At 33.6% G+C, this 69816-nt stretch overlaps 2 protein-coding genes and 2 pseudogenes across 7 annotated transcripts; 1 reads left to right on the top strand and 3 right to left on the bottom strand.

Annotated features, from left to right (window-relative positions):
- The first annotated feature begins 10228 nt into the window (after positions 1-10228).
- Positions 10229-40398, top strand: LOC140666574 (uncharacterized). 3 transcript variants are annotated; one of them, XM_072893899.1, is made up of 5 exons: positions 10229-12287; positions 12448-12625; positions 12712-12751; positions 40038-40251; positions 40312-40398. In XM_072893899.1, exon 1 carries the CDS (start codon positions 11428-11430, stop codon positions 12274-12276), a length of 849 nt encoding a protein of 282 aa, XP_072750000.1. In that variant the 5' UTR covers positions 10229-11427; the 3' UTR covers positions 12277-12287; positions 12448-12625; positions 12712-12751; positions 40038-40251; positions 40312-40398. The 3 variants fall into 3 exon arrangements, with proteins under 3 accessions (XP_072750000.1, XP_072750002.1, XP_072749999.1); XM_072893901.1 differs by lacking the exons at positions 40038-40251; positions 40312-40398 and adding an exon at positions 13719-17531; XM_072893898.1 differs by lacking the exons at positions 40038-40251; positions 40312-40398 and having other exon boundaries at positions 12712-13463.
- On the bottom strand, positions 28039-29808 carry LOC140666573 (uncharacterized; annotated as a pseudogene).
- Positions 35480-36249, bottom strand: LOC140666575 (uncharacterized; annotated as a pseudogene).
- A 12013-nt stretch (positions 40399-52411) lies between the features above and the next one.
- LOC140666855 (vacuole membrane protein 1) lies at positions 52412-60270 on the bottom strand. Of its 4 annotated transcripts, none has more exons than XM_072894402.1 (5): positions 60065-60270; positions 57060-57407; positions 54726-55232; positions 54359-54625; positions 52412-54289 (listed from the first exon to the last, which is right to left on the bottom strand). In XM_072894402.1, exons 2-5 carry the CDS (start codon positions 57384-57386, stop codon positions 54161-54163), a joined length of 1230 nt encoding a protein of 409 aa, XP_072750503.1. In that variant the 5' UTR covers positions 57387-57407; positions 60065-60270; the 3' UTR covers positions 52412-54160. The 4 variants fall into 4 exon arrangements, with proteins under 4 accessions (XP_072750503.1, XP_072750502.1, XP_072750501.1 ...); XM_072894401.1 differs by lacking the exon at positions 60065-60270 and adding an exon at positions 59789-60009; XM_072894400.1 differs by lacking the exon at positions 60065-60270 and adding an exon at positions 59722-60009.
- Positions 60271-69816: the final 9546 nt, after the last annotated feature.

The following is a 69816-nucleotide window of genomic DNA, read 5'->3' on the forward strand; positions in this document are numbered from 1 at the left end:
TTGAATAAAGTTCGATTTGACCACGTTCGTAACGGCCATGTTCGTAATGGCCACACATTCTAAATGGCCACGTTTGGAATGACCACAAAAATTTTGCCCAAAATTCGATTTGCCCACGTTCAAAATGGATACGTTCGATTTGGTCACGTTCCCGATTAACTACGTTAATATTATGTACGTGCAATGTATGTTGCGAGACAAAGCAAAGTTCACATGAGTTTGCAAATTGCTACCCGAAGCAAGGTGGATGGGGTGAGTGCGGGAGGGGGAGGGCCGGAGACCCCCCCTTGCACATTCCCGTGTGTGTGTGTGTGTGTGTGTGTGTGTGTGCGTGTGCGTGTGCGTGCGTGCGTGCGTGCGTGCGTGCGTGCGTGCGTGCGTGCGTGCGTGCGTGCGTGCGTGCGTGCGTGCGTGCGTGCGTGCGTGCGTGCGTGCGTGCGTGCGTGCGTGCGTGCGTGCGTGCGTGCGTGCGTGCGTGCGTGCGTGCGTGCGTGCGTGCGTGCGTGCGTGCGTGCGTGCGTGCGTGCGTGCGTGCGTGCGTGCGTGCGTGCGTGCGTGCGTGCGTGCGTGCGTGCGTGCGTGCGTGCGTGCGTGCGTGCGTGCGTGCGTGCGTGCGTGCGTGCGTGCGTGCGTGCGTGCGTGCGTGCGTGCGTGCGTGCGTGCGTGCGTGCGTGCGTGCGTGCGTGCGTGCGTGCGTGCGTGCGTGCGTGCGTGCGTGTGTGGCCAATATCAATGTGATCAATCGGGACCGTGGCTATTCCGAACGTGACCAAATCGAACGTGTCCATTTTGAACGTGGGCAAATCGAATTTTGTGCAATATTTTTGTGGTCATTCCGAACGTGGCCATTTAGAACGTGTGGCCATTACGAACATGGCCGTTACGAACGTGGTCAAATCGAACTTTATTGAATATTTCCCGTGGCCATTTCGGACGTGGTTATTCCGAACACGGCCATTTCGAACGTGACCATTCTGAACGTGGCCATTACAAACGTGACCGTTTCGAACGTGGCCATTCCGAACGTCGCCATTACGAACGTGTAGCCATTCCGAACGTGGCCGTTTCGAACGTGGCCATTACGAACGTGTGGCCATTCCGAACGTGTGGCCATTCCGAACGTGGCCGTTTCGAACGTGGTTATTATGAAAGTATGGCCATTCCGAACGTGGCTGTTTCGAACATGGCCATTACGAACGCGTGGTCATTCCGAACGTGGTCGTTACGAACGTGGTCGTTACGAACGTGGTCAAATCAAACTTTATTCAATATTTCTCGTGGCCATTCCGAACGTGTGGCCATTACGAACGTGGTCGTTACGAACGTGGTCAAATCGAACTTTATTCAAATTTCCCATGGCCATTCCGAACGTGGCCATTTTGAACGTGGTTAAATTATATCCACTCGTCTGATCGCGATCGCAGCTCAAGAGAGAGTGATGTTTTTCTTCTTCTTCTTCTTCTTTTTCTTCTTCTTTTTAGTTGAATGGCACCGGTTCAAACCGAACCACGCTGCTAGAGAGCATTCTATTTCTAGATTGTCGGCCAATCAATGGATAGGGCAATGCAAGGTTACAGGAATAAGTCAATGTCTATAATTTTATGTCACATGATTTAAGAAAGGATAAAATAGGATTTAGGATTTTCATAGATGGATTCTTTTAAAATGTAAACACTAAAAGGAGGAGGCAAATGCGCAAAGAGGAGATCAAAAAAGCACGGTGAGGTCGGTACATCGGGCAATACCACAAAATATGATCAATGTTCTGATCAAGGTATCCACAATCACACGACAGAGACGGGATGATCCCACAGCGATGGAGACTGGAATTAAGGTTGTAATGTCCAGAACGCACCCGACAGGCAAGAATCACCGCCGACCTCCCAAAACCCCCACCCAAGAACCAGGATCTGAGAGGAGAGAATGTAAATTCCTGGAAATAACCGGATCCCGCAGAACAAGACCGCTCGATCAGAAAACTGCGAGTGAGAGCAACTAAATTTTCGCGAAGGAATGAATATAAATCAGAGTGGGGGGGGGGGGCAAATAATCTAATAAAAGTCCCTCACCTATTGCTCTTTTGGCCAGCCTGTCGACCGTCTCGTTCCCCAGGATCCCAATGTGAGAGGAAATCCAGACCAGGTCAATAATAATACCCTTTTTTTTAGTGTAGAGAAATGTGTTACGCATCCCCCGAGGAGCGGGAACTCCCCGAGGGTATGTGGGACTCCCCCTATTTAACGGGGTATACCCACTAAAACTCCACGGTGGTCCTACCCGGCGGTTTAATATGGGTGAGCCCTGGGATCGCTTTCGCATGCTACCAGGACCTACCCTCGCCAATCCCCCCTGGTGTTCGGGGGAGATTTTCATCTCATAATGCGCCGTTGAATAAACTCAACGACGCATCACTTGACGGCGTTGCGGGACCACCTCGCAACGCCACCACCTTCTCTGGGGTCAAAGTGCAATGCTCTTGATCCCTGGAGAGAAAAGGAATAATTTCCCTGTCTCTCCAAATTGTCCACCTGGCTTAGTGGACAAGGTGGGGCGAGGGGGGTCAAAACTGGGGGCCAAAAAATAGGCAGCAAGAGGAAGTGAGGTGTAAACGAGGAAACATGAGAAAAATGAAGAGAGAGGGAGAGAGAGGAAAGAAGTGGATATGAGAGAGAAAACGGGATATGAGAGAGAGACCGGGATATGAGAGAGAGAGACTTGGCGGTGGAAGTGGGAAATAAAGGGAGAGGGGGAGGTTAGAGGGCTGAAGGGCGAAAAGAAAGGAAAGAGGCGTGGAGTAGGGAGCGGGGTTAAAATGTAAGGTCGCCCAAGGCCAGGACCGTGTGGGGAGTTTTTTGAGAGTAGAACGATGTATATAGTATATAGTGGAGTGAGGTGCGGAGAGAAAGAAGGAGAAAGGGGAAGGGGAGAGAGAGAGAGAGAGAGAGAGAGAGAGAGAGAGAGAGAGAGAGAGAAAAAGAGAAAAAATAAGCAAAAAAGGAGAAGATATGTAATATTAACTAATAAAAGTTTTATATACATATATATATATATACACATAAAAATATTAAGAAAAAGAGAGAGAGAGAAAGAAAGAGAGAGAAAGAGAGAGAGAAAGAGAGGAAGAGTGAGATTGAGAAAGAAAAAAAAGAGGGAGAAAGAGAGAGAGAGAGAAAGAGAGAGAGAAAGAGAGGAAGAGTGAGATTGAGAAAGAAAAAAAAGAGGGAGAAAGAGAGAGAGAAAGATTAAAAAAGAAAAATTGAGAAAAAAGAGAAAGAGAGAAAGAGATATTGAGAATGAGAGTGAGGAAGGAAAAACTGAAACAAAGTAAAATAGAAAAAAAACGGGATATTTTGTATATTCGCATATTAATTTTTTAATTATGCAAAGACAGTATTACGTATAATTGTTTATAAACATAATATATATATATATATATATATATTTATATACATATAAGCTAGTGCCAGATTATGCGCGATTCGGCGAATATTCGTGATTCGTTTACAATTCGTATCAGGTTTCTTTATACTATTTACGAATCGTAAATCGCGAATCACGAATATGCGCATAGTCTGGTGCTAGCTTTAGAGAAAAGACGAATGCACATCTGATACTTCTTCACGTGTGCATCCTAATCAGTCAAAGAATTTTGAACATTACTCCGAACGATATAAAAGGAAAAAAACTGAGGAAGTACAGAATAATCCGCAAATGATCGATTTTATCGTTCAGAAGAAATTGAAATCTGATAACGCACTATATATATATGATTTTATTCAAAAACATCCTGAACATGTAGAAAAAATTAGAAAATTGTGTGAAGAACTCGAAAGTGAAACAGATCTTATTGATAGAGATACTGCATTAACTGTTTTTGTTTCAGCAAAATTAACATGTTACCAATACAATATTATTCGTTACATTACAAAATTTAAATTTAAAGCACTGCCTAGTTATTATCAAATTCAATTATCGAAAAAAGATTGTTTTCCCAAGTGAGAAACAATAGAAATTTCTAAATTAAGTGTTAAAATTTCTCTACAAAGTCTGTTGGATCACACTGCATTTAAATTCATCAAACTGCTATGTTTGAAGATACCTACAAATTTAAGGGGATACCGGACCGTACTACCTTACCGATCAAAACGATTGTTTAGTTTTTAAACGAAATTATTAAATTGGTTGCACAGAATGAAAAATGCTTCTCCATGATTAAAGTACATATAATAACGAACCGGGTTATGTTCAATTTTCAGTTAAAAACAAGAAAAAAAAAATTACAGTTTTAAATTATCGACTGCTAGCGTCAAGTCATACATATATTTGTTTAATATAAAAGTTTTGCAATTTGCACGTACAAAATAAGATAGATTCCCGCTTGGAAATGCATGAAAGAATATATGTAAACTTTTAGAAATGATTTTGAGGTCTAGTAAAAATAATTTCGTTTTAAAACACTTTCATATTATCATATGAAAATCGAGGATAAATGGATAAAAAAGAGCAGTATATTAGTGCACCAGCAGATTGACTGGTGTCGCGATAGTCAGAGCTCTAATCTTTTTCTGTGACAAGGAAGGACAATAGTACTATCCTTGTCTGTTTCATGCGTAGAGTAATATACATGCACGCCGGTGATACCGACCGGCTCACGACTTTACATGTGAGCTTGGCACGTGCGCGGTGCCACATATACACGACTCGCGCTTGTGTGTGCGTCATACGGAGAGTGAGCCATGCATCTGATTTGGCATTACTGATGCACGCTCTAATATCGTTTAGTGTAGTGAAGTTATTTGTGTAGTGTTAGTTATTTATGGGTCAACAGCACGATTGGAAATATTTGTCTCTCTGTCAACGTAGAGTTTTCTTCAAAGAAGGCTGGATGAAAAGGTTAATATTTTCATTTATATAAAAGGAAATGTTTTAATGTTGTTATATCATATGTTATTTATTATATTATATTGTTATCCAAATATGTTATGGCATATCGTTTTCGAATGAAAGATTTCATTACTCAAAGAGCGATCTTATTTTCCAATAAATTTATATTTTTTATCAAATATGAATTTTGATTCATAAGTTATATATAAATAATATATACATATATAATATATATATATATATATAAAATATAATAATATATAATATTATTTAAATAATATAATATATATAGAGAAAGTTACAATGTCCCATTTGACACTTTCACTTTTATAAAGCACATACTTTATTCTCTAATAATTAAATTATCAAAATAATAAAATAATGTTATAATGTTCTTGAAATTGTCCATTGATCTAAAAATCCAAATATTTCTATTAACAAGACGGATTTTTAACGTCATTAATCACACTTTTTGAGTGATGACTTGTATCATTTGAAAACGATAATATTTCGTAATTTGACTTCCATAAAGTCCATTAAAACATTAGTATTATAAAAATTGTTTTACATTTTTTCCAAATTATATCTTTAAAACAATTCCTAAATAAAACATATAAGTAGTATATATAAAGTCTATTATTAAAATGTGGTTTGCATGTGCGCATTAGTTAAAAAATAATCCCAGAGGCAATTTAGTCGTAATCTGGTTGCAATATTTTATGCCAGATGCGGTTTGCAAAGCACACTGGTTAAAAAATTATCCCAGAGGCGATTTATTCGTGAGCTAGTTGCATTTTATGCCAGATGCGGTTTGCATGTGCGCACTGGTTAAAAAATTATCTTAGAGGCGATTTAGTCGTAATCTGGTTGCAATATTCTATGCCAGATGCAGTTTACAAGGCACACTGGTTAAAAAATTATCCCAGAGACGATTTATTAGTGAGCTGGTTGTAATATTTCTTACTAAATGCGGTTTGCATGTACGCATTAGTTAAAAAATAATCCCAGAGGCGATTTATTCGTGAGCTGGTTGCATTTTATGCCAGATGCGGTTTGCATGTGCGCACTGGTTAAAAAATTATCCCAGAGGCGATTTAGTCGTAATCTGGTTGCAATATTTTATGCCAGATGCGGTTTGCAAGGCAGACTGGTTAAAAAATTATCCCAGAGGCGATTTATTCGTGAGCTGGTTGCATTTTATGCCAGATGCGGTTTGCATGTGACATTTTGCGCTGCAATTGTAAAGAACATTTTGTTCCCTCCCTCTATCGATACCGCGGCTACGAAATATAGTTGCGAGAGGAAAAAAATTGCAAAAAAAATTGGAAAAAAAAAGAAAAAGGAGATTAAAACTTGCGGATTATTCATTGATGTTAAAAATCCATGCTTGAGTGCTTCTCCTGATGGGCTCATAGATAAAGATGGCCTGGTAGAAATAAAATGTCCTCTATCAGCTGAATATTTAACAGCGGAAGAGGCTATAAAGACGCTGCCTCAATTAAAAAACGTTTTTGATAAGAAAAATCTAGATAAGATGAATCCAAAACATCGATTTTTCTATCAAGTTCAAGGCCAGTTAAGTGTAACGCAGCGAGAATATTGTATTTTCACTGTGTGAACGCCAAGGAGCTTAAAAGTAGTAAGTGTTAATAGGGACAATGTATTTTAGAATACTCAAATGCTGCCCTTTTTAACACATTTCTATTATGATTGCATGCTGCCCGAAATCTTGGATAATCGACATAATAGACATATGCCTATTAGAAATCCTAAATATATAATAGAAGCTCAAGAAGCAGCTCAAAATTTACTGGTCAAAAAATCATCGACAATATAATATAGACGAAAATATTATCGAAGAAAGTCAATGTTGCGAATCCAATATTTTACCAATGGAAGCAACTAATACTACTGTTACTGTTCTGACAAATGCGGAACAAGATGACGATTGCATCATTGTTAGTTATTCACAAAATAAAGAAGAACTAACTGAAGATGATATAGCGAGACATAAAGAATTTTTCGATAAACAGATTATTCCTTTTATAGCCCAGTAAAATTGCTCGATATTTCACGATTTGCGATCCAAATGGCCATTTTCGAAATATTAACGAAAAATGCACGACGCGCGAGCGCGTTTTCGTCGCGTCGCAAAACAACCCAAAAAAACAAAAAAAAAAAAAATAATTGAACAAATGCTGCAATTTTGTGGAGAGGTCTGTTTTAGAGTGCTTTTTGACATATCAAAAGTCCCCATGCGTGGAAGCTACGGAAAACTCACAGTGGTGATAAAAAGGTCCAAAAAACCGATTTTTCATAAATAATTCGAAAAGTATCAAGTTTACAAGCAAAAACATGAATATCAAAATTGTAGCTAATAAAATTCTGCACAATTTGGTTTTTTATAGAACTCCGTACGACCAATAGAACCTGAGATAGAATTTTTTAAAATTTGGGTCATTTTGCGACGCGACGAAAACGCGCTCGCGCGTCGTGCATTTTTCGTTAATATTTCGAAAATGGCCATTTGGATCGCAAAATCATTTAAATGAAAGTTGTAGACACTAAATTGCAAATAAATTGCGTTTTTTTTTATTCCTGTGCGATCGATATTTGCGGAGATACGAATATTTAAAAATTTTTTAAGTGCGCTGTTAGTGGCTAAAACTACAATTTTCGTGTGAAAAAGTTGATCATAACTCAAAAAGTACTGATTGTACGCATATAGCATGTATTATAAAAGTAATAGGGAATAAAATTTTGAAACTTTACATGTATATTTAAATTCATTTTGGTAATGAGTCTATGAGATAAACGCAAAAAAGTTGCAAAATTTGAATTTTGAAAGGTATTTTGCAAAATAACTCACTTCCGGTTGACTGTAGGCTATAATAACATATACATTAATTAAAGATAATTAAATTATCTTTAAAATGAGCCGTGGCAGACCCTTCTACGATAAATCGTTTATGAGTTATAGGTGTTTAAAGATAAAGGCCAATATATATTTTTATTAATAATTACAGTTATAGCGCAAAAACGTATGCGTAACAATTTTTTAAAAATTAGTTTCAACTTATTTTTATTAGTTCATATACATATGAAAATGGTCCAGCTGCGTAAGTTCATCACGAGATGTGTTTTACTAAAAAAACAGGCACTGGAAAAATGCTGTATTTCGGATAAATTATGCCAAAATTGCATTTTCATTCCTTTTCTTATCTATATCTTCATTTCTGTCAACTTTACAAAGAAAATGCACAGAACCTAAATTGAAGGTAACAAAATTTCCTTCAATTTAGGTCGTGTGTATTTTCTTCGTAAGTTGACAGAAATGAAATATTAACGAAAAATGCACGAGCGCGTTTTCGTCGCGTCGCAAAATGACCCATATTTAAAAAAAATTCGATCTCGGCTTCTATTGGTCGTACGGAGTTCTATAAAAAACCAAATTGTGCGGAATTTTATGAGCTACAATTTTGATATTCATGTTTTTGCTCGTAAACTTGATATTTTTCGAATTATTTACGAAAAACCGGTTTTTTGGATCTTTTTTGTCACCACTGTGAGTTTTCCGTAGCTTCCACGCATAGGGACTTTTGATATGTCAAAAAGCACCCCAAAACACACCTCTCCACGAAATTGCAGCATTTGTTCAATTATTTCTTCAAAAAAATTCCATTTTACTGGGCTATTAATTTAGTAAGGGACAATGTATTACCTATAGGTTGCAAAGTAAACGACGAATTATTGGACCGATTTTTACGCATCGTAAGAAATAAATCTCATTTTGAAACACAAAGTGTGCTATATTTAGAATATCCTCATTTAATTGAATCAAGTCATAGCGACAAAAGCTTACAAATTATTGGAGGAAATTGTAGTGATCACTGGCGATGTATATTTTTTGACGGCACCAAGCTTCGAGTGTACGACAGTTTACCCGGTTGTACATACGATAAATTGGCGTCTAAAGAAAAAAATTACATTCATCGTCGTTATTCACAAATAAGTGCAAATGATATAATATTTGCAAAGGTTCAAGTACAATCTGATGGCATATGTTGTGGAATTTATGCTGCAGCTTTCGCCACAACTGTAGCATTAGAAGGAAATCCTTGTAACGAGAAATATTCCAATCGTGTGGAATACGAATGAGGCAACATTTTCTTAATATTATAGCAGAAAATGAACTATCGCCTTTTCCTAAATGGTAATCCAATAAATCATTGGAAAAAGATGCTTCAATATTATTGATTTCTTTGTACTTGGAGAGACGAAAATAATACATACATTATGGTTGCGTTCTCACGGGAATGGGCGATGGAGGGGCTCATTCTATATATAAAACATTTTAACAAATCGGAAAGATGAAAATATAATGGTTGTGTCTTACGAGAATAGGCGATGGATGGGGCCCATTCTATATATAAAATATTTTAACAAATCGGAAAGACGAAAATATAATGGTTGCGTCTTACGAGAATGGGCGATGGATGGGGCCCATTCTATATATAAAATATTCTATAAATATATTTTATATTATATATGTTATATATAAAGCCAGGGGCGATCTAACGTGTAGTGGCATTATACGTTTCTTTTTACACATTGACGTTCCATATGTATACATATGTCAAATGATATACATTCATATTCTGTTGCATTTCTTTGTTCGACCAAAATTATTGCCACGCAAAGCCATGTGCGGGAGGAATCGTCATGCAAAATGTGTGCAATAAATATAAACAAAATATTTAATTATTTAAGAATTATATGTAAAATAACATTGTACATCTAATGTTATATACTTATTTTTATCTCTATACAATAAATACAAATAAATTGTTAAACTTTTTTTTTAATTTTATAAATGTTTAGTATTATATATATTTGTGAAATAAATATTTTATCATATTTGATATCTCTTAGACACTTTGCACACGTCTACTTCATCTTGTAGCTTTATTATATCATGGTTTTGCATATGCCAAACATGCAATAAATATGGAACTAAATATGCTACAATGTTTAATTTGAGAAATATATATGTGTATATAATACTATATATATCTAATATATACTTTTTTCATTTTTATCTGTATGTAATAAGTGCAAATAAATTGTTTATTATTTATAATACATATTAGGTGTTGAGTATATAATTATCTCTATTTTGTATTTTATATCATAATGTATGTGAAAAAATTTATAAATACGTGTATTTACAATAGAAATAAATATATGTATTTATATAATATATATATTGAATGCTATTATAAAAATACGTTTTAAAATTTCATTCATTATGGTATAAAATACAAAAAAAGCATAATTTTATATTCAATATCTAATTGTATTTCTAATAGACAATTTATTTTCATTTATATTACATACAGATAAAAATAAGAAAAGTGTATGACATTAGATATGTGTTATATATACATATAATTTTTTAAAAATATTGTAACATATTCCTACTTATTGCATATTTTGCATATGCAAAGCCATGATATAATGAAGCCACGTACAAGATGAAGTAGACGTGTGTAAAGTGCTAAGAGATATCAAGTATGATAAAATATTTATTTTACAAATATATATATATAATACTATAAAAGAAAAAGTTTAACAATTCATTTATATTTATTATATAGATATAAAAATAAATATGACATTAGATGTTTATATTACATACACATATTTCTCAAATTTAATTTGTTTACACACATTTTGTATATGCCTATTAGTCCTCTACATTATGTTCAGCTTTGCGACGAAATTTTGGTTGAGATAAAAAGTCGTTTTTTTATAACAATTGGAAACGACACATGTACAAAGATTACGCATCAGTGTGTACTATACCACACAACAAATATCTCTTCGCGAGCGAACGAAAGAGACGATAATAGAAGCAAGCGAGACAATAATAGGAACGAGCGAGACAGTAATAGGAGTGAGCGAGAGGGGCATAGCAGCTGGCAGAGAGAACTCGAGGCTCAAACCTTTCCTTCCACGCTGCTATTCCTCTCTCGCTCGCTCCTATTACTGTCTCGCTCGCTCCTATTGCATCCGCTCACTTCTATTGCTATCTCGCTCGCTCCTATTGCTGTCTTGCTCACTCTCATGCCGACTGCGTCGGTAATACTTTTTTAGTTCTTTCAAGGCGGCGCTCAAAACCGCGTATGAGTTCGGCCAACGCTTCGGTATCCCCTTAACAATGATATCTAAATGGGGATGTGATGGCGCTTCCAGTCAATCGTGTTATAAGTTAAATTTTGATAATTCTTTGCACGATGATTCTAGCATCTTTATATGCAGTTTTGTACCTATAAAAATTTATTCTAACGACACCAACAAAGTATTATGGCAGAATAATTCTCGTTCCTCAACTCGTTTCTGTAGACCAATCGAATTTAAATTCATAAAGGCAGAAAATACTGAAGTAAAAGCTATTGTTGAGAGAATCCAGGAAGAAATATCCTGTTTGATACCATCTGTCTCCGAAGAAGGAATTTTAATGAACATACGCTTTTATTTACTATGGTCGACAACAAGATTTGTAACATAATGACAAATATGCAATCATCAATGAAATGTTATCTTTGTGGAGCTTCTCCAAAGGAAATAAATGATCTGAATTTAATGAAAAAGAAAATTGTGAAAGATGAATATTTTTCATTCGGACTTTCTTCATTACATTGCTGGATCCGCTGTTTTGAATGCTTATTACACATTTCATACAGAATTAATATCAAAACTTGGGCAGTGAGAAGCGAGAGTAACAAACGAGAAGTCGAGCAAAGAAAGAGCGAGATACAAACTGCTTTTAGAACAAGACTAGGTTTTCTAATAGATGTTGTAAAACAAGGAAAGGGTACATCAAATGATGGCAACACTGCTAGAAAATTTTTTGCCAATCCAAAGTTATCAGCTACTATCACAGGTTTAGATGAAAATTTAATAACTCGATTTGGAGTCTTGTTGCAAGTAATCGCTAGCGGTAAAAGAATTAACGTGTCAAAATTCGAATCCTACGCTTTTAAAACCGCGGAAATATACATATCTTTATATCCATGGTATTATATGCCGGTATCAGTACACAAGTTATTAATTCATGGAAGCGAGATTATAAAAAATGCTATTGTATCAATAGGACAATTATCAGAAGATGCTCAAGAAGCAAATCATAAATATTTTAGAAAGTACAGAGAGAATCATTCACGAAAAATGTCGCAGGAACAAAATAATGAAGACATTTTCAATAATTTGTTGATTGCTTCAGATCCAATAATATCTAATTCAAGAAAATTAATGGAACAAAAGAAGAAAGAATTAACGGAAGATGCAAAACATTTATTATATTTTAGTGATGATGATCTTCATGATTAAGTTCAAAAAAGGCAAGTAACAAAAAAAAAAAACATTTTTTTCTTTTAAGAAAATGTTATATTATTTATTGGATATTTATATATAAATCGTATATTATTTATTAGTTATTAATTATTATTTTTTTATATTTTAAATTTAAAATAAAATAAAATATAATATTAATATACACAGAAAATCTACCCAGTGTCTATCAAGATATTGTCAACACTCTTCCAAAAATATAGTGGTGAGAATAACATTGTATAAACACGAAACTAGCACCGTTTTTTGACATTATACGAACGTCCTCCGCAGTACACGGATTTGAGTCAACTAATTATTATCAACCGTCACAGAATATCGTATGAGAGTGAGTGACTTCCCAACATATATAGAATAGTGATAATACAGAGTGTTTTACTTCGTTTTACATGAACAACTTCAATATTTTCACAGATTTCAACGGTCACTGCTTATTCTTATGCAATATTACCAGGTTAGTGATTTTTTATGTAAAGTTGACTCATGGTGACTGCCAAAATCATTATAAAAACACCCTTCAGAGACAATCCAGAATAATTAAGTTGATAGCTTAACTATATTTTCATATTTAATTTATTGTTTATATTTCCCGTTCCATAAAAATTCTTATTATTGTATGTAATCATAGCGCTAAAGAAGACTCAAAATTGAGCTCAAAACGTCCGCATTTTAAGTAATTAATTCTATTCTTTTATAATATCTCCGATTTTGTAAATTTGCGATTTGCGATTTTTCAAAAAAATTTTTTGTAAGTGATTTAATACTTGAACATGTTACGATTTATGTAAGATTAGTTGATAAATAATCCATTATACTCAAACTTTGTTATTTATTTTATCATAGATTGAGTGTACTTACCTTAGTCAAGACACATTTTTGCTCTCTATCGCCGCTTACATTTTATTCTTTAGTTTATATTTAAGAGAGCACTGAATTTATTTATTTATATATATATATACATATACGATTACATATCTTATATTATTATATTAATCAAACTGACGTATTAATGATACATTACACATTGTCATTTTGTAACAATTTTCAAAAATTACAATTGAAATTCAAAATATATTGTTATTTGTCATTGAAATTTTGATGAACAGAATAGCTACATAGAGGATATTCGACTGCGTATTAACTAACTTTTTCACAAAAGGGGGACGAAGGAGGCTCTTAACTAGATATGACATAAAACTAGATACTTTGTCCTATCAAATGATGGAAAGTTTCTCTTATTCGATTCTATACTTTAAGGTTTTTTCTTATTTGAATATTTAAGTAAAAATTTTGTGGTTAAGCAAATATGTCATATATTTATCAACATAAAATGGTTTTCAAATATTATAAAATCAAGATAAACTTGTTTTTTGGAACATAAATAAACAAGTTCTAATAACCTATTAAATTTTTATTTGCAGTTTGCTGGATACAAAGGTTAAAAAATAATCTATTGAATTCTGCAATTTCAACGTTTGAGAAAATATCAAAATGTATCGAATTATTTTGAGAAAGAAACGCAGAATAAATTTATCATAAACGTATTTATTAAATAGTTCGGAATGTATATTAAAGGAAAAATTCATAAAAATTCGAATTTGTGCATCTTTATTTTTTCTTCCAATATCCGGGTTTTAATAGATTCGCCCCACAGTGCGCCGGTCCACCGTATCCGATCCGGTGGCGATCTTTCGTTGGAATCGGTTCATCCATCCTGAAGGCATACTCTTAGCACCCCTTCGGATCCCCTGGAGGTCGTAAGTCCTAAAACTCGACGACCACACCGGGATCACCCACCACGTCAAGGTGGTGTGCCGTCGGGGGGGCAATAATAATACCCTACAAGAAAGCAAATCTCAATTTATTTTTTAAGGGCAAAATAAGGTAACTTTTATCGTGATAGATTTTCCTGGAAGAAATTTTATTGATAACACTTAATGAGTCTGAAAAAATTACTACATTTTTAATAGAGTTGGACGGTGGTAGTGCACGCTGCAGCGGAAACTCGCCTGAGGCGAAGAGTATGCGTAAACGCAGGTTCGAGTCCACCCAGACCCAATAAAAAAAATTTAGTCGTAAGGTGGCTGTGTACGCTGCGCCGCCGAAGCTTATCTGAGATAACTAGTATGGCGGAAACGCAGACTCGAACCCATTCAGACGAATTAGGATATAAGTTTATATAGGTTTAAGATAAATAGGTAATAGGTAAAAATGTAAATAGGAAAAAGAAATAAAGGTTTGGAATAGTCTCTTTGGCGAAATGCTAGGGACTCAAAACCCAAGGATTTTTTTTATTACATTTTTAATATTGTTCTGGAGAATGTAATCTACAGTCATTATTATGGCCAAGCATTCAGCAGAGAAAATGGAAAAATTTCCATTGGCTCTATACAGTCCACTGACTGCTAAAGAAGAAGGAAAAAAAGACAAACCAACACAACGAGAACCCTCCCTCTTAGAAGCATCTGTAAAGAATAGATTACTTGAGTCAAAACGAGAATAAATAAGACGAAATTCCAAAGAAGGCGAAGGCGAATTAGCCATTCTATCAACTTCCCAAGGGGGAGTAATCTGTGTCTCTGGAAAAAGAAACATGTCATAAGAGAATAAAAAAATAGGAATATTAGAAAACGAAGCTACGGAGTTCCTAAAATGCTCGACAGAGACAAAAGCCTTATAGAGGAGAAACCTTTCAGAAAGACAAAACGGTTGTTATTTACAAAAATCGCAGTCTGCAAATCTCGAAGCCCGTCCACCAGTGAACTGAAAGCAAGAACCGAGGACTTAAGGACGAATTTAGAAGTCAAATAGATTAGACGAAATTTCAAGGGACAACTGCCGGTTTCAGCATATAATATATTGATAGGAGTGGTACGCCTCACTCCAATACAATAACGAAGAGCCCTGTGTTGGGCCACCTCAAGGCTTCCCATCAATTTTTTATTATGAAAAGGAAGGAAGAAGCACCCATATTCGATAGAGCCTCGCACAAGAGATTTGTAAATTATAAGAAGAGACTCAGGATCAGCTTCCCACCAAACGCCACAAAGAAATTTAAGTAAATTGGTTAATTTATTGCATTTACGAGCAAGAAAGGCCACATGAGTGTGGCCGTTCAGCTTACGATCAAGGTAAATATCTAAAAATTTGTGGGAATTGACCGGTTTAAAGGTGGCCCAACACAGAGTGAGGATAAAAGAGGCAAAATCCAGTCTCCTCTGAGTGAATATTACAAAAGCTAATTTTGCGGGAGAGACTACCAAACCTCTAAATAAGAGGAATCGTGAGAGACTGTCGGCTGATCTTTCGAGGAATCAAATGGATCCTTGCAATTTAGGAGTGCGGGCATAGAGAACTATGTCATCAGCAAATTGCAAGATCCGGCAGGGCTTCGCCAAGTTGCGACTACATCCTGAAACATAGATATTAAATAAAAGAAGGCCAAGGATAGATCCCTGCGGAACGCCCTTGAGAGAAATATAGGTTGGAAAAGATTACCGTTAATAACGAACTGCAACACTCTGCGACCAATCAGGCAGTACACGAACCAGCAGACTTCCGCTGGGAGGCCGAGGTCCACAAGATCCGAAATCAGGATACTGGGGACGACGCTGTCAAACGCTCCTTGTATATTGAGAAAGAGACAGGACGTATCTTGGGTCGAAACAAATCCGGCATAAATTTCCGTGGTAAGGATACCTAAATTGTCCTGGCAGGACCTTCTCTTTCTAAAACTGAACTGCGAAGGTAGGAGAAGGTTGGAAGACTCTACCCATCATTCTAAAAGGAAAAGGATAAGCTTTTCTATAATTTTGAGTAAACAAGAGGTTAAGGAAATGGGACGGTACCTGTCGGGGAAGTCCTTAGGAATGAGAAAAACAAGAGTTTGGATCTAGGAGCAAGGAAAGGAACCAGATTTAAAAATAAGATTATAAATTTCTAGAAGCATAAAAAGATATCCTTCAGGAAGAGATGCAATAATTTTATAGTCTATTTGATCAATGCCAGGAGAGGAGCGCAGCTTACTAGAGGCAATGGCCACCTTAAATTCATCAAAAAAATGGTGCTGAAAAAAGACTACATCGAGTTGAGGAAGGGAAATTCGAGATTGAATTATAACAATTATGGAAAACGGAAGGGGGACATAAGGAATTGATAGCGGAAATGATACCAGATGAAGGAGAACAATTAGAGATAAAAGGAAGAGGAGACACTCCCAAATGCCTATTCTTGAAACGCTTGACGATCTGCCATATGCGGGAAATGGCCATACGCGGAGAGATTCTCTGACAGAATTCTCTCTAACCTTTTCTTTTTTCAAGCTTCAAGATACGCTTCGACAGTGCTTCCTGTCTTTTAAATTTCAGGAAGTTGTCATAGGAAGGAGTCTTTTTATAAGAGGCAAGAAGACGACGTCTAAGGTCAACTGCATCCTGGCAGGCGTCATTCCACCAAGGAGCAGGACTAGAAAAAGATTTGTTTTGGCGGAAACGAGAAGGAAAGGAAGGAAAATGAGAATGATCTGAATTGTCATTGGAAGTAGTTAATGGGAAAGGTTTAGGAGATTTGGAAGGAATTCAAGATTTGATATATGAGGTAAAGGAATTATATCTTTTAGTTTGGTCAGAGGGTTTTCTAAAAAGAATTTCTGAAAAGAATCAAAAGAGGATTCCAAATTTGAAATAAACTGCTTAATTATTCTAGGAGAAAGCCTACACTTATGAGAAAAAAAGACCTGTTTCTAAATAAGCAATCGATTGAAATAAGAGAAGGAAAATGATCACTGAAGTAGGTATCTGATAAAACTGAAAGTTCAGAAATTCCTAGGAGGGGAGGGGATATAAAAGTGAGATCAATGACGGATTTGGATTGATCGGGACGCGTAAGGAAGGTGACCTCACCGTTATTTATGCAAGTAAAAAAGGTCTCAGATGCTGAGGAAAGGAGTTTAGAGCTCTCCTGACAGGTCCGGTCACTTCCCCAATCTCTATGATGCGCGTTGAAATTGTCCAAAACAACTGAATAAGGAAAAAAGCGACAAAAAGAAAAGAGTGTTTGATATTCGTGTGAAGAAAGTGTACCCTGAGGATGCCGGTAAAGAAAGGTGATGGTAAGGTCATCAGAATGGAAATGGATGATGATAGTTAGAGTTAAGCTGATAAGTCTCTTCTCAAAGCACACGCTATTATCAGAGAGGGTACAGTACCGGCCAAAAATATATCACCTTTAGGATTTTTTAGCACAAATTTAATTTAATTTACTTATAAAATTAATTTTTTATATTATTAAAATTAAGTTTTTATATTATTTTATGAAAGATATTTTATTTGGTAAGTTGTATTTATTATCAAAACATATATTATGATATTATAAATATTCATGCACTTTGAATAAAATTATATTCAAAAATATTAAAGGTGATACATTTTTGGCCGGTACTGTATATGAGAGCGAATCACGCACAGCAAGAAGGAAACCTCCAGAGCGACGAAAGCGAATCCACTCTAAAAACACTAAAACCCAGAAGAGAAAAATAAGAATCAAAACAGAGTCATGTCTCAGAGAGAGCGAGCACATCACATCCACAAGCCAAGTCTCTAAGAGACTCGCCTTGTTGAGCAACGAATGGCAATTCCACTGAATAATTCTAAGTGGAGAAGAAAAAGGAAGAGAAGTCGAGGGCAAAGAGGACATAATTTGCTAAGATTGAGGGGAGGATTCAACAGCAACAGGAAAAGAGTGCAAGAAAGAACTCAATAACTGGGCTGCCTCGTCATATATACCTAACAATTTTAAAAAAAGGCGCTAACTTCTTCATCAAGATATCAAGAATTTTAAACATTTGGTTAAAGGAGGGGGAAGGGTTATGAATAGAGAAATTTGAAGAAGGAAAGGAAGAAAGAGAAGAAGAAAAGAGGAGGGAAGAGGAAGAAGACGAGGGGAGAGGGCTAAAAGCGACACCGTTGCCTGAAGGTTGAGGAACTCCTCCGTTGAGAGAAACGAAAAGGGAGGGAAGGGCAGAGAGGGTTGAGGAATAAATGAAACAGACGAGAAAGAGGAAGAGGGGAGGAGGGTACATTTGTTTTTGTTTTTATCCTTATCTTTGAGTCTATTGAGAGAGTCAAGTTTATGAGTTGAGTTCAAGTTATCGGTGCTAAGTTTATTATTATTATTGTTATCGCGACCATTCTCAGGAATGTGTTTATTATGGCTTAAAAGAGAAGGGGAGGAATCAGGGGGAGAAGAGAAGAAAGAAAGAGCTTGGGAAAAAAACTTGGAAAATTGAGAGGAAGAAGAGAGAAAAATGGAAGTAGCAGGAGGATCAAATGAGGATGTAGGGGGGACTGAAGAAGTCAAGGGGGGAAAATTTTTAAAATTGTAAATCGAATTCCTAAAAGAGGAAGTGTTGCCAAAAAGAAAATTTTTTGCTTCTAAGAGAGAGACATTATTATAAGCAACGATCTCTGATTCTTTTCTACTCAATGTACTCCTTACACTCCATGTAGAGACCCTATGCGAGCCCTTACAATTAATACAAGTTGGAGGATCCGAACGCTTCGGACAGGAAGAAATACCATCATTATGCGCATCTTCCCCACAAAGAGAACAGCGAGGACGACCCTTACAATGAGCCTTCAAGTAACCTTATCGAAAGCAGGAATAACAAAGAGAGGTTTTAGTTATAAAAGGTTCCACCACATACCTGACTTTAAATAATAAAATATATTCTGGGAGACGTTATCCTTTAAAAGTGAATAAAATGGTTTTAGAAGATCTATCTGAAGATGATTCTGCTTCGGAGGAATAGGGGACCTTCATGCGTTTTGATCGCTTGGTGAGTCTCTTGACGTCCAAGACTTGGATCGAAGAGTCAAGACCCGTCGTAAGCTCCAAGGGGTACTCCCCTAATAATGTCCTTCCTCGCTATCCTAAAGAAAGGAACAAAGAGTTTATAATTCTTTGCCTTCAAAATGTGGATAAGTAAGCAGCTGTTTGTAGTTTTTCCAGTCTTAAATCTAACGCGTATAGTTGAAAAGCTGGATTTTTTTAATTTCTATAATATTATCCTTATAAAGAGGGGAAAGAATGCGACCAATAACCAAAGGGTCGATTGTTTTGGAATCGATGGATTGTGTAGAAATATCGAAAGGACCTTGGGAAGTACGGTAAATAAAGTGATTCGGATTTTTCTTATTATAAGAAAAATGTAAATATGGCTCACCTGTTTAGAGAATGTTAGGTCCTTGGTTAGTAGGAGTCTTTGTAGGATCACTTACAATCTGGGGGAAATCAGCGGGACCTCTCACCCTCTTACGCTTTTTCAGAGCCTCCCCGGAAGAATCCGAGAAGCGACTGGAATCCTCGGGCAACGAACTCTGAGAGAAATTAATATTTCCTTCCACCGACTGGAGAAACGTCCAATGATGCGGGAGAGTTCCGCTCCGTCAATGGTACTACAACACAATCCATATTAATATCGTCAGGTGTAGGGAAAAGGGGAAGGACAGATGATGCAATCTGATCAAGGAGGATTTCGTCAGGAAGTCCTTTCGAACGATCGCGACGTATGAATAAAAAAATACAGTTATCTAGTTACAAGACTTTATTTGGCGCAATGCTACAACTCGAAAATGTTTTCTCAGAGAGAGACAACTTAGAATTGACTACTTTTATATCGCTGGACCTTCATTCTCGGAGGTCCCCACATGCAGATAAAGTCGTGTAGCATCTCGAAGTGATGCGCTTTATTGCTTAACCGAAAGAGATATCTCGCGAAGAGATATTAAGAGTGTTCTGTGGCTTATGCACATCTAGCGTGAGAAACTGCTGTCTCTTAACAAGATATCTATTCGTAAAATATTTGTGTGGGAAAGTTGTGGTATGTAACACCTCCCCCCTTACATTACAGATCCTTCTGGATCTGAGATTAATTCGAATATTCTTATAGCTATAAGTTTAACAAAATTACAAGTGACGATATAGTAACTTAACCTAATGTTACAATGTAAAATACATATATAAAGAAAATAAAAAAAAGCGGTTACATTTTAAAAGATCTTATGTACTATGATCGCATATTTTCGCAAATGTATTTATATCAAATTTACAAGTCGACGAGATCGACGAGTTCCTGTTTTTTTTTTAAAAAGTTTCCTGATGTCGATTATTTCTAATCTCCTTAATTTCTATTTTGCGGTTCGGTACTAAAGTGAAAGTAACTACGTGTCACGAGTCATTTTGCGGGTGTGAGCTATGAATACAGCTTAACCTAATATAGTACGATTAATTATAAGATATAAGTTGGTTACAAAGGTAGCGATTGGTAGTGTAAATTTCAGGTGATACAAGATGATATTTTTACGTATTAATTTAGATTTGATAATCGGTAATTTCGAGAGCGGGGACGCTGTCTTCTCACGCCATGATCATTGTTCTCGCTACACTAAAGTGTTTCATTATCTTTGACAGGTATCGATGCGAGAGTAATTTCCTGTGGTGCGGTTGTTACACGTAGTTGTGCGTTACTGTTGGTTACATTATTATTAAAACAGTTATTGAAATAATGAGTACAGCCTTCTCTAGGTATACAACATAGTCTAAAAATGTTAACGCATTTACTTATTAGTGAACATTTTATGAATATATATGGTGAATAATATCAAAATGCTATATATTATATAATAGAACCAACTCATACTTCCATATAGATTTATTGTTCGATGATGCTTACTTATTTCGTCTGCTTCCTTATACAGTTCATTCAAGCTTGCTGCTTTTAATAAATTATTGTCCAAATGAGGTACTTTACCGATATTGAATAATTGAAGTTCTGAAACATTTATGTTCTTCTTTTTGATGTCCTCGCATAATTTTTTTGTGCTTAGATTAACGTTTGGGATAAAATCTTTTTCGATAGTGTCTATTATGTTAATGGTTCGACTATGTAGTAAAATATTATCTGAAATAGCATCGCATTTTCGAGATAACGTGATTATTCTATTCGAATGCAACTGTGTCCGACGTGGTTTGTCATCTGGACATAAAATGTGGAGAGTTTCCTCATGCGGTGCCGAATAAATCCAAGAATTTGCGGATTTCAATTGATACCAAACAGTATTATGAAGTTTCATTAAACGTATATCACATTCTTGTAATATGTTATTTAATCTGGATGATCTTAACAGTTCTGTTTTGCAATTATGAATACCCGTAATCTGGAATAATAAATTTGTTTGTTTACAGATCATCGCGTTGTTAACCTTTTTGCATTTCGCTATGTTTTGATTTGTTAAATGTGTGTATCGTAGTTTATCGGTTTTAAGTCCCATATATGTGTACGTTGGATTGATAAATGCATAAATATTTTCTTCATTTTATTTGATGGGTAGTGGAATTACATTATATAAGGTAAAGTCGGTTTCGTCAAGTAATGGAATTTCGATGATATAAACTATAATCTATAGTTTTTATAAAATACATTTAAGGGGTTAGACCACCTTAGAGCCTCAAATTTTAAAGCATTTTTAAGAATTTTTTAAAGAAAACTATACTGTACAAGGAAAAATTCTTTTTTAGTGTTTATTATGAGCACATTGAAGAATATAAGAAATATTTTTTAAAGTAGTAGTAGTAGTTTATTCAATTGATCCCCTTAGGGTTACAATCTTTTACATCTACATCTACAATCACTTAACTTATTTCTCCTAACATACCCCCCTCGGGGGTCCCAGCGGCTGCTCCCCAGCCCCCTCGTCCCCCGAGCTTCGCACACCCGCCTCTCACCGTCTCCCTCACTCTCGCACTCACACAGCATCCCTTACGTTTACCTATATACAAAATTTTTTCATTATTAGTCCCCTGTCCTTCGTTCCCAGCTCGCCATTATTTCCTCATCTCCTCTTAACCCCTGCCCCCTACCCTTTCCTCTCCGAGTCTGGTCATAGTACGACCTTAACACTGTTTCCCTCTCCTCTCTCACGACCCACCCTTTCTCTCTCATCTCTCTATTCCTCTTCTCATCCTCTCTCCCCTTTCTTCTTTCTTTCCCTCTTTTCTCTTCTTTCCTCTTTCCTCCTTCCTTCGGCTCTCCTTCTACTTTGTCCGCTTCTTCCTCTCTGTCCCTTTAGCCTTCACTACCTTCCCTCCTGTTCCTCTCTTTCCTTCTTCCCTTCTCCCTTTCTGCTCTCTCCGCATTCTTACAATATACCTCGTTTCTTACAAAAACATCATTCCTCCGCTCTCACTCTCTCACTCTCATTCTCACTCTCTCTCTATTTCGCCTTCTCTCCTTTCTCTCTATCCCCTTTGTTCTCTTGCTATACACCTTCCTTCTTTCCTCCGCAAGCCTGGCCATTGTATGACCTCACATGTTATTTCCCTTCCTATCCCGCGTCCCTTCCCTTTCCTCTCTCCTTTCCGACCCTCTCCCTCTCCCTTTGCTACCCACTTTTCTACAAGAAGCCTCTCTCTCATATCCCATTCTCCTTCTCTTTCTCTCTCTCACTCCCTCACTCTTTTCCACTTTCTCTCGCTCTCTCTCCCTCTCGCCCTTTCTCCTCTACCCGTTCACCTATCTCGCCGTTATCAACGATATTGCGCCCCTATCTTCCCCCTCCCTTCCCGCAACATCCGCCTCTCTTTTCTTAGTGTACTCTCTTCCCTTTCTCTGCGTGCCTGGCTCTTTTCGACCTTACATACTGTCCCCTCTCCCTCCTTCCGACCCACTCTTTCTCTTCCATCTCTCTGTCTTTTCTCTTCTCCCTTCCCCCTTTCTTATGCTTCCCCTCTTCTTTCTTCTTTCCTCTTTCCTCCGTTTCCTTCTACTTTCTCCGTCTCTTCATCTCTGGTCCTTTGTCCTTTTCTTCCTCTCTCTCTAATCTCTTCCTTCTCTCTCTCCCTTCCTCTCTGAACACATCCTCTTCATCACCACTAGAATCTCCTCCCGCCACTCTCTCATCTCCTTCAGTAATCTCACTTCCTCCACCTTCTTTCCTCTTCTTCCTCCACTACATCTTCCCTCCTCTCCTCTTCCTGCGCTCCCCCTCACCTGTTTTCTCTTCTCTCTGTCCTTTTCATCCTCACTTTGAAACCTTCTTCTTCTCTTCTCTCCTTTCCCTTCTTTCCTCTTCTCTCTTCCCCTTGCCACTCCTCCATCCCTCTTTCCTCTTCTTCCTCCATTACCCTCTTCTCTTCTCTCCTTTCTCCGCGTTCCTCCTTACTTGTTTTCCTTCCCTCTACCCATTCAGTACCCGCACATAACTTCCACCTGTCATCACCCACGCTTCTCTCCGTCATAGCCTCCTTCATCTCCCTCCTTTCTATCTTCCCAGTCATGCGCTGCCGTGGAATTTTTTCCCACACGAGAGCCTACATTGTAGATGTAGATGTAAAATATGCGCATGCGTAAGCTGTCACAGCTTGACGTCAGCTGTTATCATGGATGTAACAAGTGCAGCATTAGGGTGCATAAAGGGTCCTTTCCCACGTAATTTTCCCGCGTTTTCAGTAGACATAGTGGAGTCATAACGCGTAGAGTAAATTAGAGTGCCGTGATAGAAAAGTAATATAAAGTGTAAAATAAAGGAGAAAGATAGATCATCCACAACCATCAACGTCTCAAGAAAAAGAGCAGGAAAGGAGAAGAAATCAAGAATGAAAATATTCTAAAATTCTTGGTTAAGTATAGATATTTTTAAAAATTGGTTAACACCACACGAAAATAATTAAAAAGCTCTCTGCTCGGTTTGTAATAAAATTCTTTTATGTGGTAAATCAAATTTAATTAAACATTCGAAAACGAAACTACATATTAAGAATATTAAAAACCATAATATCACACCATCTGCTTTATTACCTAAGCTCAATATTAAAGATGAGGACCATGTTAAGAAAGTTAAAACGGCCGAAATAAAATTAGCTTCTTTTTACGCGAAACATATGTAGCTTTTCAAACCATAAATCACATGGTCCCTTTATTAAAAAAAATTTGTCCGGATTCACAAATAGCTCATGATTTAAAACTGTCAAGAAAAAAATGTACGCAAATTATAAAAAATTATTTAGGAAAACGCGAAAGTGAAAAACTTATTTCACATTTAAAAAATCAAAAATTTTCAATTTTGGTAGATGAGAGTACAACTATTACTAAAGATAAATTACTTTGTATTTTAGTAAAATATGTATCATTAGATGATAAAAAATGTGTTACTCAATTATTAGAATTGATTTCTTTAGATGCAACAGATTGTTCCGCGAACAAATTATATTCTGCTTTTAAAAATTGTTTTGAAAATAAAGATATACTGATAACAAATATTATAGGAATAGCTAGCGATAACGCGTCTGTAATGACAAGAGTTCGAGATTCTTTTATAAGTAGATTAAAAAAAGAAGTACTGGTCCTCATTGTATTAAAATGTATATGTCATTCGTCAGCTCTTATTGCGAGTAAAGCTTGTGCAAAATTACCGGATTCTTGCGAAAATATTTTACATGCAGTTCCAACATATTTTTCTGGCAGTGCAAAACGATCAGCTATCTTGTACGAATTTCAGAATTTTTTTGGAATAGAATCACGTAAAATTTTAAAATTATCAGCTACGAGATGGCTCGTTTTGCACAAATGTATTATTAGACTTCTCGATAATTGGGAAGTCTTAAAACATTATTTCCATTTAGAGACAATAGAAAATAAAAATAATTCGGCAATAACTATTTTTAATATTTTAAATGATAATAAAATTAAAGCCTATATGTTTTTTTTTTAAATATTCATTAAATTCTTTTAATAAGTTTAACGCTTTATTTCAAAATAGAAAAGTTTTAATTCACAAATTAGCTGAAAGTAGTGAGCATATAATAAAGCAGATAGGATATAATTTCTTGTTACCTAACACGTTAAAAAATATTTCTATAGATATAATTAATCCGCAAAATTTTTTACCATTAACTTCAATATATGTTGATCCGGAATGTGAATCATTATTACAATTAGAGTCTTCCGAATTTGTAATGGAAATAAAATCCACATGTTTATCTTTTTACGTAACCGCGTTACAAGAAATGATACAACGATTGCCTTATAATGATGAAATTTTCCGCGAATTTAGATTTTTAGATCCAAATTAAGCTTTACGCGAGGAGGGTAGACTTGCCTTTCCAGATTTGAGGAACGTAGCAAGACATTTTCAAATTTCCAATACTACGGCTTTAGCTTATGAATGGCGAATGTTGCCTATTGTATTTAATGACGCGGAAAAAAATCGTTTATTTAATTTAGAAATTGATGATATGTGGAAGAATATATTTTGAGAAAAAGGAATTTAATGATGAACCGTTTTTTCCAAATTTAAAAAAATTAGTATATACAGTTTTATCACTTCCACATTCTAATGCCGAAGCAGAGAGAATTTTTTCGATTGTTATAGATATGAAGAATAAAAAGAGGAATCGGATTGATGTCACCTGTTTAGACGCGGTTTGTAAAGTACGATCAAGTTTTCAAGCTAATAATATTGATTGTCGCACTTTTAAAGTAGATGAAACACATTTAGAACTGCATAATTATAATAATTTATTTCCTTCTAATAGTAAAGCTAAAAATAAATAGAAAATATCTTTCACTTACACGTTTTATTATAACTTTTTTCGTAATATTAACAATTTAATTTCATTTCTTTAATTAACATTTAAACAAATATAACTTTGATAACTTTTTTGAAAATCTTTATTTTCTATCATGTATTTGATATTATCATTGTTTTCAACATTTTTGAATACCCGAACTCTTTTTATTCAAGTGTTAACTAATATTATTTCTAATTTAATTTTTTTTCTTATGATTTATTATTCTTGATTATTTTTTATTTGTCTTGATTATTTTATTTGTCATTTCACATATAATTACTTTTTGCATGTTATTATTCTTTATTTCTTTTTTTTTGCATTTTATTATTTTATTGCATTTATTTTTTAATTTTACTTTGTGTCACACATATCAATGTAGTGCAATATTTTTGTGCAATAATAGTGTAATGCAATATTTTATTTTTCATATTTTTGTGTTTCATATATTTTTTATTTATATATTTATATATTTATGTTTATTTTTAAACATAAAATATTTGTTTTTCTAAATATAATAAATTATTTTATTATTATTTTGATCTGTGATCCAAAATGCACAACTGGATGTATTTAGTGCAATATAAAATATTTATTAAATATTTATTTATATATTTAATTATATTCGTACTTTTATTTTTTGGTAGATAAATGTATCTATTATTAATCAGTAATTTATTCTCTGTTGTAGTAACTTCTGGGAACGCTTCCAGTTGGCTCCAACAAAAAATTAAATTTTATTTTATTAATAAAATGTATTATTATTGTATTTATTGTAATTTTAGTAATTATATATTTAATATTAAAAACATATTTTTATATAAATAATAAATATAGATTTATTATTTAAATTTAATTTAAGAAATATTAATGTTACATTAATAATATGTATTAATATTTAAGTTTAAGAATTTAATATATTATAAGTTTAGGTATATATAGTATATAATATTAAGTATATATATATTAATTAATCTGTGTAATTTCTTATTGTTATGTATAATTATGTATTATATATCTTATGTATATCTTTGTTAGAATACTGGTAAGGTTTTTTACAGTTTCCCTTATCCTTGCAACAAATGTTGGTATTCATGTAATAAATCGGCTGCAGACGTAAAAAATAACATAAATAAATTTTTTGTTTATTATATTAAATGTACTTTATTTCTTTGATAACAATTTTCTCTTTTACCCCTTTATCCTTTCTTTCCTAACTGGAGAGTTTGATGATACCTTATATTCCATCAAAGTACATACATTACTGAGCATTCGTACCGTTTGCTTAGTGCGCATGTGCGACTTTATTCCCACAACAGTGCATCACTGTATCTTCCGCCTTTTTCCCCTTGCTCTCCTTCCTACTCTCCATCTCACCGTGTATTTCTGCCATGCTCTCCTTCATCTTTCATATCACTCCTTATCCCTCTTATTTCTTCCTTCTCTCCTTTCTCCTTTTTCTTTTTTCTCTCTCACTCTTCTTCCTTCATTCCATTCTCGCACCTTTATCCTCTCTATTCTCCTCTCAGTCTGTCACCACGTGTGCGCCTTATCCTGTCCACTCGCACCTCTCGTCATCGATATCTCGTCCGGCCTGCCTTCCTGTCGCGAATCGATCACACCCTGCCTTCCGCCGTCCTATCGACCTCTCGATCTTTCCTCCTCGTGCTGTACGCTCCAACACACTCCTCCTGCCATCTACCGTTATCTCCTTGTAACTCCTTTTCTCCGTTGCCTTGCGCCAACTCACTGTCACCGCGATCTTGCCACGTTTCACCATCCTCTCCTTTCCCCTCCTCTCTCCTCTCCACTTGCCTCTGCCCTCCTCTCCTTCCCCTCTTCACCTCTTGCCACCATTCTTATTCTTGACCATTTTTCCTTCTCTTCTCTTTTTTTTTTTTTTGTCTCATCTCTCCTCAATTTCATCCTATACTCCTTTACCAGTTTCCTCCGTCTTCTAGTGTCCACTCCTTTTCTCGCTCCTTCGCTTCCCAATTCTTCCACGTCATCCTTCTCCATCCTCTCGTTCCAATTTTCTCGTCCTTATATTTCTCTTCCCTGCTTGACCTTCTCCTCCACTTCACTTTCTCTCACATCACTGTTCTTCTGTTTTCCCATCTGCCCTTACTTTTCACTTTCCACTTTTCCTATCCTTCTAAAAACCTCAAAAATACTCCGGACTCTAAACTCGCCCATCCTCTCCATCCGCCATCTTTACCAACTCTCTCTATTTTTTAAAGTATTTAATATAAAAGTTAAACGCGTGATGACTATCTTTTTGTACGTGGTTTTGATCGACATGCAAAACGGCGAGCTCGATTACTCAGCACTGGTTAGTCGTAGAACAAAAAAACAGAAATATTTATTTTCTACATATTCAAAACTAGGGATATACGTAGCCGTTTTGAGAAATATGCATTTTTGTTAAAATGGCAACGAATTGAAAAAAAAAGTCATTTTTAGCTTCAAAAATTTGAATGAAATAAAGCGATAGCGGCGAGAATTTTTAAGATATCGCAAAAATCCTATGTACAGTCTTAGATAATGTTGAAATAAAGATCTGGATAAAAATTCAAGTCAATCGGATAAAAATTGGCGAAGTTATGCTGCCCGCCGTTTCGAAAAATGCTGTTTCGAGAAAAACGCGTTTAAAGTTTTTCGTAACAATTTTTGACGCTAAACGTCGTTTGGCGTCTGTTCGTTTTACAACTGACCTCGTGTATAAAATAACGGTCAAAATTTTGGTTGAGCCATCTACAGGTACAAAAAAAATTCATAAGAATAAGTGTCCCTTTGCAGGTAACAGACTCTTTCAATAAGCCGCTTACACGATGTAGCGCAACACGGTGACGCGCTTCACTATACTCACTCGAAATATCATTTTCCTTTGCGATTTCGAAGTCAGGTCTAATATATATCATTTTTAAGATTATAAGGAATATTTTAAGCAAAAAAAAATTCGATTTTTTGAAAGTGTCAAGGTGGTCTAACCCCTTAAGTTGCTAGAATCAATTAGATTATTAAATTGATTAGGTACTAGTGTTACAGGTAATCTTCTGTTATTTATCATATGATGCGAATCTTTTAAATTATTAAACAGTTCTTTGGGAGATAGTATTTTAGGATGGAGTAATCCTCGGCGTGTTAATAATATAGCGTCGGTAAGTATTTCTAGTTCCAGTTCATATTCGAGCATCATTTCAGCACATTCTAGTAAATATGAATTTATTTTTGTGTTCATTTCCGTTTCAGTTAGTTTATTACAGTTTTGTAACATGTGTGCCTTTAATGTGTTTAAATTAAAATCGATTTCTTTAAATTTTTGATTATTTGCTATAAAAACATTACTAAAGTTATTAATAATTGATTGCACAATACTGATTTGTTTTTTATATAGATTTGTTAATTGTTTTGAATTATTATAAACAAGATCTATCTGTTCGTTATAATAATCAGCATCATATGAATCTAATGTGCCGAATAAGATCTTCGAAATTTGTCCTATAAAATTAAAAACGCCTCGCTTGACTTTCGCACTGCGGTTATTAAGTAGAGGTTCATCGTCGAATCGTCCTATCATAGCATTAAGAATTTCTGTCTGCTTTTATTGCTGTTAATTTTCGTTCAATGATTTGCAATTCTTGTAAACCTGAACATGATATGTTGTTTCCGTAGAGATTGTAGCATAAAATCTCGATCTTACGTAAAATGTACGTAAAATTTGAGTATATTTTCCTTTTCTTCTAACGGTGCAAGATTGACATAACTAATGAATTTCCAATAGTCTCTAAAAATAAGAAGATTACCGACACTTTCAAAGTAGACTTTGGATAGGTGTGCTAATGGTTGATTGGTAAAGGCCTCGAAAGAGTTTGAACTAATCATCATTCTGTAATGGGAAATATGCGCGTTTCAGTTTATTAACATGTAAAATTTGATTTCTGTTGCCTCTCTTAATTTCATAATTAACGTCATTTATTTTGCGTATAACTTGAAATGGTCCATCATATTGATCTGTCAATTTTCTACTACCAGTTCTGATTGTTTCGTGAAGTACATAAACGTATTCTCCCAGATCTAATATTAAAGGTTTCACGCGTCTATCATAATATTGTTTCGCGGATTCTTTTGCTTTCTGGAGATTTTCCTCCGCGCACTTTTTTAAATAGGATAATCTATTAACCAAATCTGCAAGAAATTCTCTATGTGTAATTCCCTGCCGTGGTTCGCTGAGTTTAGAGAGTAATCGTGGTTTACGACCAAAAATTAATTCATAAGGAGATATCTTTGTCCCTTCATAATACGAGGTGTTATATGAAAACATCGCAGCATCTAGAGATGAATCCCAGTTATTTTGTTGTTGGTTAATATAAGACTTTAAATATTCGGCTAACACGTGGTGTGAGCGTTCCAACGATCCGTTTGATTGCGGATGATAAACGCTAGTTTTAACCTGTTTCATTTTAAAGATTCTTGCAATTTCCTTCATTATTTCACCTGAGATATTACTACCTTGATCAGACAATAATTCCTCTGGCGAACCAAAAGTGTAGATATATTTATTGACGATTATATTAGCTATGGTTGTGCTGTTTGTGTCAGGTAACGGATACGCTGTGCAGAATTTCGTCAATTGATCTTGTGTAGTTAATATATATTTATTACTATTTTCTGTTTCTGGTAAGGGCCCTACAATATCTATTGCGACTTTTTAAAATGCCTCATGTGGCGTGTCAGTAATTAACATAGAAGCTCTTGTTTTTACACGGACTAATTTTCGTTTTTGGCAATCTTGACATGCTTTTACATAGTTTTTAATGTCTTGTTTCATACCATCCCATGAATAATATTGCTATATGCGTTTTAAAGTTTTAGTGACACCTTTATGGCCGCCGATTCTTGAGTTGTGTAGTTCTTTGAGTATGTTTTGTTTCGAGTGTGGATCCGTAATCTCTTCAGTTAAAGATTCGAGTAAAAATACTATTAGTGTGTCTTTGAATAAGTATTTAATCATTTGAGTTATTTTTATTCTATTAATAATCTCCTATGGGTGCTATTGATATTATTTTTTGATTGTTTTCTATAGTATATTCTTTTAATTTGACTAAACAATTGAAAATAATTTCTGGATTTGTGGATGCTTGTTTATTTTCCCGCGTAATTAGATTTATTTTGATTGAATGTTTCTTTTTTATTATATCAATGTTTCGTGGTGTAAGTGTTAAGTCCTCGGCTTTATTATCATTGGTTTTAGACAACGTAATTTTTATTTTAGGAGAAGGGATTGCTTCCGTTACTAATAATCCTTTTATTTTACCCGAAGTTTGTGGGGTGATATTATCTGTTTTCCATAGTGAATCATTTAATGCGTGTTGTAAGAATAAACTATAAGTAGGATTTTCGTTATTACTGCTCGAAGCTTTAGCTTGTAAAACTAATATTTGAGGTATTCTAGAAAGAGCATCCGCATTAGTATTTCGTTTTTCTTCTTTATATAGAACTTCATAATCGTATTCTTCCAGTTTTAATCGTCGACGCATTAAACGAGATGACGGATCTTTAACATTAAAAAACCAAACTAATGGTTTATGGTCAGTAATTATTTTAAATCTTTTACCATATAAGTATGGTCGAAAATGTTTTGTTGCCCATACAATAGCTAAGAGTTCTTTTTCCGTAGTGTCGTAATTACGTTCTGCTTTATTGAGCGTTCTAGAAGCATAGGCGGTTGGAAAATCATTTCCTATCTTTCTTTGTGATAAAATTGCACCGATTCCTTCATCGCTAGCATCCGTAGTTAATATAAATTCCTTATTAAGATCTAGATATTGCAAAATAGGCTCACTTGACAATATCTCTTTATTCGTCCCTTGAATGACTTGATTAACTAATTAATAATATAAGATAAATTATATATAAAATTTTACACAGTTAATATATATATATATAGAAACTATTTACATTATTTACATTTCATGAAAATTAGTATCCGCATCTATCCGGCTTTATGTTTTATTACAAGTCAGTCTTGTCAGATAATTTACAATGATCACACACTTTTTTTTAACACTAAATAAATACATCAAGTCACAACGCAAGTATATACTTGTCTTATTGTTAGTCTCATTATCAGGTATCCGTAATTGGTTTTATCCATGGCTTCAATTTATCGGGCGACAATATGGTATTGTACGGTCCTGCTGTTATATTATGATCGAGAATATCCTGTACAACATAGCGATTTTTATTAAGAACTTTTGCAATTTGGTACGGACCTTTATAAGTCACTTTAAATTTTTTGCTTTCACCTATCTTAGTTTGACTATCTCACACCATGACGATTGTTTTTGTCTATAAAATTTTTAAATTCTTTAGAGGTGAAAGCGGTACCTCTATCCGACACGATGCTTTCCGGTATACCAAACAAATTAAATAACAATTCGAGATTTTCGTTAATTTCTTTTGTCGCTGTTGTTTTGTTCGGCAAAGCCACGTAAAGCGGGAAAAAGCGTCTACGATTTTAAAATGTATTTAAACCTGTCGCTCGTTTCCTGCAATGGACCAAAATGATCCACGTATCATTTTTTACACAGTTAGGCATAGTTATTATTTGACACTCGCCCTCTCTTACGTTACTTCCAGTATTATGCGTCAAACAAAGAGACAATTATCGATGTAATCTCGTATTTTTTTGCGCATGGATGGAAACCTAACCAATAATTTTCCCGGATACCCTGAAAAGTCTTTTTGACCTCACAATGGGCTATGTCATCGTGATGCGCTTTTATAATACTGATATGCATCGCATCTGGCACAACAAATCGCGATCTATTGATATCTTCTATATACTAACCCGTCTATGAGTTCGAATTTGTCGCTGTCTTTGTATTCGAGATTACGTGCGATTTCTTTCAATCTGTCATCCTGAAGCTGTCTGAATTCGAGTTCCCGCTTGATCGGAATCGAATCGATATGCGCTACCTGTCTACTTAATGTATCTACATGTGGCATTTGACGACCAGAACGATGTATTAGTTTAAAACGGTAATTTTGCAGACAAAGAGTCCAACGCGCTATCCTTGGATTCAGATTAACTTTGTTGACCGCATAAACTAAAGCATTGCAATCGATTACTATCGTAAAATCAATACCGTATAAATAAACATGAAATCGTTCTATAGCGCGTACAATCGCGAGCATTTCCAACTCAAAACTATGATATTTAGCTTTGGCTTGATTTGTCGTTTAATTGAAGTACGCTATCGGTAACCATTTATTACCGCTAGTTTCTTGCAATAGAATTGTACCAAGCCCTTGCGCACTAGCATCCTGAGTTTCTGCCCCTGGATTATAAATGTTCAAAATCGGCCGCGAACACAGTTCATTTTTGAGTGTCTCAGACGCGTCGACACAATTATCATCAAAATCGAATGCGACCGCCTTTCTTAAAAGATTGTACAAAGGTTTAGTCTTGATTGAATAATTTTTAATAAATTTTCGGAAGTAACCTGTCAATTCGAGAAAACGCTGCACTTCTAACATGTTTTTTGGTTAACGAAATTCTTTAATTGCCTTTGTATGCCGCGAACTAATTGAAATGGCATTGGTGAAAGAATATAGCCCAAGTATTCTATCGATGTTCTCAGAAATTGACATTTTTGATAATTAAGTTTGAAATTATATTTTTTGAGTATAATTAATACTTCTTTCAGAATTTCCAAATTTGCTTCTATCGAATCAGAAGAAATTAAAATATCATCAATGTAAACTTTTCTTGTCTAATCAATGGTTGCAAAATATTAACTAATCTTTTCTGGAATTCCGCAGGTGATTCGCAGAACCTGACGGCACACCACTTTGACGTGGTAGGGGGGCTCACCTGGAAGGTGATCCTGGTGTGATTGTCAGGTTTTAGGACCCACAATCCCTGGATGAACCTGAAGGGTGCTAAGAGTGTGTCAAAAAATGGATGGAAAAAAGACGGCGGAATACCGTCGCGGTCTCGGATACCGCGGACTGGCGGGGGGAATATTGTCCTTGTTCCTCCCTCGTCGTCATCAAGCGTAGGGCCACCCGGGGATTTGACTGCAAGGCCCCCGGGGAACATGCTATCGCATGTAAAGAGGTAGCAAGGTTTTTCTCCAGTCTCTTCATGAAAACCTCCTCGGTTTACGAGGAGGTGAACAGATCGGAGAATATGGAGCCTGGGAAAGAGGTGAAGCTGGCCAACGGGCTGCTCGAACTCCTCGACAATTTTGTTGAGGAGGGAGAGCAGTTCGTTGAAGAACACGGTTCCGCCGGGGTGGAGGATCCCAAAGCCCCCCTAGTAGAGGTTAGGGATGCCTCCACCCAAGTGGAGGAAATATTCGCGACACAGGACGCGGGCATTCAAGTCCGACCGGTCCCGTAAAACGCGAACGAAAAGTCTCCAGACCACCATGGAGACCCCCAAGGCTGTGGGGGCTCCGCATCCATGTATGGATGCGGAATTCCTCCGTGGTCTTGTGAGGAGTGAGGTGGAGTCCGCTCTAGTCCTAGGGCTAAGCGGACTCCGCCAAGAGATCCAGGCAGGTCATCGCCTGGTTTCCTCCATCCCCAAAGAGGGGGTCGCCTTCATGGGCTGCGGTGACGGCCGGGGGGGAGGGAGTGGAGGAAAAAAGAAGGAAGGAGCTGTTTCGGAGGGATCCCCCCCTTTAAAAGGGTAGGGGACCTCCGAATCTGCCTTCCCCCCCTGGAAAGGGGAGAAAGAGGAGAGGGGGCGGCATCGGTGACCCCTTTCTCTTCTTCTTCCTACTTCTACTACTCCCCTCCATAGGAGGAGAGGAACACAACTCGCCCCCACCCAGGGCGTGGTCGGTTGGGACACCTAGGTCCGTGCAAAGTGCACACATGGGTGTCCCCCGACATGCCCAGCCGAGGTGTCCAGGGACGCCAGGGCGTCGATTGTGGAGAAGGCGTCTCCCCCGACGGGGGTGACCCCAGAAGTGGAGATGCCCTTTAATGAGGGGGGTGGGAGGACCGTTTTGACGCCCCTTCCTCCTCAAGGGAGTTAGAGAACACCTCCTTTATGGAGGTGGAGGTTTCCCCCCACCCAGGGGATATAAGGCTTTCTCATCCAGACGGATGAGAGGGTCGTGGGGGAATAGGAAGGGGTAAGACTTACAAAGGTCACTACGCGCTGCTCTTCACCAAATTAGATAAAACTTGCAGCAATAATAGAAAATACTATTCAATGAATATATGTAAAGCCATTTTTCCCAATGAGCCTTAGAAGATAAATTATAAGCAGTTAAAGATAGGTACTTTTCGTTATGTAACGTTCTAACCGTCGGTAATGCAAAGTCAGAGTGGCTCAGGGAGTAGAGCGCTGAGCTACTGTTCCGTAAAATCACGGTTCGCGTACGACTGGTGTCGGAGCTTTTTTCTTATTTATGCTTTTTTTTATTTTTTTTAATTATATATTTTTTTTATTAATGAGAAAGTAAAAGATTAAATAAGCAAGAAAATAAAAACTGATGAAAAAACATACGAACTAATAAATGAACGAATTAAATGGATAAATTAAAAAACCAAAAAAATGAAAAATATAAAAAAAATACATGTCTTTTAAAAGTAATTACACTTTACAATTTTTGGGATGATAATCGTTATGAAAGCATTTAAAACATAAAACTTTTGTACAATGTACATAAGAAATAAAAGGAATATTATTACATATACATTTTTTTTACCCAAATCTGCAGGAAAACACACTTGATTTACGTTTAAAAATACTTTCTTTTCTTTAATTAAATTTGATGCAAACCATGCATAATTAATCATATCTTGGAAAATAGGAACGCTAAGCTGAAAATGTATTAGAGAGTGAATTTTTAATGCATCTTCTCTGGTGTTAATTTCTTTGCCTTCCTGCAATAATTCGCTACTGTTTTGTATTTTTTTAACAAGATTTTTTACTTGCCTGAAGAAATATACATCGCACGGTTGACAAAATGGTGTACAATGCAGAGGTATTATTTCAACGAAACTCGTGCGATTTCCTGTGTCTTCTGTAAAAAAATTGTTTATTTGAGAGGGATCCGTCTGTCCTCCCCAAGAATCCAAAATTATTAGAAATTTATTATTTTCGACGTATTTTTTCAAAATATTCTCTACGTAAGAAGTAACATGGCTTTTCGTCATTTTTCCCGATTTTGAGGCTGTAACAAAAATATTACCATACTCTTTTTCTAATTTTTGAACTCTTTCTGATACAATAGGTCCAAAAAAGCCCTTTGTTTCTTGCATGCAAAGAAATACTTTTGAGAGAAGTTTTCCTGAAGCGGTAATAGAATATTGGGCGGTGTATGAATGGATGACTTTATTGAAGTCACCTAAAAAAATTTCGGTTGTCTTCTCTCCACGAATTGAAAGAGTTCGTTGTATATCTGCTCTGTATTGACATCCGGTTTGATCTATGTTAATCACGAAATTTTTATCAAAATTTTTAATTAGTTCTGAAGTATAATTTTGAAATTTATTAGCTTCTTTCAAAATATTTTCCATCGAAAGACAATGTTTAGATTTAACAAATCGTGTAACTTTTCGTTGCCGTATTCTATGTTTGGTTTTAAATTTGTTCACCCATCCCTATAGAGGCTGAAAATTTAAAAGACGGGCAATTTTTAAATTGGGATGCTGCAGATAAAGCCCATTTTTGCAAATCACGTGTTGTGACAGGTTTCTTTTTAGATCTAGCTTCGATAAATTTATCATATGTCCATTTATTAATAGTATTAATTTTTAATATCTGCTTTCCACTTTTTAAGATCACTTTTGTTGTGAAGTCTTGTACTTCCTCTCCGTTGGAGTGTCGATAGACTCCATCGTGGATTTTTTTTTTTTGCCATCTGCACCATTTTAATTTTTATATCCAAAGGAATTGTTGATGCATTTGTTTTTTGTTCCGGTTCATAATCATTGTCGTCCAAATCATCGCTATCAATATCAGATGAAATACTCATTTGCTGGCTTTCGTCCAAAGCTTCTTTCTCTGCTTCTTCTGCTATAATTTCATCTGGGAAGAAACATTCCACCCTTTCTTCGTATGTATGATTTTCTAAAAGTTCCTCAAGAACTTCCGCCATTTTTTTACCAAAAAATTTTGCTTCTTGTGAAATAACTGCATCATTTCAACTGACAGATAAAATGTCTTTCTCTCTTAAAATATTTTCACAGATTTTGAAACTATCCGCAATTATCTGTTTGGAACATGGAAATGTAGGTTTTACTAGATCCATAATTTATTCACAATTTTGTGCGGATAGGGAGAAAGAAAGAAAAAGAAAGAGAGAAAAAGAGGAAAAATAAAAAATACAGAAAGAAATCAATTAAATAAGAAAAAATGGGATATTATATATAGTAGGAAAAATTAGACAAGAACATTAACTAGATTATGAACATAAATGAAATACAGAAAATAAAATACGGAACAAAATAAAAATATGTTTATTGTTAAAATGAATATATGTCGGTGTTGCACTGCCGATAGAAAGCTACAACGTAAGTACCACACCAGTTTACTGACAAAAGACAATCGAGTCATTCGAGACGCTTGGAAGCTAGCCGCGCCAAGATAACGCACTAGCACTTGTACGACACGCGACGAAATCTACGAAGACGTATTGTAGCTTTTTTTTTTTAATCTTTTTTTAATCTTTTACTTTTTTTTTCAAAAGAGAAAGATAAATATTTTTTTTATTCTTATACGTCTTCTTTTTTTTTTCTCAATCTTGTTAATTCATTTGAAAATAGAACTGTATCATTATTTGATGTATCTTCTGCCAAAATTAATTTTTGTATACCTTCTTCGTAAGTATTTGAATAATTTAAAATAAAAGTGTAAAATAAGTTATAAAAATTATTAATAATATATGCCATATTACATGTAACTAATAATACATACAAATTTATGTTTTATATTATTCACTTGCAATGCTAAAAATTTTTACTGGTAACTCCTTCCAATCTGACTTTTCTCATAGTATCTCTCTTGCCGTTATAGCTTTATTAATACGAAGCTTTGTTTTAAAGTGACTAGGCCAAATACATGTAAACGTATCTGCATTGTACCATGTAGGAGGTATTAGCTGCAGACCATCATTAAATTCCGCAATGATATATTTTTCGTTATCCATTTCTGTGTTGCGCAAAATGAACGAAGATCATGTAGAAATTATGTATACATATTTTATTATAAAAATATGTATATTATGTTACGCACAAAATTATATTTCATGACATGGTGATTTATATCTTTTACATATTTCAATTTTGTACCAATAACACAAATTTTTTATTTTTTATGTAACATTTATAATCAGAATATATTTACCGTTTCATAATAAGCAGCAATTATTAGAAGAAGAATTTTTACAATTAATAGTAAATTTTCCATTTGATATTCTGAGATACTACGATTTAATATCAACATTATCAAGTATTGGACCATTCTTGTGTAAATTTGTACATGAGTATATCTTATTATTATTATTATTATTATTATTATCATGTTCTACAAATAAGAAATTACAATTTTCAATTTCATTATACCTTTTAATCAACTGTTGCAATGGCTTTTTATTTTTCCGTAACTGTCTTTTTATAAATGTCTTAAAATTTTCGAAACTGAAAGCACTAAAATTATCGAGTGGACCATACAATCTTACATCAGAACATATACGTAAAAGATTATGCACATTATGTACTGTTTACTGTATAATATTTCAAATGACTCAATAAAATAATGAAGCAAAGCTTCAACAAAATTTTTAATTCTTCTTGACATAAATTTCGACGTGTAAGAATTATTACAACTACATGTAATGTGAGAAAATGAGTATATATTTTTTTTCTTGTAATATATTTCTCAATACAACAGGACTGATTATAATAGAAAATTTCTAAATTCTGCTGCTTTCCACTGCTTAACGTCTCTTATTGATCTGGGTCTTCTAACAAAATCAACCGGTGTAGTATTTCTAAGTAAAATCAGTAAATATTTTATTAATAGCTCTTGCATTTAAACGTACAGAAGTTGGACCTTTCATCCAAAGTAGTATCATTTTGTCATAACTCCTAAACAGATCAAATGCATATAATCTAACGGAGTGTTAGTTATAGATAAAAAATTGAGAACATTATGTAAAATAGAAACACTAATTTGAAAATCTTTATAGGCATTAATCGCAAATAATTATCTGTTCTTAAAGTATTGTTTTCTTTTCATATGGAAAGCAGATTCTACCTATTTACATATTTGCCCTGGATTAAACAATTATTAAACCCGGTATGACCTTTTATAGATAATGTAAAAGATTTGACAGGTGCATCGCATTATTAAAGCAAATAATAAGACTTTAATAATGTCTTTGTTATAAATATAACCATTAATAATTAAATCGATTAAGTAGTTAACTAAAGGTGCAAAAAAAAAGAAAAAAAAACATCAACATTATTAGGTTTCTGATATCCAAAACATGCACCAACAAGATATATGTCACATTTACAGTATATCTTGTTATTTGAATATAAAATTGGTCATAAGGATGCTTGCGATGATTTAGCTAGTGGCAGACCATTAATATTTATTATTAAGTTATCGAGAATTTATCTAAGAAAATAAATAAATTATTGTACAAATAAATATATAAAAAAGAGAAAACGAGCGAAAGAGAGAGAGAGAGAAAGAGAGAGAGAGAGAGAGAGAAGGAGAGAAATCCATATAAATATAAATAAAATAATATTTATAATTAAGAAAATAACATACCGAAAAGAATCGACGAGACAATTATTGAGGCGATCGCATGCAAACAGAGCCGTATACATGTTATTAATATGAAGTTATTGAAAAATTAAAAATTTTAAAAGTTAATACAAAAGAAACAAAATTTATGTAAAAATTAATACAAATAGAAAATTAATAAAGAACATTAAAAATTTATAAAAAATTAAAAATTAATACTAGTAAAAATTAATTTAAAACTTAGCGCTGCTAAGTTAAACTAATTAATTTTTACTAGTATTAATTTTTAATATTATATATATTGAGACTGATAAATTTAAGAAATTGTTTGCAGATAATCAACATGAACGTTTGTTATACGTTTTGGATATTTGTGTACTTGTGGAAAGACTCTTGACTGTACATGTTTGGATAAATATACATATCCAAACAAATATATGTTGTCACCACCACCACCGCAGTCGTCGCGACTTGATATCAAAGGATATAGTCACATGAAGTCTGTAATTTCGACTTTGACAATGTGAATGATATTTAAAGTTAATATTGTAAGTATCTTTTAAAAATGATGAAATGTTTATACTAATAAGATTTGTTTTTTCCTGCAGATTATCCGCAAATGAATTCTCAGCATTGCCGTACATGAAAGACACAAATTATATTCTATTTCATATTTTATATTATATTTTATATTTCGTATTTTTATATTTTATATTATATTATTAAATATTTTATTTGTTTGACTAACTGCCTTTGGTTTCTTCTTAATTTAAATTTTTATTTTTTACTACATAACTTTATCAACATAATTATTAACAATTTTATTCGTTTGACTAACTACTTTGGTTCTTTTCTCAATTAAAAATTTTTTATTTTTATCATTTATCAGCCTCCCAACCAGTGATGTTTAGACAATAGTTATAAACTTATCTCCACTAACAAACGATAAGACAATTACTTTGCTCGAGAGTTTGCTACTTTACGTTTTGGACCCATATTCTCTTTCCAACAATGTGTCAACGTTACAAGATTTATGTAAGTGACTGAATTGCGTTCTTATTATTGTAACTTTCCGTTCTATACTTATATCTGTCTTTTATACGATTGTATTTAAATTTATTATACTGATTGTATTTCGATTAATTTTGCGCTGAAGATGGCCTAAAAAGAAGGCCGAAAAGTACGTCTCATCTTATGTCAAACCAATTTAAATTTATTTTAATGTCAAACCAATTTAAATTTATTTTAATTTTGTTGTTTGAATGAATACAGATTAAAAAATTGCGTTTCAGCAACTGCGACTGATTCGTTGCGATTGCCTCCTTTTTTCCCAAATTTATAATTTTATATTTTATATTTTTAATTTTAGAACGCACACACACACACACGCACACACGCACGCACATTATATGTATACGTACACACACATACACACTTTTATGAATAAAAAATTATGTTTATGATAAGTATGTGTATTGTGTTTTGCGCCTTCTTTATCTATCCCATCCTTCTTCTTCCTCTTAGTATTAAGATATTAAGACAATGGCAAGCATATCGTAAAATCGCAAAGAGTAACTTAAATTTAGATTTCAAAAAAAACTTATTGTTAGACTGAGCAATATTGAATGTTTGTAACATATAAAAATTATTAGTATTATTTAAAAACCTAGAATTAAGGTTAAAAAATTCTCTGCGTTCTCGCGTACGCCTTAGCCTCCGTCTTATCGCGCTCCCGCTATCCTTTCCCCTCATCCTCCTTCTTTCTCTCTCACACTATCATTCTATTGTGCTCTCCTCCTTTTCCCACCACATCATGCTCTCATTGTCCTACGCTATGTACAATGCACATAGCGCTCTCCTTATTCTATCCTATACCACACGTCTCCGTCTACCGTTGCGAACGCCAATCGCGCCGTCTCTCTCTACCGCGTTGCGAACGTCTATCATGCCGTCTCTCTCTATCCATCTCCCTACTCGCGGACCCATCGGTTACATCGCGGACCTCTCTCTCCTTTCCGCAAACCCCTCGTCTACCGGCCACGTCGCGGACCTCTCTCTCCTCTCCGCAAACCACTCGTCTATCGGCTGCGTCGCGGATCTCTCTCTCCTCTCCGCAAACCCCTCGTCTACAAACCGCGCCGCGGACCTACAGCTGTGTCGCGGACCTCTCCCCCTCCCCGCGTACCCCTTGTCTACAAACCGCGTCGTGGACCTACAGTTGTGTCGCGGACCTCTCCCCCTCCCCGCGTACCCCTCGTCTACAAACCGCGTCGCGGACCTGCGTGACGTCATCCCCCCGCGCCCGCGGTTCCCCTCCGCCCCCGCGGTTCCCCTCCGCCCCCGCGGTTCCCCCCCGCCCCCGCGGTTCCCCCCCGCCCCCGCAGTTCCCCCTCGCCCCCGCTCCCCCCTCGAGCACCTGGATTAGAACTCTCCTTATATCACTAATAAAGTCCTGTACCATTTTACGATTTTCAAAATAATTATTGAGAAATTAATTTACAAAGATCGGCAAATCCGGCGCGAGTATCAGCCCGCTGCAAAAAAGATGGCAAGAAGGACGGCCCACCGCTACGCCGGTCTCTAAATAATAATCGCTAATCTATTGTTATGGCCGTTACGAACATGTGGCTATTCCGAATGTGGCCGTTTCGAACGAGGCCATTACGAACGTGTGGCCATTCCGAACGTGTGACCATTCCGAACGTGTGGCCATTCCGAACGTGGCCATTACAAACGTGACCGTTTCGAACGTGGCCATTACGAACGTGGTCAAATCGAACTTTATTCAATATTTCCCGTGGCCATTCCGAACGTGGCCATTTCGAACGTGGTCATTCCGAACGTGGTCGTTTCGAACGTAGTCAAATTTAACCGTGGCCATTTCAGACGCTCCCGTTTTTTTACGATGCGCAAGATGTCATATGAATTATTGCTTTGCTTGCTTCTATGACAATTATCATCCTGCAATGTATATACTATTCCATCTACTTCCACTGACAATAAAAAATAAAACATGTTTGACATTTATTTACGTTGTCTATAACGATGGTAATGATAACAATTTATTCGCTGTTATTGCTTATTAGAAATCATTTATATTACACAATCAATATTTACATTTATTTTCTTTTACCATATAGCTATTCTATGAACGAATTTTCTAAGTAAAGAATGCAAACAGAAAGATGCATTTTTGTAATAATAATACATATATTTGTAATAATAATTGACAGATTGCATTTTGTAATAATAATAAAAAATGTTTAAATTTATATATATATATATGTATTTATTTTGTCTGACAGATTGCATTTTATTAAAAAAAATATATATTTTGAAAAAAAAAGTTTACTCATCAAGATTCGAACGAGCAACGTTCACGGTACGAGTCTGACGCGCTGCCGCTGCGCCATGCGCTCTTCGAAAATATGTTCTATTCCATAGGTAGATAAAGCGCTTTCGATTTTCTCGCGAACGCTTGAAGTGCATCTTATCCCTTTACCTAAAACCACTTTACATGATGAGCTATTGATACAATAAGTTTCATTGAATTGATTGGTATAACGTCGTAAGATCTCCTTGTGAATGATGCAGAGTAGATAAGGAATGCAATAATTTTATTAAATAAATTACCTCGAAAATGACTGAACGTTGCGTTCTATCCCTTCACTCGGATACTCCTCTAATAAAGTACTATATTATAAAAAAAGTTTATCGAAATCCGTGATACTGAGATTAATTACTGTGATTGATGTGCACTGGCGTCATTAATTTGGCTACATGACAAACAGTGTACACGATAATTTGCTTTTCTATTAGTAAAGTAATGTTACCGTTTATTTCTTGACGATTTTCGTTTGCTTAGCCGCCTGCAAGATAAACGATAGCGTGTTGCGCCTCTTTCCATAAATCCATGCATGATTATCGCACATTTCACTATTAACTTCGTTTCCATAATATCACAAATGTTTTAAAAATAATTATGAAAAAAGGGGTAATAAAAAACTTGGCCTGTCTATTTTATCACTCGATTGTTTACTTATCGCACGAAGATGTAACAAGATACGTATCCCGCGCGACAAAAAACTTGCGCCGAAAGGCGGCGCGAGAAACGGCGAGTGTGTGTGCGCGCGTGTTTATATGTATGTATAAGATTCAGTGTGCATCATTCGAATCTGTACTGCCGTACGATCAACATGTGAGTATGCAATATATACGTAAGTAGTAATAGTAATATAAGTAAATAATAGTATAATATTTCTTTTAATTTATTATAAAATAGGGCCGATAACGATAAAAGGAGAATGAGGAAGGAGAGTGAAAAGGAGAAAATGAAAAAAGAGCGAAGGACGAAGGAGGAAGATAAAAGAAAGGAGTATGAGAGAAGAGAGAGAAAGAAAAAGGAAGAGAAGGAACTAGAAGGAAGAAAAAAAAGGTTAGTGTTATTGCTTTGTTATTAGATTATTTTATTAATTAAAGTTATGCAAACAAAACATTTAATAAAACGATATGATTTAATTATAGGAGACTGGAATCAAAGTAAAGAGGGAAAGAAAATGAAAGAGATAAAAGAAAGGACGAAGAAATGAGTATAGATAAGGAAGAGTACGAGGAAGAGGAGGAAAAGAAGAGGAAAAGAGGAGGCAGAAAATTGAAGGAGCGAAATAAAAAGTATGTTACATTTTTTAATATACACAAAGTTTTTAAATTATTCGGATTGTTAATTTATTGTTTTCATCGTTACATTTTCTGTGTATATAATTACTATACATCAAGAGGCAAAAGAGGAGAATGGAAAGGAAATTGGAGAGAAGAATTGTGAGGAGGATGGAGAGGCAGATGGAGAAACGGAAGATGGAAAGGAGGATGGAGAGGACGAGGGCACGTTGGGGAGGGGAGAATGGGTGGCTTAGGCTCTCGCTTAGGCCCTGGATCGACAGGGTCTGTCTTTATTTTTAATTACTAGTAATAAATTATATATACATGTATATATATACAGGATGGACCATTTTAATCCATCCAGTCGAATATCTCGAAAACCAAGCCCGGGAGAGAAAAATGTTTCAGACAAAAGTTGTTTGGTTTCGAGGGAGGCATAAGATGGTACCATTGGTTTGACCTTGAAGAATTATTTGAAAGTCACATGAAAGTCACCTCAATTTTTTTAAATGGCATCCCCTATTTTTTATTACATATTCTTGTAGCTGATCTCGAAAGCTTTCCAAAACGCTATAATCAAATGTTTCTTCATTGAGTACTTTTCGAGTTATAAAGCTCCAAAGTTGCAATTTGAAAAAATTCAAAATATCTCGTAAAATATTCACTTTCCGATAGTCTTATCTTACATAATTCAACTAGTCAAGGCAAGATCGGGACATGATCCAACCAGTGAAGGTAAGATCTAGGCATGATGTAGCCAGTGAAGGTAAGATCCGAGTATGATCCAGCCAGTCAAGGCAAGATCTAGGCATAATCCAACCAGTAAAGATAAGATCCGAGTATGATCCAATCAGTCAAGGCAAGATCTGGACATGATCCAACCAGTGAAGGTAAGATTTAGGCATGATGTAGCCAGTGAAGGTAAAATCCGAGTATGATTTAGCCAGTCAAGGCAAGATCTAGGCATGATCCAACCAGTAAAGATAAGATCTGAGTATGATCCAACCAGTCAAGGTAAGATCTTTATCAAAGGAACTGTTCAAAATTATCTCCATTGGCTTGAATACATAATTCCAACCTATTTTCGAAGTGCCTAACCGTTTTGAGTAAGACAGCTCACGGTATATTTGCGCAAGCTACTCTTATTTTCTCTATCATATCTTCTCTAGTTGTAGGCGCATGCTCATAAACCACATTTTTAATATACCCCCCATAAATAAAAATCAAGTAAAGTTAGATCAGGTGATCGTGGAGGCCATGCGATGGCCCCTCGTCCCCAATCCATCTGCCATTGTATTCTCGATCTAGATAAGCTCTCAGTATTGCCGCATAATGAGGTGGCGTCCCGTCCATTTGTATCCACATTCTTTGACGTGTATGAAAATCAACGTCTTTAAACAATTGTGGTAAATGATCCCTGAGAAGTTCCAAAAAATTTACACTATTAACATTTCCTTCAAAGAAATAAGGACCAATCAAGAAACCATTTATAATACCACACCAAACATTCACACTCAAGCGATGTTGATTATCTTCTTGTCTATGCCAATGTGGGTTAACATCCGACCAATAATGGCAATTATGTCTATTCAATTCACCATTATTTTTGAACGTCGATTCATCAGAGAACATAACATAATAGAAGAAATCGGCATCAGAAATAGAATAGAAGAAATTCGGATCATCTGTTGTGTCCATTGACAAAATTGTACACGCAACGGCATATCTGCTTGAGTAAGAGTTTGTGTTAACGTGATATGGTAAGGATGGTACTTCATTTTCTTCAAAATTCTTAAGATCGTTGTTCTCGGGATACCAATTTCTCTAGCCATAATACGACTACTTGTATGAGGATTAAGATGAATGAATGCCAAGATAACGTGCACACGCACATCATCTTCATCATACTCATGATGTGCTCTTTGACGTTCTAAACGGCCTTGGCGAGCTCTTAGTTCGAGGTCCCGAATTGTAGTATGATTCGGATGTTGTTCTCTTTCGGGGTAACGATTCCGGTAAACTCGCGAAGCTTCATGATAATTTAGTTGACATTCTCCGAACAAGGAGAATATCAACAATCTCTGAGGGACGATAATCAGCCATGGGTATTGTCGGCAGACGTAAGCCTCTGATTGTGAGTAATAAAGTTTGATACTCCGATCAACAGTGGAAGAGATTTTCGTAATCAATTGATTCCTAAATAGTGACAAATAAATTTTCTGGTCGATATTTTCTTTGGAAACAATAGAGGGTATATTATTTCAAAAATAGACTATTTGAGACGAGTAGAACATCAAGAACAATCAAGGGATCAATCAGGTTTGTACTTCTGCGAACAGGATTTGTAGTAATCGTCTACATGGGTCGATTATCTGTGTGTGTGTAAATGTGGGATGTGTATGTATAAGTGTATGTGAGGTATGTGTGTGTATGTATAAGTGTATGTGAGGTATGTGTATGTGTGTATATAGGTTATGTGTGAATGTATGCGGAATGTTTGTGTATGTGTGTGGAGTGTTCGTGTGGTGTGTGTGAGAGCATATAAAGTGTGTGTACATGCGTGTAGGTTATGTCACATAACCTATGTGTGAATGTGTGTGGAATATGTGTGTAGGGTGTGTGCAAGTGTATGTAAAGTGTGTGTACGTGCGCGTGTGTGTGTAGGGTATGGAGCATGTTCGAATCTTACCTTTACTGGCTGCATCATGCTCAGATCTTGCCTTCACTGGCTGGATCATGTTCCGGTCTTGCCTTGACCGGTTAGATCATATCCAAATCTTGCCTTGACTAGTTGAATCATGTAAGATAAGACTATCGGAAAGTGAATATTTTACGAGATATTTTGAATTTTTTTAAACTGCAAATTTGGAGCTATATAACTCGAAAAGTACTCAATGAAGAAACATTTGATTATAGTGTTTTGGAAAGCTTTCGAGGTCAGCTACAAGAATATATAATAAAAAATAGGGGATGCCATTTAAAAAAATTGAGGTGACCTTCATGTGACCTTCAAATAATTCTTCAAGGTCAAACCAATGGTACCATCTTACGGCCCCCTCAAAACCAAACAACTTTTGTTTGAAACATTTTTCTCTCCCGGGCTTGGTTTTCGAGATATTCGACTGGATGGATTAAAATGGTCCACCCTGTATATATATATATACAGGGTTTTATGAAATTAATATTATTATTATTATTATATATATATATATATATATATATATATATATAATAATAATAATATTAATTTCATAAAATCTCATTATTTCTATTAATATTCTGTTACTTGGCATTGTGCAAGGGCCTCATTATGGGCCGAACGTTACTTCATAAAACGTGTGAGTAATATGTTGATAACATGTAAGTAAAGTAGGACAACTGCGTTCTTTTTGAACGTGTCGTATAGGCATACGGTGGTTCACAGCGAGTGACACACTATAGTGATAAGGAAATTCTTTCGATCGACAGACAAAACAAAACGATAAGACAATTCTTGCGATAAACGGATAAAGCAGAGTGGGCAATTCATTATTGCTGAGGCAACGGGCCAAGTAGCATTAATCGTAGCCAGTAAATTTTACTATAGTCAATAATTTTTATTGTAGTGAATAATTCTGATAAAATAAGTGATTTTTTAAAAAAGGGATTCTTATTATGATGCCCACAACAAACGCAGCCTATGTCCTACATTACCTATATATGTTATCAACATATCACCCACAGGAGCGTCCGAAATGCTCACGTTCAAAATGGCCATGGTTAAATTTGACCACGTTCGAAACGGCCACGTTCGAAACAACCACGTTCGGAATGGCCACATGTTCGTAATGGCCACGTTCGAAACGGACACGTTCGAAACGACCACGTTCGTAATGGCCACGTTCGTAATGACCACGTTCGAAATGGTCACGTTCGTAATGGCCACACGTTCGAAATGGCCACGTTCAGAATGGCCACGGTCCTGATTGACCACGTTAATATTGACCACAGTCCCGATTGACCATGTAAATATTGACCACACACGCGCGCGCACACACACGCACACGCACACACACACACAGGGGGTGTAAGGGGGGGCCTCCGGCCCTCCCCCTCCCGCACCCACCTCGCTTCGTGTAGAAAGTTGCAAACCTATGTGAACGTTGCCTTGTCTTGCAACATACATTGCACGTATGTCAATATTAACGTGGTCAATCGGGACCGTGGCCATTCCGAACGTGGCTGTTTCAAACGTAGCCATTACGAACGTGTGGACATTCCGAACGTGGCCATTTCGAACGTGGCCGTTTCGAACGTGGCCGTTCCGAACGTGGCCATTATGAACGTGGCCGTTTCGAACGTGGCCATTACGAACGTATGGCCATTCCAAATGTGGTCGTTTCAATCGTGACCGTTTCGAATGTGGTCAAATTTAACCGTGGCCATTTCGAACGTGGACAAATTATATCCACTCGTTACCCACATGTCAAAATTCTCATGCAGCGCCTCACTGCTATAAATCAATGAACTAGAAGGCGTGAAAAATGGTCTCGTAAGCTAGAAATGACAGCCCAATTTATGTTGCAACCTACGTCGTAATTATTTGCTTTTTGCTAGTGTTGTGATGTGCAACGTATTTATGAAACTTGTGAAAATGTACAGCTGTCAAGCTGTGTAAGGAATAAACTGTGTAAAGTAACATTTTCCTCTCCTTTCGACAGCTGTCAAATTGCGTGTTTTTCCGCATTTCAAGGGTTCATTTCGGACTCAATTTACAGTTATTTATCAATTGTCAGGAGAAAAGATTACCAGCCGTACATTTTTACAGGTGTGCTGAAGAGATTGGTAGTATTATTTCTTTGAAATATGTTTTTATTTACATGTCAGTTGTAACATAAATCAGGGTGTCATTTCTCGCTATTTCTCGCTTGTGACGTCACGATTTCAATATGACCGCGGTGACTACTCGGGAGCCTTAATTAAAAACCACAGACTTCTATATATAACTAGACTGCTAACTCCGGCAAAATACATAACCCTAAAAAGTATGTACAAAACTTATGTGTATGCGTCATCATTAGTAGGATGACAGTCACGCTGATTGGTTGAATTTAAAGCAATGTCACTCACAAACGAGTTTTTTATAGCAGCTATATTACATATCTATCACCTCCTTTTCTCTATCCTACTAATGTTGTACATATTTTTTGGGGTCACTTTTTAGGTCTAATATATAAGGAAGTTAGCAGTCTAGTTATAGTATAGAAGTCTGTGTTAAAAACGCTCAGCGAACGATATTATATATATATATATATATATATATATATATATATATACAAAGTGTCCGGTAATAATCGCCCCACCTCTCTAGGACTAATAGAGCAGCTCATACTGAACAAAAAAGTCCTTTACCATTTTGCGATTTGCACAATAATTATTAAAATATTAATTAAAAACGCTCAGCGTGTGAGCGCGCGCCGTATATAGCACTCAGCATATGCTGAGCGTTTTTAATTAATATTTTAATAATTATTGCGCAAATCGCAAAATGGTAGAGGACTTTTCTGTTCAGTTTGATCTGCTCTATCTGCTCTAGAGAGGTGGAGCGGTAATTACCGGACACCCTGTATAATTAATATAAATTATTTAGACCGCAATTTTTTAAATAAGATTCAAATTCTTTTTCTGTTTTGTATATAATAAAATTTTATTTTATGTAATTAATCAATTTTAAGTAAAACATGATAAAATTATATAAATTATATACATATATATATATATATATATAAATATACAGAGTGTCCCCGAATTGCCAGATCAACTTTCGTGGGTAGATAGAGCGCGTTAAACTGAAAGCAAAAGTCTTATATCATTTTACTAAATTTGCAATAATTAATGAGATATAAATTAATAAAGATCGGCCAATCCGTGCCAGTATAGGCACGCGGTAAGACATAAACGCAGCGCGCACTGTACGTGTCTTTCAGTACGCTCTTTGTACGTCCTTTGTAGAGCGCTCCGCCTACTGTCTCGTCGCACGCCTAGTATCAAGTAATAAGTAGGAGGCTTCTTCGCGCCGCGCGCTTATACTAGCACGGATTGGCCGATCTTTATTAATTTATATTTCATTAATTATTGTGAATTTAGCAAAATGATATAAGACTTTTGTTTTCAGTTTAACATGCTCTATCTACCCACGAGAGTTGATATGGCAATTCGGGGACACCCTGTATATAAATATTATTAAATAAATTATATAAATGTATATATATATATATATACACATATATATAACTTATATAATTTTATCATTTTTTACTTAAAATTGATTAATTACATAAAATAAAATTTTATTATATACAAAACAGAAAAAGAATTTTAATCTTATTTAAAAAATTGCGGTCTTAATTCATTGGCCACTAAATCAATATGTCTCCTGCTTGACCCAACGCACTCATTGGTTATTAGAGATGGATGCGCAACAGCACACCTTGTTTTCCTTCCACCATGGTACGGCCCACGATCTAGCCGCGAAAAGCGCGCACTTATTCGCTGAGTATTTTTAATTAATATTTTAATAAATATTGTGAAAATCGCAAAATGGTAAAGGACTTTTCTGTTCCGTTTAATGTGTTCTACCTGTTCACGAACGTTGATTCAATCTTTATGGGACACCCTGTGTATGTATATACAGGGTGTCTCATAACTAACGAGCCAACGCTCGTGAACGGATAGAATACAGTGAACAAAAAAGTATTAGGTTATTTTGCGATTTTTGCAATAATTATTAAAATATTAATCAAAAACGCTTAGCGAACAATAATATACATATGTACAAGATGTCCGGTAATAATCGCCCCACCTCTCTAGGGCTGATAGAGCAGGTCAAACTAAACATAAAAGTCCTGTATCATTTTCCGATTTTCGCAATAATTATTAAAATATTAATTAAAAACACTCAGCGTATGAGCGCGCGCCGCATACAGCGCTCAGCATACCCTGAGCGTTTTTAATTAATAGTTCAATAATTATTGTGCTAATCGCAAAATGATACAGGACTTTTATGTTCAATTTGACCTGCTCTATCTGCCCCAGAGAGTTGGGGCGATTATTACCGGACATTTTGTAGATATGTATAATATTGTTCGCTAAGCGTTTTTAATTAATATTTTAATAATTATTGCGAAAATCGCAAAATGACTTAATACTTTTTTGTTTAGTTCACTATACTCTACCCACTTACGAGCGTTGGCTCATTAGTTATGAGACACCCTGTGTATATATATACATATATATATATATATATATATATATATATATATATATATATATATATATATAAATGTTTTTTCATTAAACACTTTTCGAGTTATAAGGCTTCAAAGTTGCAATATTTTGACATAAAATACAAGATATCTCGTAAAATATTTCATTTTTCGATGATCTTATCCTAATATTTTTATGCAGAAAATAATGAGACGAATCAATTGGTGTAAAGAAAACACATAGTTATCTTTAAGAAAAAATCTGAATTTGCTACTAGCAGTTACACATTTTTACTTTAACATGCAACTTTGAAGCCTTATAACTCGAAAAGTGTTTAATGAAAAAACATTTTATTATAGTGTTTTGGAAAGCTCTCGAGATAAGCTACAAGAATATGCAATAATATATAGGGTGTTCCATTTAAAAAAATTGAGGTGACCTTCAAATAACTCTTTAAGGTCAAACCAATGGTACCATCTTATGGCCCCCTCAAAACGATACAACTTTTGTCTGAAACGTTTTTGTCTAAAACTTATGGATTGAGATATTTCAGTGGAAAGATTAAAATGACTTACTCTGTATATAGAAGTCTGTGGTTTGAGTCTATAGCATACAAGTTTCAGTTCTGTGGAGAAAGTTGTTTTGCAAATTTCAGAATATGAAGGGCTTTCTATACGTCTCATAAAAAAGTTTTATTATAAACTCACATTCACATGTTTTAATTACAATAAATTGGTTAAAATATTATTTTTATTAATAATAAATTGTTTTTTATGAATTTATTACCTCTTTTCTAATGTGAAAGAATTGGAGCTGATAAGAATTTTTCAGCTTATTTCTATTTTAATATATGCATACAAAATTTATAGAATTTATAGAAATTTAGTTAGATTATTTTATTGATTACAGCATATATATATATATATATATATATATATGTATATATATATATATATATTTATTTATTGTTTAAAAATTTCCAAATTTAATTCTTGTGCTAAATAATATAATGTAAAAATTTGAATAATTAGAATATCAATCATTTATGCAGAATATTGTTTAAAGATTTCTTTCATAAAAGAAAAAAACATATATATACAGGGTGTCTCAAAATGACCGTATCACCTCTCATGTATGGATAGACCGGATCAAACTGAGCAAAAAAGTTCTATCGTTTTGCGATTTTCGGAATAATTATTGAGAAATTAATTTAAAAATGTCGACCAATTCGCGCAAGTATCAACCCGCTGCAAAAAGAACGGCCCATCACTAGGCTAATCAATAGGCGCGCGTGACAATAACTGCTTCGCGGTTACTAAGCCCGCGTCTAGCAATCGGCCTAGCGGTGGACCATCCTTTTCGCGACGCGCTGATAATCGCGTCAGATTCACCGATCTTTATAAATTAATTTCTCAATAATTATTGCGAAAATCGCAAAATGTAGAGGACTTTTCTATTGAATTCAACCCGCTCTATCTGCACCAAGAGGTGGTACGGTCATTTTGAGGCACCCTGTGTATATACATATATATATACAGTCTATCTAATAAGAGGATGACTGACATAATTTCGAAATTATACAATAAAAAAATTACACTAATATTATTAAAATATACTAAATTTAAATTTAATTAGTACTATGACGTTTTCATATTGATAAGTCATTTAATTGTCGTTGTTATCAATGTGGCATTTCTTGATATTCTAGGCAAATTTTTAAGAAATTTACAACAGCCTCTCGAGACTGATGTAAAAATTCTATATTAAAAAATCTGTGAAATTAATTTTTTTCAATTAATTGTTTCCATTATCTTTTCTATGAACTGTAGCTTCATATTTCCTTAGACATTATCAATTGAAGTTGGATAATAGTAATCAATCAATTTATCATTTTACGTATTTAAATATGTTACGAACACATCGGCAACGTATCGTGAACTGTGATTTTCTTCTAGAAGAATCACAATACGAGCACAATTTATCTCAGATAAATGATGCAGAGACATATTTAAATAAGTTTTTTTCACAAAGCCAACTAGAGTAACTGAAGCTTTATCAATAACGCGTCGTACAGGAAGGATCTTATTATTTAATTATTCAAGAATTTTTGATGTAACAATTTCTAGATAAAAATTTTGATCACGCTCTTGCTAGACAGACTGTGGTGTGTATATGTGTGTGTGTATACATATATACATATACATACATACATACATGTATACATATATACATATACATACATACATACACATACAAGCAAACATCTACACACAAGAATTTTTGTGTAATAATCACAAAGTATTATATAACAAAATAAACGTATATTTAAAAGCATGTTCAAAAGGAATAGATTTACTTAATATTCTATATGTGATTTATTTAATATCAAATAAAATATGTGCTTCTATTGTAAACCGAAACTGCAGAAATGAAAAATATAACATATTCCTGATATTTTTACATTACCTCATTTTTCTTACTATAAAAACAATTTATATTTATCTACATGTTGCAATAAAAGTTTATTTGTAATTATCCTATGTCTGTTAAGTTTTAATCAATAGATGGTTTTGTTCGTCTACGGTGATGATTTCGTGCTAATGCATGAATAATTGTCACTAAGAAGTAGATGACCATTATTGTTACAAATTTGTCAAACAACCATGATATTGTAGTTTGTTCCTGTAAAAATGTTTATTTTAAAATGAGTTTCAACACAGTGCTTATTATAATTTATTAAAATTGACTTACCATAGACTTAACATGTAGTTTTTGTTTCTGTTCAACAAAATATTTTTTTAATGGTTCTTGGAATTTTCTACCAACAAATGGTATGACTGCTAATAAGCTAATAAATTTATCTAAAAGTTCTTCGTTAAAGGCTATGATTACTGCTAATTGTTGTATATGCATTTTGACAACAGCTTTTCCTATTAACGTCGCACCAAAGAATGTCCAGAATGGAATGAGATAATGTCCACACGTTAAACCAGCTAAATCAAATAATGGATTTGGAATCTGTAAAAAAAATTTATTTTGATAAATGCAACATAAAAAATTAATTTTTTATATCATTACTTATAAAAAATCTCTTGCAAAAAAAATTTTAAATACATACTGATGCGCAAGCTAATATGCCCCAGAATCCAGCTTTTTCAACAAAATGCTTCATATATAACTTGATACGCATTACAAATGATACATTTTTCTCATTTTCTAACTCTTCTAAAGCTTCTAACTCTTTTAGATCTTGATCAAAATTTTCATTTTTACTGTTTTGTCCACTTAGTCTTGCAGCTCTAGCCATAAAATATGGCGGTAACTCGCCAAGTGCAGTACCAGCTCCCCATAGCATAGCTTCTACACGTACTTTCTTCATAATATTTAATATACCTACTGCCCATATTGGATCAATTTTCATTGGGCATACTATTTGATCAGGATATGGTGGTTCAGGAAAATTTAGAGCACCACATTCATATGCTGCCATAGTAACAGCTGCTATATGTGGTCCTAAATATAACACAAAGGTATGCAAACCTGTTCCAAGACCTACACTTGATAATACACCTAGCCCTATCCAATATAACCACCATCTAATCTTGGCTTCCCATAACTTAAAAATCTAGAAATAAAAAACAAAAGAATTATTTATTAAGATAAAACTTCTTTATACACATGCATTGAACATTATTATTTATTATTATATATTATATATGTATGTATACACGTATATATACATACATAATTTTACTTAAAGCATCATAAACTTTTTTTCGAAGAAAGTTAAAGATAGCAAAAACATTTTCTTAACATTTTTAATTTTGACCAAAATGTTTGAATAAATAATAGAATGTATAGCATCTTCACAGGATATATATATATATATATATATATAATCAATATTTTTTTTTTAGTAAAATAAAAATTTCTTTTACTTTCCTGAAGATGCTATACATTCTATTATTTATTCCAACATTTTGGTCAAAATTAAAAATGTTAAGAAAATGTTTTTGCTCTTTAACTTTCTCCGAAAAAAAGCTAATGTGTAATATATATATATATATATATTACATATATCCGGTGTTCGGAGAAATCGCAAAATAGTAGAGGACTTTTCTCTTCAGTTAAACTTAATCTACCTACACACGATAGGTGTTTCACTAATTACTGAACGTTCTGCATATATACACGGTGTTTCATTTTAATTGATACAGTAAAATACTTGGAAATAAAGGGATTTAAAAAAAAAGTTTTAAACAAAAGTTGTTTGGCTCAAAGAGGAAAAAAAGATAGGCATATTAGTATATATTTTGACCTTGAGAATACATGCCAATTAAGGTTCTTTTTTTTTAATGGAACCATCCTGATTTTGTATATATAAATCAATTCCTCGCAATATTTTGTGTAAAAAGCTATAAGGATATGATGACCAACAATTGAATAATTTACAAGATATTTTAATTTGACATTTTAATAACAATTTTACATAAACTATAAAATATCTCATAAAATATCCATTTTTTTATCTTGCCTCAACTTTTATGCATAGAAGAATCAATTGATATAAACAAAACACAGTTATCTTAAGTGCGCACTTCCGTTTTTTACTTACTATTAACAAAAATATTAAGAAAATAATAATTTATTATAATTTTCTACTTTCAATATTTCTACATTTTTTTTGTAATTTAGATTTAATTAAGATTTAATTAAAAAACATAATTAGGCAATGAAAAACTGATATATTGAATTTTTTTTTAATTTAATAGAATAAAGAATTAAACAAATATTTTACAAATACAATATGTACTTCAATTATTAATACACTTAAATGCATTTTTTGTATAATGCAATCAGTTATACAAATAAATATTTAAGATATATTTAACAAATTAATATAGTGTATAAAAATGATTATATAAAAATGGTTGTATAAATTTACTATACTGTATAAATATAATTTTACTGTATAAATATAAAATTTAATATTATCTATAATCTAAATTAATCTATAATAAATGCAAAGAAAAGACAATTACAAAAAAAAAAATTTAAATAAAATGATTTTTATAACAAATTTTACTTTACAGAATTTTAATTTGAAGCTTTTATAGTTATGAAAATATACAAGGTGCCTCTAAATCTCTGTTTATTAGATATTTTCAATTTGTTTTCATGTGTTAAAGTTACTGTACCAGTTTTTGCACTAAATTTAGAGATACCCTGTACATATAAAATATAATAAAGATGATTAAAATAAAAAAAAATTAATGATAATCTGCCTTGATATTAAGATAAAATTCTTGTTCAAATGAGTAAAAAAAATATGCTAAAAGAATATTTAATAGTTCTAGGATATAATATCTCAAAGAAATTATACAAAGAATTTTATAAAGTAATAATAATATTATTAAATATATATCCATAATTGTAAACAATACACACATACCTCTTCTTGTGGACCAGATATCCGGGCTAATAGAAGAAATAGTGTTATAATTGAAATTATAGTGCATACTATTCGTTTGTAAAGCAACGTTTTCTTCACTAAATTAAATATATTAATGAACACTTCGCTAAAGAAATAATGTAATGTTGTAATTGGATGTTTCCAGAGTGTTAAATGATTTGGATCCAAATTCTGGATTGAAATATTGTGTGGATGGCTCAAACTGTGTTCCATTGGAGTGGATATTATTTTTCCAACAGTTTTCTGAGCACCATTCGTAGGAGCGTGATCTTTTGGACGTTGAATGGCAGTAGAATTACCTAACATGGTACTTCTTAAATAATTAATCTGTAAAAAAATTTAATGCAAAAGATTAGAATATAATTTAATAACTTTTATATATATATATATTTGTATGTGTGTAAGATAGAGTATTATCCTTTTTATAAAATAGCTTTGGAAATATATGTTAATGCATTCTTGCAATGAATTAAATCATATTGTTTGTAATAAAACTGTACATTTCTGTAATAAAATCTCTTACAGTAAAAAGTATTTAAAATATTGTGATATATATATATATATATATATATATATATATATGATACACTTTATTAAAGGTTATAAATATTTTGAATCATTTAATAGACTAATCACAACAAAAGATTTTTTTTTGTTTTGATTGGTCCATCAAACGCTTTAAAGCATTTGTAATTTCAGGAATAGTGTATTCATCAACATTTGTTGTACATTAATCAATCATAGTTGTTATATTTATTAACAGTTGTTATATGTATTATTTTGAAAAATATGTTATTATGATACAAAACAATATTTCATAATAAGTTTACTACTTTAATAAATGTAGTAATAATATCAATATTTATAATTGTATATACAGAATTTCTTTGTCTTGCTTAAGTTTATTAATTTTCAATAATATTGTAAATTTATTGTGGACCACCAATCACACAAAAAATATTGAAAAACTATCTGACAATATATTATACAATAAATGTGTGTGTAGAGCTCTAAGTAAAAGATCAAATTATAATACTATTCAATATAAATACATAAATTACCAGCTATTTTTCTTAAAAATATGAAACCATATTATTACTTCCTAATAAAATAATATATTGCTTTTAATATAGCAAATATACACTTATGCAATAAAATATTTAAAACTCTAAAACATAAATTTCTTAGGATATACAGTACTTAATACAAATCTAAGTTCTCTTTTCATTTGAATTAGAAAATGAATAATAAGCCAAAATTATTTTATTGATCTGAAAATATAAGAAATATAAATTTAAAGATCTATTTATTTAAAAAGTACAGGTCTTATCTTCATAACGATTTAGAGTTTTAGTTTGCTTTTATCAAATAACCTTTTGTCTTTATAACTGTCTTGCAAATTCTGGGTGTACAATTTACATCCAGAAGAATTTTAAAGAATGTATTGAAAATATTTCGCACAAAGTGACCTTAAATGAAAATGACAAGACTAAGAAATTTCTTTCACTACATGCATGCTTCCTTATGTTGATTTATGATTTTCCAAATTATGTTTTCCTATTGCCAAGATAAGCTAATTAAATATATCAATTAAATTTATTCCTTTCTAGTATGTAACACAATTTTGAAGAGGTATATTCAGACTTTTGTCAAATACTGTATGTCATTAATGGGTAAAAAATATTGTAACTAATACAGTTAATTTGATGTATGAAGAAAGAAATTTTAGTCTATATTAATTCTTTGAATATAATTCATAAATTTTAATTAATTTCAATTTTTTGTTACATATCACAATTATTGTTACAATCTAGAACAAGATAAAAAAGTTATTTCATGATATAACCTTTTTAAAAACATAAAAATTTAAAAATTTGCCATAAATTTTATATTTCTTGGTATCATACAATTGTTTAACGACATATGTATAACAAATAAAAATGTAATATTAATTTTTAGTTAATACTTTATAAGATAAAAATTATCAATATAAGTACATATTATATGTATGTATACGTTAACTTTGTTAATGTAAATTTATAAAAACTAACTATTTAAATTAGAATCTAAATAGTAATTATCAATATTACACATAAATCCTTATTTGTAAATATAACAAACTATTCAAATCAAAAATTTTAATTTAAATTGCAACAGTTAAAGTATTAAAATAAAAGATTTATAAAAATCTTGTCAATTAATATTGTTATGATAGACAAACAAATATTGTAAGACATAGAGTACTACAAATAACATTATTGCTGTTTAATATGTTCTACATAAAATTTTATATAATATATAGTAACAAAAAAATGTCTATTTTTATCTACTATACATGTTCAAATTATTGTTATGTTCATACTAACCAAAAATCTTACGACACAAAAAAGTCATAATTAAAAGCTCGACAAATTCAGTATGTATCTAATGTTTAATGTTTTAGATCTTTTATGATCAGTGGTTATGATTCAAAAAATATAAATTTTTCAAGAATTTTTTAAAAGAAAACATATCGAAGATATATGTATAGAATTGATATATAATTGTTTCTGAAATTTTTACTGTTTTTTGTAATTGATGGTTCTTTAATATAACACTAATTATATAAAAAATAATAGATTTTATATAAAGTGTGGGTTACCTTTTTTTAACCTTATAAGACCTATTTTAATTTGGATATATATATATCAAGATGGAAATTGGATTACCTATATCATCATAAGATATGTTTTACAAAATTTTTATAAATTTTTCTAACCTTTCACAAAATACACTGCTTAATGTCGTGGCACAATTAATTAAACTGTCAATTCACTTGTATGACGTGTGTATCATTGCCTAATCATACATATACACATATATACATATATATATATATGTACACACACACACATCATATGCATTTCCACGTATTAATAAATATGTAGTATGTAGGTCCTATACGGAAATATGTATCACACATAAGCATATTAAAGTATATTTACAAGAAAAATAGCTCAATCGGTCTCATTTTGTCTTTTTTTTCAATATGGATATTTGTTTTTTTTGGACGTAGTATCACATATAGCGTTTTCTATTGAACAGATTTTAACCCAATCTGGATCAATTAATCACATTTACTAATTCAAATCTTTTATTGGCAAAGACGATACAATGTTATTATTCGTTCCTAAAGTGATTAAACCTGTTTCAATCGAAAAAGCTAATAGTAACATTATTTTTATTTTTCATTCTTTCTATAGACCTATAATGGTTTTCGTAAGCCCTATTATTTCTCGTGTAAACCATCGACATTTAAAATAGACTGAGCATTGCGATAGTCAAGCGCGCGTCCGCTATCGAGAGAGAGAGACTACAGCTGAGGCCTCTTCTGTCTCTTTTGCTAGCATCTCATTGGTTATTTTATTACTGAAAAGAGACAAAATAACCAATGAGTGTTATATAGGACTCTACTATCTACGCCATACAAATCAATGTAAAATCTGTGCTGGCGTAACGAAAACGAACGTAAAGCTTGTGATTGGTCAAGCTATTTTAAGGCTCGGGCACATAAAAAACTTAAGACTTAAGGCCGTGGCATATAAAAAAACTTAAGCCGTAAAGGCCGCAGCACACACTTTTGCAACAAAATGCATAAGCTACATGTGCATAGCATAAGATCATATGGACCAATAATAATATTATGTAAATTAATATAGCGACTTAATACTCGATGCTCATTGGTCCATATAATCTTATGCTATGCACATGTAGCTTAAGGCCGGGTCTACAATAGATGTAGTAAGCCTTAAGCTGTAAGAAATTAACCAATTAATTACAATTGACTTTAGAGAAGAATAATGAATATGATTGGTCCATTTCTTACGACTTAAGGCTTACTACAGCTATTGTAGACCCGGCCTTATGCTTTAAGTCTTAAGGCCGCCGCACACACTTTTACATAACGCATAATGCACATACATAAGAAAACTGATTGGTCTATAAACACATGCATAAGGAATTCAACCAATCGAATTCCTTATGTATATGCATTATGTTATGTAAAAGTGTGTGCGGCGGCCTTTATGGCTTAAGTTCTTTTGTGTGTCCCCCATTAAGGAAGGGCCTTAGCAGAATGATTGATTTAGGGCCACTTGCACCAACGTTGATTAACTTTAATCACCGATTAACTTATATGTTCCTCTCTTTCTCTTGAACTTATCTGAAAGAGACAAAGATTTAGTTTAATCAATGATTAAGCTAATCGGAATTTGGTGCAAGTGGCCCTTATGGGTCATCTACAATGGCCGTAGAACGTAAGGTCGCAAGCAAATTGACCAATAACAGTCAAGCATTTTCGAAAATGCTTGACTGTCATTAGTCAATTTGCTTGCGACCTTACGTTCTACGGCTATTGTAGACGAGGCTTAAGACTTCAGGTTTAAACCATAAAACATGTCTTAAGATTATAAGTCAGCCATTCTGTTACAAAGAGTAAAAAGAAACAGGAGGGAATGTATCGGTGGTGGGGGCTAGCCAAATCGCTGACGGAAGCCGCCATCTTGAGTGTCCACTTTTATGCTGGTATATATAGGCATTTCCGTCCGTTTAGCTCGAGCCATATATTCCCTCCTGTTTCTTTTTACTCTTTGTTCTACTAAGGCCCGAAGAGGGGGTTACTCTTACTTAAATCTCTAGTTTAGGTAAGAGGGGACGTCACGTCCTTAGACCTAGACTCTTGCACCGTTACATTTCACATTGGCGGCGGCGTTAGAGACAAAATAATTTGGCGGCGGCGGATTCGTCGAAAATTTACTCTTTCGGCGGCGGCGTAATCGGCGAATGATAATTTATCGGCGGCGGCGGCAAACGGCGGCGTTAATACATTTTTAAAAAACTCAACTTTAAAATATTTCAATAAATAAGCTTGGAAAATTAAAATATAATATATTTTTTAATTATATTTTCATATATATTATAAATTTTACATATATTATAATATTTTCATATATTATAAATTTTCATAATATATATTGTAATATATATAACAATATATATCACAATATATCACTAATATTGTTTAAATACAATATGTTATAAATTGTTATAAAGAAAAAAGAACTGAAATGAAATTGAACGTGAACATAAAGCTGGATCTACATTCAGTGCATCGATAATTATCAGTGCATCGATGCATTCAGTATTTATTTTGTAAGATTATGAATAAAAAATTATAAATATAGTGTAAGAGTTCGGACATAGGTTGAATTAAAATTTTACATTGAAATTTCCACACAGTACTGTCAGCCTTGGTAGTTTCTACGCTCTCAAGTTTTGTTATATCTTTTTATGGGGACGGGGCTTCGCCCCGTCCCCCTATGCATTTCCATCTAAACATGTACTTTGCAATGCATATACGATTCCACATGGGTTTGCAACTTGCATAGCTACATTATTAAAAAGGATTTATTTAAAATTAAAAAAGATTTATTTAAAATTTTGTATAAGTTACTAAAACACATGCGCGCGTGGCCTCAGCGCACGTCCATGTCACTATACGTCGCCCGTCGTCATTTTACCGCGCATGATTATTTTCATTTTTCGGATAAACAATGGATGACCAAACGTTGTAAAGAATTTATTCATGATGATCTAACGATTCTGCATCGAATAAGCTCTTGTTTAACTCGTTTGGACGAAAAATAAAAATGTTTGGCTAACTTTAGTTCGAAATTTTAATTATTTAATTAAAAAAAAAGATAAATAACTAAACGTTTTAATTGGATGACCAACCATGAACAAACGATGACCAAACGATTAGTTAATTTTAATTATAAAAAAATCAAAGTGGTTCGGCTAACTTTACGAAGCTCCTGCCCACGCCAGCAACCGTATCTGCTGCGTGCGCATGCGCGTGCGACCATAGGAGAGGGAAACACACACAAGCGCCGTACTGCGTACGTGTGAGCTCGGTGCTTGGCTAGCTTCGGCTGGCTAATAAAAAAAGATGGATAGATTATTTTCTGTCTCCTTTCCACCAAGCTGACAACGAGCGATGCTTCTCGCTTCTCGATTCTTGATACGCGTGAAAACATTAAATGTTTTATTTTACTTTTTGTATTAAATATATTATAAATTATATGTTTATTATTATATTTATTATTATATATTGTTATATATATTACTATGTATATATATATATCATACATATTAATTTATTTATTATGATTTTAAGATGTGTATTTATTAAAAATTTTTATATTACACACGTAGAAAAATGTATATTTCAAATTGATGACTTGAAAGAATAAAGAATATCCATGTGGAAACAATAAAAAAAAAATATAATTAATCAAGTAAAAAAGCTCTCTTTAATTAAGAGAAATGATGTCAACGCCATACAGTAGTTAAAGTCTATATATGATAAATAACTAGTATCAAGGCTCTCTGTGTAAATAAAATTAAAAAACAATAAAGGCAGTAGAGAGCAAATAACGTATAAACGGAATTAGGTGGCAATTGAGAATAATTAGAACACTGTAAATATAATAGAATATTTTATGTAGTGACCAAATTAGTTTATTAACAATAAACGAAATCTACGCATGTGTTGTAGATTAGTATAATTTCAAAAACATAAAATCGAACGAACGTTTCGAGCTCATTTTGAGTCTTCTTCAGCGTACATTAATAAATATAACTAATAAGTACAATATCGGTCGCAATATAAATTCGTTATAACTATAATTTAAAAATATAAATAAATAAAATATAAAATATAAATAAAATTATATATAATTTAACAATATAAATAAATAAAATATAAATATATAATAAATATATAATAAATGATGTTAATGTTTCTTGAATTATATACATAAAAATAAAAAATATATATGGGTCATTCCATGCGAAATCGATCACCCTCTATGCCCAGAACAGTTTTCAACTTAGAAAGGTCTATTTGGTCTCAAATTGTAGCTTTTTTCATGTACTATCGAATAGCGTGTGGCATATTTTGCAAATCCAAGATGGCTGTCCAGGAATAGCAGCGGGGAGTAAGGGGAACAGAAAGAAATCATGTAACGAGTCATTTCATGCGAAATCGATCACCCTCTATGCCCAAAACAGTTTTCAACTTAGAAAGGTCTATTTGGTCTCAAATTATCAGGCATATAAGAACTCGTTACATGATTTCTTTCTGTTCCCCCTACTCCTCGCTGCTATTCCTGGGCAGCCATCTTGGATTTGCAAAATATGCCACACGCTATTCGATAGTACATGAAAAAAGCTACAATTTGAGACTAAAAGACGTTATTGACTTCTATTTGCTATCTTCCCACGCAACAAGATCGACAGTATATTATTGACATTTAATAGCTACCACCAACGCCTACAGTTTACGCATGAAATAGAAGTCAATAACGCCTTAAACTTCTTAAATACTACAGTCTACAGTGTAATGGGAAACTCTTCACTAACTGGTACCAAAATGTTCAAACAGACACTTGAATTACTTCTCTAGCCACCAAATAAAACATAAAATCAACACCATTAATAACCTAGTAGACCATGCGATCTTACTTTCCGACCAACGCTTTCACACAAAAAATGTTCAGACTGTAAAGCGGATTTTAATAAACAATTGTTATCCGGCGCGCATTGTCGATCGTTTCGTACATAAAAGATTATGTGTTTTGAAACAGCAAAAAAATTGACACGAACTGTAACGGTGACCCTGCGCCCTTTGACTTCTCCTCGTGCACACTATTACCCTTCGTGAAGGGTTTGAGCGAAGACATAAGTAAAGCTGTTGCACGCGCAGGTTTAAGGGTCATCTATACGATACCCAAAAAAACTCAACGTACTAATTAAATGTGGCAAGGACAGACACAACATATTTGATAGGACTGAAATTATATATAAAATTGACTGCAGCAACTATGATGCGACGTGCATAGGATAGACAAAAAGACACTTGAACACACGCTTAAAAGAACATATGAGTAACATGAAGAAACATGAGAGTATTCATTCTGTCGTCAGTAAACATAGGACGGACTATATGCACGACTTTAATTGGATAAAACCGATAACACTACATTGCGAAAAGCACACTAAAAAGAGGGAAATTGCGGAGATGTTTTTTATCAGGATTCATGACAATACAATAAATTTAAAAATCGACACAGAGAACTTAAACCCAATTTATAACAATATCTTAAAATATTTTTAAAAACATTCGACCTCTGTATGTTGTCTTGTCATTGTTTTGAGGGATATCTCAGTCTACTTTTTGACGTGTGCTAGTGAAGATGTAATTGACAGCCATAATAATTATTACTCATCATCTAAATAGGTATGGGCAGGTGCGAATTCCGCTCATTTTTTATTGTTTATATATTGCTACCGACTATAATCAATACTGTAACAAATACCGCGACGATTAGTTAACGATATAACTCCGTATCATGTCAATTTCTTAAGCAAAAATTTTTTCCATTCTTTAGACTCGATAAGGACCTGAACCAAAGGTCGAAACGTTGTCTCTGAACACTCACTGTATTAAAAGGCTTATTTAATTGAATAAAAGCTAAATATTGCCAGTTTGGTCGCCTAACTATTGCATTTCCTGATTTAATTCACTGCTGGCGAAAACATCCAAAAAACTTTAATTGATTAAAATTAATGTACTAATATTATAAAATTTTTATATTTTTCTTACTATCATAATTGAATTGTAAACTATTATTATTATTATATAGGTCCATTTTGCTCCAGAAATGTGGGATATTGATTGCAAACATAAAAAATTAAAACAAGATGCAATACCAACAATTTTTGGGTTTTTTTTGAAAAAACAAATGGCACCAAAAGATATAGAAAATGACAATACTAAAAATAATGTTCATAAAATAACCAGTATACAAAACAGTAAATGTATAAATGAAAAAGCAACTAATGACATTGAAAACAAAAAAGTAAATATTGAAACAGTAAGTATTATAAAAGAAAAAAATGAGTATTATAATTTATTATGTACAATCTTTCCAGGTTATTATAAATGATATATCGGAGCCTATAACATCATCAGCAAATATGTCATCTATTACTGAAGTTCTTGAAAATGAAAAAAAGGAGTGCGAGAAGTATAAAGAACTGGTAGACAAACAGCATGTACATCTTATTAAGGTACCTTTTCATGTTGATGCTCAACGCTCATTTTTGGCGTCAAAACAGATCACGTGATCAAAATTGACGAATTGGTATTTTTATTTTTGGTCACGTGATGTCTTTTAACGCTGAAAATGAGCGTCGAGCGTCAGCATGAAAAGGCACCTTTATTATGCAGAAGAAAATGAAAGCTCTACGATATACAAATAGATTGCTCAAAAATAAAATTGGTAATGATAAATATAAGAAAGCTTTAAGTCTAATATTTAATGAAGACCAAATAAATGCATTGTTCAAGAAAACTCGTATTCGAAATTGGTCGAATAAAACAATTCAACGTGCGCTAAAATTAAAATTCACTTGTGGAGTAAATGGTTATAAGGAATTATTTCAGCAAGGGATACCACTTCCTAGTTTAAGAACAGTCATGAAAGTTAGAAGATTTTAAATTTCAATCAAAAGAATATTAAATGATATGTTCGAATTTCTAAAATATAAAACATCATCTTTTAACAAAGAAATAGATATTGAATGTGGGTTAGTATTCAATGAGATGGCTATAACGTCAAAAAAATGTTATAATCCTGCAACGGGATCATTAGTAGGAGATATTAACATTGGGAGGGTCCCGTAGTAGGAGATATTAACATTGGGAGGCACACATCCCGATAGCACACAACCATACATATTAACCGATGCCTATGGTAAACCAGCACGGTTAGCCAATCAGAAGGTTCTAATGTTCATTGGCCAATTAGCATTGTGCGCTATCGGATCCCGTCCATAACATTTCCTAGTCAAAAAGGTACACATGCTCTTGTTTTTATGCTTGTTGGCATTTGTAATAGATGGAAGCATATAGTAGGATACCATTTCACAGGAAATAGTTTCCATAGTAAGACTTTAAAAGAAATTGTCTTTCAGATAATTAATAAAACAGAAGAACTTGGATTCCATGTCAATTTTATTACATCAGACATGGGGTCTGGAAATACCAATCTATGGAAATTATTAAATATTAGCACAGGTAGATTTAGTAAAATTAAGAATTACATCATTCATCCATGTGATCCCTCTCGTTATCTGTCATTGCCGATCCACCTCATATTTAAAAAAATTGAAAGCAAGTCTTAATTAATAATGAATTGATTACTATTTCTGATGATGTAGTCCTTAAATATAATTTACCTTCAAATAAGATAGCGTTACGGCATTTTCATGAGTTAATAAACATTCAAGAAAATTCTGAGCTATTGTTAACACCCAAATTAGATATAAGTGATATTAAATGCAACAATTTCAGTAAAATGAAAGTGAATAAAGCAAAACATGTGTTTTCTCATGATGTAAGCTCTTCATTTGAAATATTAGCATTAGAAAGCAAATAACAAACCAGAATTTATTTCCACTGCATGGTTTGTAAGAATCGTTTGTAAATGGTTTTTCTTAATGACATCAAGTTATTATAAAATAACATTAGGTGAAAATAACAATAACGTATATGATGAAAATATAGACTTCTTACATGAAACTATTAATATTTTTACTAATTTAAAAATAGGTAGTGGTGGATTTAAATCGGTTCAAAGGAGTATAATGATAAGTACACAACCCAGGTAGCACTGTTCATTTTATAAACGTTTTCTAAACGTATCTAATACGAAAAGATGCGTTTAGAAAACGTTATAAAACGTTTATAAAACGAACATGTGCTACTTGGGAATCTATTATTGATTTAACTGAATATTTGATTACAAAAAGAAATTTTCAATATGTTTTTACATAAAGATTTACACAAGATTGTGTTGAAAATCTTTTTTCTCAAATTAAACAAAAAAATGTCATACCTCATTCACTCCAATTCATCAATGACTTAAAATTAATTGCCATCATACTGTACATAAAAGATATTAAACTATGATAAAGATGACAGACAGTATTTATCAGAATTTCTTGAATATTTAGATACAAAAAAGAAAGAAAAAAAAGTGCAATAATTGATACATGTCAAATTAATAATGCTGTTGAGATTCCTCTTTTTAATAAAAATTTAATATCAAACTTGTCTCATTTAGAATTAAATAGTTTGTACAACATAGCTGGTTATATTATAAAATCCATTACTAAAACATGTAAAACATGTAAAACGGGTAACTAATGTATACATTCAGTAAAGTCGTCAACTCCATTGAATTTTTCATTTACAAAGTTTGTACAACTAAAATGTTATAAAACACATGCCTTATATTTTGTTAACGTTGAAACATTTAAAGTATTTGTAAAATTGGAACAAATGTTTCGTTATTACTCTAATTTTTTTAAAGATTTTCAAAATGTTAATTGGACATTGTATCTAAATGCTCAATTTATAAAAGTTATTAATGCTAATCATATTTTAAATTGTCATAATTTATATTCTAAAATTATAAAAAGATTTATAGTTTATAGATTAAAAATTTATAATAAAAAAAGAATTGTATACAGAGGAAGGGATAGTAAATCTATGGCAATGCATGCTGTATTTTAGTGATATATTTGATGATATTTTATTTTTGTGATAATATTAATTTTATTATTATTTATTTTTTTATTTTTTTTTATAATTTTATTTTATTATTTTTTGATAATATATATATTTTTTAAATATATGTTATAATGTTTGTGACAGTAGTTTATGTTTTTTCATGAGATGCATAAATATTATATATTTTAGGTTTTTATAATGCTTGTGATAACAGTTTGTTTTCTCATGAAAATAAAGCAATTTATTATTTCATGTGTTTATTTATTTTATGTGTTTATTTCTTTTATTTTTATTTTATTTTGTTAATTTTTATGCAATTAATAAGGATTAAATTTAATTAAGGATTTCATTTAATTACTAAAAATTAAATATAAACAGTTTTTTTATTATATATATTATTTTGACGTTTAACATAAAAAGATTATAATATTTAGTTCTAAAAACGTTTATTTTTTATTTATGTTACTGAAATATAATGTTTATGCTAATAGTAAAGTTAATATGATTCAAATATGAGCGGGAATTGCCCAGATATAGAGGACCAATCAAAACTCATAGAGATATTATATAGTCGGACCTCTTAGACCGGGTCTACAATAGATTTAGTAAGCCTTAAGCCGTAAAAATTTAACCAATCACAATTGAGTTTAGAGAAGAATAATGAATATAATTAGTTAATTTCTTACGGCTTAAGTCTTATTACAGTTATTGTAGTTATTACTTATTTTACGACATTTTCGGTCCGGAATCTTCCCCTTAAACCTCTGATCCTACGACAAAAATTTGAGAGTGGGGGTATTCCCCTTTCGCGGTCGTAGCAGGAGAGGATTTTTTGTTGTAGGATAAGAGGTTTCGTAGCATAAAAGGGTCGTAGGATAAGAAGTCCAACTGTATATAAAGCACGGAAGTGCTATACTAGCTCGTGAGTAGATGCGATAGCGAAATAGAAGGAGAACGCTGCATATGGGCCTTAGCTGTCCTTGTCTATCACGCATGCGTAACTGATACAAGTGCCCTTCTCCTTTAAGCCGGGTCTACAATAGATGTAGTAAGCCTTAA

This window comes from Anoplolepis gracilipes, chromosome 6 (genome assembly GCF_047496725.1).
Source record: "Anoplolepis gracilipes chromosome 6, ASM4749672v1, whole genome shotgun sequence".
Classification (NCBI taxonomy): Eukaryota; Metazoa; Arthropoda; class Insecta; order Hymenoptera; family Formicidae; genus Anoplolepis; species Anoplolepis gracilipes.

Excerpts from the sequence above, each read along its gene's own strand:
- LOC140666574 (XM_072893899.1), top strand. The coding sequence starts at position 11,428 with ATGGTCGACAACAAGATTTGTAACATAATGACAAATATGCAATCATCA.
- LOC140666855 (XM_072894402.1), bottom strand. The coding sequence starts at position 57,386 with ATGTTAGGTAATTCTACTGCCATTCAACGTCCAAAAGATCACGCTCCT. Across the intron at positions 55,233-57,059 it reads TATCTGGTCCACAAGAAGAG|ATTTTTAAGTTATGGGAAGC; the intron begins GTATGTGTGTAT and ends TTTTATTTCTAG. Across the intron at positions 54,290-54,358 it reads AACTACATGTTAAGTCTATG|GAACAAACTACAATATCATG; the intron begins GTAAGTCAATTT and ends ACATTTTTACAG.